This window comes from Odocoileus virginianus, unplaced genomic scaffold (genome assembly GCF_023699985.2).
Source record: "Odocoileus virginianus isolate 20LAN1187 ecotype Illinois unplaced genomic scaffold, Ovbor_1.2 Unplaced_Scaffold_20, whole genome shotgun sequence".
NCBI lineage: Eukaryota > Metazoa > Chordata > Mammalia > Artiodactyla > Cervidae > Odocoileus > Odocoileus virginianus.
The window spans coordinates 372,100-443,311 of record NW_027224282.1 but is presented as its reverse complement, the minus strand read 5'-3'; the positions used below and the strand labels follow the sequence as shown (position 1 = coordinate 443,311).

The 71,212-nt window shown below is 43.8% G+C and overlaps 2 protein-coding genes, 1 long non-coding RNA gene, 2 other non-coding genes and 2 pseudogenes across 7 annotated transcripts in view; 5 read left to right on the top strand and 2 right to left on the bottom strand.

Moving 5' to 3' along the window:
* Positions 1-9,131, top strand: part of UPF3B (UPF3B regulator of nonsense mediated mRNA decay) — a 14,503-nt gene extending 5,372 nt beyond the window's left edge. For 2 of the 3 annotated variants that reach the window (XM_070463014.1, XM_070463016.1), the window contains exons 5-11: positions 830-940; positions 2,376-2,419; positions 2,881-3,063; positions 3,447-3,485; positions 5,318-5,478; positions 5,812-6,106; positions 8,893-9,131. In XM_070463014.1, coding sequence (XP_070319115.1) covers positions 830-940; positions 2,376-2,419; positions 2,881-3,063; positions 3,447-3,485; positions 5,318-5,478; positions 5,812-6,106; positions 8,893-9,042 — 983 coding nt within the window. In that variant the 3' untranslated portion in view covers positions 9,043-9,131. The remainder of the gene's footprint in view (positions 1-829; positions 941-2,375; positions 2,420-2,880; positions 3,064-3,446; positions 3,486-5,317; positions 5,479-5,811; positions 6,107-8,892) is intronic. The other variant, XM_070463015.1, reaches the window with a different exon arrangement.
* Positions 9,132-16,006: 6,875 nt separating this feature from the next.
* LOC110133872 (vasculin-like protein 1 pseudogene) lies at positions 16,007-20,241 on the top strand (annotated as a pseudogene).
* A 5,678-nt stretch (positions 20,242-25,919) lies between these two features.
* LOC110133877 (uncharacterized) lies at positions 25,920-35,250 on the top strand. The gene is made up of 3 exons (XR_011486134.1): positions 25,920-26,257; positions 27,850-34,893; positions 34,997-35,250. It is a non-coding gene; the product is annotated as an uncharacterized protein (transcript).
* Positions 28,749-28,882, top strand: LOC139033598 (small nucleolar RNA SNORA69). The gene has a single exon (XR_011486138.1). It is a non-coding gene; the product is annotated as a small nucleolar RNA SNORA69 (small nucleolar RNA).
* Positions 35,251-41,559: 6,309 nt separating the features above from the next.
* LOC110133873 (large ribosomal subunit protein P1 pseudogene) lies at positions 41,560-43,247 on the bottom strand (annotated as a pseudogene).
* An 8,707-nt stretch (positions 43,248-51,954) lies between these two features.
* Positions 51,955-54,295, top strand: LOC139033592 (uncharacterized). Its single transcript, XR_011486130.1, has 3 exons — positions 51,955-52,055; positions 52,793-53,010; positions 53,857-54,295. It is a non-coding gene; the product is annotated as an uncharacterized lncRNA (long non-coding RNA).
* A 2,654-nt stretch (positions 54,296-56,949) lies between these two features.
* Positions 56,950-58,661, bottom strand: SOWAHD (sosondowah ankyrin repeat domain family member D). The gene has a single exon (XM_020888109.2). It carries the CDS (start codon positions 58,488-58,490, stop codon positions 57,531-57,533), a length of 960 nt encoding a protein of 319 aa, XP_020743768.2. The 5' UTR covers positions 58,491-58,661; the 3' UTR covers positions 56,950-57,530.
* Positions 58,662-71,212: the final 12,551 nt, after the last annotated feature.

Genomic DNA, 71,212 nt, shown 5'->3' with positions numbered 1-71,212 from the left:
ACTGGAACTAAAAAACAAATAATTGCCATTTATGGTAAACTGGATCCAGGTTTTGAGATCTCTGTAATGTGGTTGTGTTGGTTAAGGACTTAGCTGCAATATTTTATATCAGATTGGTATTTCAGAATCACCTAGTTTGGTTTCCATTATTATTTATTACTATAATGTGTATTTTATAAAGAAAACACAGACAAGACTCAGCACACAGCTGCTTAATGACTATATCATAGATTCAGATGTTGAAGACTAGATCAGGTGACATGCTCCACAGTGCATTCTCCACATACAATATAATGACTCAAATGTGCTACCCTTTCTGATGTCGGAGGCATCTAGGAAAGAATTCCAGATATTACCATCACTTCTAGTGCCACATCTAGGACATTCCCCCTCATTTATCTGTTTAGAACACCCGATTTTCGTATTCTGAGTTTCATTAAAGTGAGGTGTATCCATGCAGGAACTGCTTACATGCTCTACATAATACTCTCTGAGGGTTCCATAGCTATAGCTTGCAGTTCTCCCATTTAAGTATGACTCTGGATTAATAGGAGTGGTGGTTTTTAAAAGCAAACTACTTAACATCCCTGGAGGTTGTGTTACAATGCATGGTGTCTCACTTTGCCTGACTCTGTCAGTATATCTAATAGGAGTTCTCAGAGTAAGTGACCAGTAAAGCCCCAAATAGTCTATCTTATGGGTATAGTTGGGTTTATTTTCAATCTTCCATGAAGTAGAAAATTATCTTCTTTGATAAGTAAATATCCTGGATAATATTTATTTTGTTTAAAGTCTGCTATATTTTCTATTTACTTAAATAATTATTTAGATCCAGAATATAGAAAATTTTTGGAGAGCTATGCTGCAGATAATGAGAAAATGACATCTACTCCAGAGACACTGCTAGAGGAAATAGAAGCAAAAAATAGAGAACTAATAGGTAAGTGGGCAAAAGGAATTAAGTGTTATAGTTTTTTCCTCAGAAGACCTGTCAGACTCCTGCTTCATTTGCTAGCTATGTGACCATAGGAAAGGCACTAACTTCTCTGAGACTCTGTTCATTCTACTATAAAGTGCAGATAATAGCTGACTCACAGGATTATGAGAATTCATCGATAAGATGGGAAATATTCTCTGACTTATTTGCATGCATGCTGAGTCACTTCAGTCGTGTCCCAACTCTTTGCGACCCTATGGACTGTAGCCTGCCAGGCTCCTCTGTCCATGGGATTCTCCAGGCAAGAATACTGGAGTGGGTTGCCATGTCCTTCAGGGGAACTTCCCCACCCAGGGATAGAACCCAGGTCTCTTACATCTCCTGCATTGGCAGGCGGGTTCTTTACCAGTAGAGCCACCTGAGAAGCCCCCTCTGACTTATTTAGTGCCATGTATAAAAACTTTAAGAGCTATATGGGACCTTAAGATGTTAATGAGTCTTTGAAGATCAGTTGGTATTTTCTACTAATAAGTTCATACTCGTAAAAAAAAATTTGACTTTATTAAAAAAATGAAATTGGTTACTGCACAATTGAAAAACCTCTTGAGAAATTCTAGCTTAGATGTTGGTTTTGGTAGTAAGTTGTCACTACTGCATCAGCTCTAAACGTAAGCATAGCCTCCAACCTGCTCAGGATTTCCACTCCTAGGAATTTCTCCAAAGGAAGTATGCTTTTCAAAAAGCTAGCTATGTGATTAGATAGCATTGTTCAGAATATTGAAAAATGAATTAAATATTCTTTTAAAACTTGGTTTTTATTAATGGATGCTTCCCTGGTGGCTCAGCTGGTAAATAATCCACCCGCAATGCGGGAGACCTGGGTTTGATCCCTGGGTTGGGAAGATCCCCTGGAGAAGGGAATGGCTACCCACTCCAGTATTCTGGCCTGGAGAATTCCATGGACTATATAGTCCATGGGGTTGCAAAGAGTCAGACACAACTGAGCGACTTTCACTTTCATAGTATAAGCCCACCTCTGATAGTTTCCATAGAATAAATTCCCAGAAGTAGAATTATGGGGTCAAAAGTATTAGATATTTTTAGCCCCTTATCCTAGTTTCTTCCTGGTTGACCAGATTTATACTCCCATCTGTAAAACAAGAGAATGTCCTTTGCACTTTATTCTCATTGACACCAGGAATTGCTCTTTTTAGAAATTGTTTTATTGTTTTAATTTAAATTTCTTAACTTTTAATATTTTAAACCTTCAGAATTGAAGTATAATATTGTAAAACTTCTTTCCAGTAAGATAGTTGTGAACTTACTGTTTGAGGGGTATAGTTTTCCCACCTCAGGTGGTTGGCAGGGAATGTCAGAAAATGAAATCCTTTCTAGGGTTCGATTAAGTATTATTAATAATCTGTTTACATTTGTGTAGCTAAAAAGACAACTCCACTTTTGAGCTTCCTGAAAAACAAGCAGGTAAACCTTTTGTTTTTCTAGTTCTCACAATACTTCTATTTCGTTGGTTCGCATTCTGTAAATTTAAGAGCATTGGGATCGTACAGTAGAGATAGCTGCTTTCTCTACCACTGTTCTTTAAAGATTTGGCTCATTGGCCTCACTCTCTGGCCTCCTACTTCACTCTGGTTGTTGGACCATAGATTCACTCTGCAGAACTAGGGGGTCCTTAGCTTGTTCCAAAGGCACTCTTGATTTCCTGAAAGCCTCTGGGTACTGTAGCAAGGCAGCAGTGGGAGACTGATATGAGCAGGCTGTGGTGTTTTTCTCTCTCATATTCTGAATGGAGTGGGGAGGGGGTTAAGGAAGTGGAAAGTGGGAAGGAAAGATGATATAGTTAAGTGGGTGCCCGCCGTACTTTCTGAACTATGTTTTTGGTGGTAATTACCTTGTCTAAAGGTTTTGTTGATGTTTCTTTGCAGAGGATGAGAGAAGAAAAGAGAGAAGAAAGGAGGCGGCAAGAAATAGAAAGAAAAAGACAAAGAGAAGAAGAGAGGAGGAAGTGGAAAGAAGAAGAGAAACGAAAACGGAAAGATATAGAAAAGCTAAAGAAGATAGACAGAGTTCCAGAAAGGGACAAATTAAAGGATGAACCAAAGATTAAGGTATGAACATAAGTTAAACTGACTGCATGTTGCTGAAAATTGCATGTTCTATTATCTACTTCTTCAAATATGCATGCATCTTGTATTGGTGTAAACTGTGTTTTAGTTTTTGTCTTTTTTGGGAGGGAGTGAATCTTTCCTATAATATTCATGTATTACTCTTAATTTAAGATAATTTAAAAGATTAAGTAGTTTACATGGGATTTCTAAAGTGCAGTGTTAGTTATAATCATTGAAAATGTTCAATTTTGCATTATTATTCTCTCATTTCTTCATATATAAGGGCTTAGGGCTGGCTGGCATGAATTATGGGTTTTATTTAGCTTTTCCTTCATATTTGATACATGAAGTTGCCTCATCTGTTTGTTTTCCACTGTCTTCAGGTACACAGGTTTCTGTTACAAGCTGTGAATCAGAAAAATGTAAGGACCAAGTACATGATACAGAGCACCTAGTATCATGTCACACACACACAGGTCTTAGTTAATAAGTCCTTTTGGTGGTGGTGGTAGTGTTACCTGTAGAAAATGCCCTCAGACTGACTTGAGTCTTAAAAGCTGAACCGTTTTAAATTCGTGCTTTAGAAAGAAACCCAGATGATTTCCTGATGCTCTGCTCTGTACCCAGAAGCTTCAACAATGTGCAGCGAGAGGACAGCCATGCCTTAGAGCTCTTTCTTTCCTCTTCCTTTATACACCTCTCATACCTGGCTGCCTTGTGGGAGTATTCGGAATATACATCCTCTCCCCTCTCACATGATTCCCGACGTTACCTTCTTGTGTCTACCTGGGAATCTGTGAGCAGCAGATTCTGATTAACACACTGCATGTAGGAAGAGGAAAACCTGTGGAAAGACCCCAACCTAGCTGCTTCCCTTCCAGGGGCCTGGCTTGGGCAGTCCTTGCTCCAGCGAACTGCCCAGGGAAGTACTTGTACATAGTATGGCAGAGAAAGTCAGAGAAAATCTCACAGAGATGATGGCAGAGTCTCCTTTTACCTCCTCAGAATTCAGCTGGTCAAGTCACTAGGGCACCCCGAGGCTCTCCAGGACTCATCGGTGATAAGGGGCTTGGCGGTGGCAGGGTGGGGAGGTTCTCATCTTAATTCGTTCTATCGATCTGTGTCCGCCCTGCTACAAGCAACCTGACTTGCTATTTCTGTCAGCAAGGCAGAAGGTCAAGCCTGTTACGCTAGAGACATTCGTTAATGTTCTTATTAGAGTAATGAACATCTTGGCTCCTGACGAAGATGTTCATGAGAGAAATAAGAACACTTGCAATGAAACCTGCACATGTTATCCTCACTTTGCACTGGTGCCTTCATAGTGTCCACTCTGGACTCACTGTTTTCAGTATCTGTCTGTGTGCTGAAATACTTCATGCTTAAGTCTCATGCGTGGTGCTTTGCCTTTAGCTTTGTGGCTTGTATGATGCCTTCACACTGAGATGAAACTCTGTATGATGCCTTCACTCTGAGACTTGAAATTCGTAAAAATCTCTCTGAATATCCAACACTTGGGGGTGTATTCTAGAGAGATTTGTAGAAGTGGCATGAGAAAGAAACTTCTGTTAGCAATTTGAACTTTATAAACCACTTTTTTTAGAATTGCATTCTGTCATATATATATATATGACATTGAACAGAGTTCCTATTCAGTAGAGATGGAACTTCACAGTTCTGTTGTATGAGATATTTGGATTTTTAAATCAAATGCCAAATAATTCTTGCTTTTCATCTCTAATGATATGATTGTACCATCATAAGTATGTAGCTACTCTCAGATTCAAGGCAAAATTATTCCTGCAATGGATCTCTCCTTTGGTGACAAGGTATTTGTTATTCTAATAGCTGTGTAAAAATAGTCCAGCAATAATGACCTGGCTAGCATTTTAAATTTGTACCGTATTTCCCTATCAAGTTATACCGACATGCTGGCTTGATACAGAAGGCATACTTGAAAGTATGCGTTGGTCTACTCAAAGGTTGACCCATTTAAAGCCAAAGGAGTCTTGATCCTATTGCCAGAAAGTGATTAAACCACTTCACTTGAGTGTATAACACTTTCACATTAATAGCACCCTTTTAGCAAATTACTGCTCTTTGTGCACTATTTGTTCACCTGAAAGTTTGAGTACTGCAGAGACGGGGCCTTCAGTACCCTAAATTGAAAATATTTAGTATATTGTTTTCTTTGTGAGAATCAGAAGACAATATCCCATCCTTCAAAATAAACCTAAGTTTGTTCTCTTTAAAGCTGCTTAAGAAGCCAGAAAAAGGAGATGAAAAAGAATTGGACAAAAGAGAAAAGCTCAAGAAATTGGACAAAGAGAATCTGAGTGATGAAAGAGCCAGCGGGCAAAGTTGTACATTGCCCAAGAGTTCTGAGGGTGAATTTAAAGATGAAAAGCCTAAGAGGTCGGTAGTCGAGGGCTCGTGGGTTCATTTTTGACCTGTTTCTGGCTGCTAGTTTTACTGATGCATTCTGGACTTGTACCTGAATCAAGATACTGGGTTTTATGAGGGGTATGGGGATGAGGAGGACAGGTTTCAAGTATTTTAGTATCTTAATCTGGGTGAATGACTTTTGGGTTTTTTTTTTCCAAATTGCTTTTCAAAATACTATTTTTTTTTTTAATGCTGCTCCGAAAGTTCAACCTCATTGTAGTGGCCAAGGCAGGATCAGAGTGTTCCTGCCTTTGTGATTAGAAGAGCTTCAAGGGTGCATTCTCAGATTTGTTTTTCGTGCAGACCTGAAGATGAGAGTGGTAGAGAATACAGGGAGAGGGAGCGGGATTATGAACGAGACCAAGAGCGCATCCTGCGGGAGAGAGAGAGGCTGAGGCGGCAGGAGGAAGAGCGCCGCAGGCAGAAGGAGCGCTATGAGAAAGAGAAGGCTTTCAAGAGAAAGGAAGAAGAAATGAAGAAGGAGAAAGAAGCACTTCGGGATAAAGGAAAGAAGCCTGAAAGTACAGAGCCAGTAGGCAGCTCAGAAAAAACTGAAAAGAAAGAAGAAGTGGTTAAGAGAGATCGCATAAGAAACAAGGTGCTGCATTTCATTTAACTTCTTTTCATGAGGGTTTTCTTTGTCTTTTCCTGAAAGTATAAAGGAGAGGGCTAGCTCATTGTTACAGAATTTTAGGGGAACTTTATCTGTACCTTTTTTCAGTCTTGGTGGGGTCCTTTTATTAGAGTTTGTGTGTACTTTTCAAACATACACAAAAGTAGAACAGAGGAGTAGTAGGATATACTTATCACCCAACTTTGGCAATTATCACCTTATGGCCAATCTTCTTTCTACTCTACCCCATCTTACTCCTATGGGATTATTTTCAAGCAAGACCTAGACAGATAATTTCTTCTTTAAATATGTCAATATTAAGAGTAAAGACTTAAAAAAAAAAGTTTGGTCACACTATGAGGCATATGGGATATGGGATCTTAGTTCTCCAACCAGGGATGAAACCCGTGCCCTCTACAGTGGAAGTGTGGAGTCTTAACCATTGGATTGCCAGGGTTTTTTCTTAATAAAATAACCCTAATATTCTTTTTCTTAATAAAATAACCAGATAGAAGAAGAATTTCTGACAATAACTCCTTAGCATGCTATCTACCCAGTGTTCAGATTTTCCCAATTGTCTCATTAACATCTCTTTTCATTAACATCTTTTTTATAGGCTCTAAACAAAGTCCACAAATTGTATTTGCTTGAAATATTCCCTTAAGTCTCTTTTAATCTAAATAATTCCTCCTCCTCTTGTTTCCTACCATTTCTTTGTTGCAGAAACCAGTTTGCCCTATAGAGTGTCTAATAGTCCAGAGTGGCTAATTACATCCCTGTGGTAACATTGAACATGTTCCTCTACCTTCTATGTTTCCTTGAAAACCAGTAGTCATATCTAGAGCAGGGTCAGAAAATTTTTTTCTTTCAAGGGCCAGATGGTAAATATTTTAGGCTTTTGTGGGCCGGCCATGTGGTCTGTGTCAAAACCAGTAAGCTTTGTAGGAAAGTAGGCATAGACAGCATGTAAAAGAATAAGCTTGGCTGAGAGCCAGTCAAACTTTATTCACAGAAAGAGGTGAGAGGTGGGTGGCCCCTCATCTAGAGGCCTTAATATATTCAGACTCAATTGTTGGCAAGAATACTTGATAGGAGGTGTTGTGCAGTTCCTATTGCATCGTATCAGGAAGCATACAATGTCTTGGTATCCATTTATTATGATGTTAAGATTGACCAGTAGTAATGGTACTATGGTTATGTGATAGGATGTCCTTGCTCTGAGGATACACAAGCTGAAATATTTAGTGATGAAGGGTCTTAATGTCTGCACTCATTCTCCAGTGGTTCTGCAAAAATAATAATGTATCTGTATATGTGTGTGCCTGCATACACACTAGAGACAGAAAAGGCATATATGCCATTGTGAATCTAGGAGAAGGGTATTAGGTATTCACTGTACAAGTTTGGCAACATTTCTATAGATTTAAATTTTTTTGAGAGAAAAAGTTGGAAAAATAGCTGATCAATTAGCTCAGGTATTATAAGCCTGATCCATATATTATAGAATTTTTTATCAGCCTTTCTCCTAATGATATTGTTTAGTTCATTATTTCATAGGGAGAGATGGGAAAATGGTGATATATATATATACAAATTCTGCCTTTCCTGTTGCATTTATGATCTGAAATTCTTCCACAGAGTTTTCCCTTATCAACTATTTGGTTAGTCTTGAAATTGAGTTCACACAGGAAAGGCAAGAACAGCACTTGATCCATTCCCTTTATTTATAGTACTCAGAGTAATGAGTTGGTGTCCCAGCAACTCGTAGGGGCTATCAGTGAGTTTGTTCTGCTTAGTCTTTAAATAACTTGTGGATTTAGAAATACTTGGTGAACTCCAACTTGTTATTATCAGTTATTGCTCTTGTTGACGTTTAACTTGTCCCATCTTTGCACACTGGGAGCTCCATCATCCATTTCTTTAAATATTATGTGGCAGTCTCATCTGTTTTAACGTTTCATCTTGTTAAAACAGTGAAATGTTTTTGCTGGAATTACTCACTTGAGAATAATGCTTTAAGGCTGTTTCATATGTCAGGGAGAAAGGACAGGGAAGGCTCATGTTGTCTTTTGTTGAATTAGAAAAAAAGGCCTATACACTTAATTTTTCCAGGGTCATATTGTGATAAACCAAACACATTACTTGAACTGAGAGGTACCTGGTGACGATACTGAGGCTTATTTAGGAACCTGAGATCTAAAGTGTTACCTAGAGAGTCTCAAGCTGGGTTGTCACCTTGTCAAATCTGAATTAAGAGAGAGTCATATTTGTGCTGAGTTACAAGTGTCTGAGCTCATAACTTCAGGGATTTTGCATTATTAAGAATTGGCATTCTTTATTATTGTTTTCACTCCTAGAATTTTCTTAGATGGTGGTGCATTTTAAAATCCATTTACTGATGGGGAGGAGAGAGAGACAGCAACCACAGTTTCTAAGTAAAAACTATTCAAGCTGATTCAGTTCATCTTGAGATGGTAAAATTAGGCAGTAAACTTAACAAAATTTACTCCGGGCATATAAAATAATACTTTATAACTATTGCTTATAAATAGTTGTTTTTTATTTATAAAAATAAATAGTTGTGAAATAGTTGTTTTTCTCTGTAGGTAGGGGAAAGGAAGCAGGGAGTTTGAAGCCAAATAGCCATCGACACTTACTGTCATATACTGTGCCCTCAAATTTTGGTCTCATGTGGGCTCTCACTGGTATATATTATCCCCTGGACATGCTTAGTAGCAGTTTTGTAACATGAGTATTTCATTTTACTTTAGGATCGCCCGGCGATGCAGCTTTACCAGCCAGGAGCTCGAAGCCGAAATCGACTCTGTCCCCCTGATGACAGCACCAAGTCTGGAGATTCAGCCATAGAAAAAAAGCAGGAAAGTGGTATTAGCCATAGAAAAGAAGGAAGCGAGGAGTGATAAGTCCAAATGGCCTTAGGTGTCCTGACTGTCTAGGCAGCCAAAGAGCACGAATTAAGCAATCCAGAAGTGCCTTCAGGGCAAAGGAATAGAGAGAGAGAGAAAGGGGGTCGCTGTGCTGGTGGGGTACACTGCAGAGGAGTATGTTTTGCGTCAAAGCAGGAACCCAATTGCAGGTTCAGATTGGAAGTACAATTTTCATTTTTTATGCAGTTCCTACAAATTTAAAGTGTCAGACAAAGCTGAGGGGGAGAGGACACGCATTGCAGTTTGCAGGCAAGAAATGTCATGAGAGGACTTATTTAGGTATGACACGAGAAGAAGATAGGAGAACTGGCTTTAAAATCAAAAGGTTTTGTTAATCCTGGATTGAATTTTCTTAAATTTCAATGGAGCAGAGTCACTGTGAAGTCTTGTTCAGATCTAGTTATAGTCATTGTTGGTGATAACTGTTGACTTTGTGTAGTGTAGAAGCAAGAAGCATGTAATTGTAATACAAGTACAGTGAAGGATATAACACATTTTCACTTATGCAGAAATTTAAATAGTCATGTCATGTCGATATGTTTTGTCCTAAAGTTTTAGGATTAGTTTGGGAACCGCTACCCACTCCAGTATTCTGGCCTGGAGAATTCCATGGACTGTGTAGTCCATGGGGTTGCAAAGAGTCAGACACAACTGAGCAACTTTCACTTTCAGTTTAGTTCTTTGTTTGCTTATGTGAGATTAGTGTAAAAAAATTTTTTTAAAAACATCTCCTTTTGCCTTTAGCAATTTTTATATTCGTAAAGTCTAGCCCTTAGTTGGTGCTTGACAATCCAGTCTTTGTTTGACCTTAGGTCTCATGAGCTGAGTGCCTACCCTCTCCAGGAAGGAAACTGCACCAATATTTGTTCTTGTTAAATAGCAACTTAGCTTGTTTTGCATTGATGTCAATAAATATCAACATCACTCAAGTATGAAGCTAAGTGTGTTTATTAACTTTACAAAATAGCTATTACTTTTGAGAAATTAAACTTTTGATATTTAACCTTTTGGGAATTTTGAAAGTGGATGAATATTTATTTCTACCTTTACTAGCACCATGCTTTTATTTTGCCCACAAAGAAGACCAAAATCATGGTTCACCACTCTTGTTCCATAAGAACCAGAATTTGTCTGGACAACATCCTTGAGCTGCTGCTTCATTTCCGTCTTGCCAGTTTCTCCTACTATGATGTCAGTTTGCCTTTACTTAATAAGTCACTGCTTTATGTTTACTCAGCTTTTAGAAACCAGAATCCCAAAAGGCAGGTAAAGAGGAAGAGACATTGAAGGTGATTGAAAGAGACTGGTCCTCAGCTGACACAAAGGAAGGGGAATTTTCAAGAAGAATGTCTGGCAGTGTCCCGTGCCACAGGGAGAGGAGATTAAGCAAGACAAGAAACATGCAGCATTCATTGGATTTGGCAGTACTGAAGCATGTGTGAACTGGTGAGGCAGAAACCATGTTATAGTGAGGGGTGAGTGGCAGGTGGGAAGTGGAGATGGGGGCAGATGGACATACGGGTCTTGGAGCTCAGAGGAGAGATTTGCACTGTAGATACCAGTTTGGAATTCATCTATTTTTAGGTGATCACTGAAGCCATGGGCCTGGATTTAATCACTTAGGGGAAAAGAGTAGGAAAAAAACAGAAATAGACCTAGAGTCCAGCCTTAAAGAACTCTTAAGGATGCCAAACAGGTAAGGGAATGTATCTATAAAGGCAGAAAAGGAGTAGCCAGAAAGTAGGTGAAAAACCAGAAGACCAGTATTACCTAACCCAAGAGAAAAGAATGAAGGGGAGTGGCCATCAGAGTTAGATGCTGCTGGAAGGTCAAGTGTGATGCCTGAAAAAAGGCCATGGAATTCAGTGACTTACAAATTACTGATGACCTGGAATGATAAGGAATGAAAGCCAGACTGCCCTGAGAATGGAAACAGCATAGAGAGCTTTTCAGAGAAATCGAAAAAAATGGTGATAGATAAAGGGTATTGGGGAAGGATTTTTTTAAAAAAATATGACAAATACTAAAGCATTTTTAGAAGCCAAAAGGAAAGATCTAAGAGATGAATACCCAGGGGAAGAGAGAACCAATAGTGTAGGTTTCCTGAGAAGGCAGGTGAAAAGGGAGCCTCTGGACAGCCGAGGTTGTTGACAGTAGAGGAGTTGGCCTTGGGAGGAGCATCACCCCACAACTATCAGGCATGAGTTGGCATCACTTGCCTCTGTACCCAGCCTGGGGCCTGTTTCCAGCCCTCATGGCTGTTTTTGTGTCCCTACATCCCTCTTCTGCTGGCCTTGCCAGTCCAACTCGTTAAACCATACTTACCTATCCCCTGTTAAATTTCCATCCACTGGCCAGTGGTGTCAAGAGACAACCAGAAATAACCAGAGCACAGTGCACCATGTGAGAAGGGCTGTGGTGACAGCCTGGAGTGGGGATCTGACCCTAGGCTGCCAAGTGTTGCTGAAGAAAATCCCTAAACCAGACCAACTGCTGAGACTGCAGGAGGGCCCTCCCTCCTGCGAAGCAACTGATTGCATTTTTGCCTTCAGATACAGGTTTGATTTCTTTGGAAATAAAGACAGGATGGAGACAGTTCAGACACTGGATATCTGAATATTCATCTTAGCACCTCCTGTATGTTGGTACTAAGGCCATAGTTGTGAATAAGGTCCCTGCCCTCCTGATGCTGACAGCCTTGCAGAGTTTGCTGCTCTGGTGGAGAAAAGTGATGCTAAGGGAAAATAGGCAGGAAAAGTTCAAGGAGCAAGGGTAGTGAGAATAGGTACCTACAGGGCAGTGAAAAGGGGGTGGCCTGTGCATTCATGAGGCTTTCATGCCTTCAAAATCAGGGACTATATCCCCTTGCCCAGCAGGCATATACAAAGTAGTCCTGAGGCAGTCATTTAACTGATTATAAATTAAGATCTAACTTGACCTTATCTTTAGTTCCATAGGAGATTAAGAGTTTTGTGGCCTTTTCTGGGTATATAGAAGCTCAGTGTTACATGTTTTTATGGGGCAGTCCAGAATTTACTATCTCTGGGACTGTCCTCTAAACCATAAAAATGTATTATGACCATTTATATCCTTACAAAGGAAGCAGGGAGCAAATAAGCTGACATTTGGTGAATTCTTAGAAAGTGTATACTGACAATATATAGGATCGGTCATCCTTCGAAATCTCACAGAGTTCATTTATTCATCTACCAAATACTGATTCAGCTCCTACTATGGAGACATAGGTAAATACCTAACAGTTCATTGCTACTGTGGTACCTGATGTATTATCTACATTTCCAAACTTTTAAGACTCTCCTCCACATCTCCAGCCCTGACTAATCCATCCCCTGGACATCATCCAAAGACCCCAAGTATCTCTGGCCACAAACTGAACTCAGGTTCCTCCCATCTGGTTTTGCAGAGGATGTGAACCACCTACTCACTCAGCACTGAGGATCAGGTCTGACTCCATCCTCCCTTCCCACGGCCACTCAATCATTCTGCCCATTCATCTGCCTCCTCTCCAGCCCTTTGTAGCCCAGGTTCAGACTGCCATCATTCATGCAGCCATTTAGTCATTCACCATTTTCTGAGCACATACCATATGCCATTCATGTTCTAGATTCTGGAATTACATCAGTGAACAAAACAGACAAACTTCCTGCCTTCATGGAGCTTACGTTAAAGTGGAGAGAGAAAATAAGCAAACTACTTATGGTTAGAAAGTGACAGGCACGAAAAAGAAAAAAAAAAAAAAGTGACAGGTACTTGGAAAAATAAATCGGGGGGAAAAAGGAGTATGATGGTCGTGGATGGGGGCTGAAAGACTTCCATGAGAAGATGACTTTTGAATAAAGAGAAGGAAATGAGATAAAGAAAAACCAGAAAAAAAAATTCTGAGGGAGCAGTCAGTAAGATAGGAAGAAAACCAAGCAAATGTGCTGTCCTGGAGGTCAGGTAAATAAAGCATTCTAAGGAGAGGTCAGCTAACACAAATGTTGACAGGTCAGATCAGATCAGAGAAATGAGGATTTCACAACACAGGGGTCACTGATAATCTTAGGACAATTTCAGCTTGAGTGCTAGGTGAATTGGAGTGGGCTCGTAAGAGGATGGGTGCCCACTAGGATGGCTATAATTTTTTAATAGAAAATAAGCATTTGGGAGGTTGAAGAAAAAATTGAACTATTATGCAGTGTTACAGGGAATATAAAATGGTACAGCCATTGTGGAAAATACCCCACTAGTTACTCAAAAGGTTAAACAGTTACCATATGACCCAGCAATTCCACTCCTAGATATATACTGAAAATAACTGAAAACAGGTACTCAAACATACTGGCTTTCCCGGTGGCTCAGTGGTAAAGAATCCTCTGGCCAATGTGGGAGATGCAGTTTGATCCCTGGGTTGGGAAGATAGCAACCCGTTTCAGTATTCCTGCCTGGGAAATCCCATGGACAGAGGAACTTGGAGGACTACAGTCCATGGGGTCGCAAAAACAGTTGGACACAACTTAGCAACTAAACAACTCAAATGTAATTGCACACCAGTGTTTATAGCACTATTCATAATAGCCCCAAACACAGAAGCAACCCTGCTGTCCATCAACTGATAAATGGATAAACAAAATGATATGTCCACACAGTGGAATATTATTCAGCCATTAAAGGAAAGAAGTACTGACACATGTCACAATATGAAAGAACACTGAAAAATTACATTATGTGAAAGAAGCCAGACACAAAAGGCCACATACTGTATGATTCCATTTATATGAAATGTCCAGAATATGCAAATCCATAAAAACAGAAAGTGGTTGCCCAGGCCTGGGAGGAGAAGGGGACTGGAGAGTGACTGCTAATGGGCACAGGTTTCTTCTTGGGGTAATTAAAATGTTCTGGGCTTAGATACTGGTGATGGTTGTACTACCTTATGCACATACTAAAATCCACTGAATTATACACTTTAAAATGGTGATGTTTATGGTATATGAACTATAGCTCAAAAAAAAAGGATGGGGAGAGTAACTGAAAAGTACATATAGACAAATCTCACAGTTTTGTTATAAAGGAAGGAAAACAGAAGTAGTTGGAAACAGAGTTGTGGTAAAGACCAGGTTTTTGTTTTGAGTGGATTTTTAAGATGGGAGAAACAACCACGTAATTATCTGTGCATTGATGGGAACAATCCAGGGAAAAGCAGGGACAGAAAGGGAGAAATAGCCAGAGGCAGGTTTCTGAATAGGTAATAGGGGTTAGGATCCACTGTAGGAACAGGACAAAGGTAGAGAGGATTGGAGTACAGTGCTGGTAGCTGGCATATGGTGGGTGAGTTGTGGAGTTCTGTGATTGCTGAAGTTTTCTCAATGACTAGGAAGCAAGACTGTCGCTGAGAGTGAGAAGGGAGGAAGCAGGGCTAAGACAGTCATCCAGGCCAACAGTGGGCAAACTGTGGACCAAGCCTGGCCACTGCCTATTTGTGTATAGCCTGCAAGCTGAGAATGGCTTTTGTATTTATGTTATTTTTAAGTCACTCAGTCGTGTCCAATTCTTTGTGACCCCATGGACTGCAGCACGCCAGGCTTCCCTGTCCTTCACCATCTCCCAGAGCTTGCTCAAACTCATGTCCATTGAGTTGGTGATGCCATCCAACCATCTCATCCTCTGTCGTCCCCTTCTCCTCCTGCCTTCAATCTTTCCCAGCATCAGGGTCTTTCCCAATGAAGTCAGTTCTTCGCATCAGTTGGCCAAAGCATTGGAGCTTCAACTTCAGCCTCAGTCCTTCCAATGAATATTCAGGATTAGTTTCCTTTAGGGTTGACTGGTTTGTATTTATAACTAATGGAAAAAATCAAGAGAATAATATTTTGGGATATAAAAGAATTCTATGAAATTAAAATTTTAGTCTCTGTAATTAAAATTTTATTGGAAACTGATCACACCCATTAGTTTATGTACAGTAGCTACAGCAGCAGAGTTGACGAGCTGTAATAAACATCATATGTCACCTGCAAAGTCTAAAATATTTGCTATTAGAAAGTGTGCCAGTCCCCTGATCGAGGCCCTTTCTGGGACCAGGGGTCACCTGGGAAGCTGTCAGGAATGCAGACTCAGAACCTCTCATCTTGGACTTTCCTGGTGGTACAGTGTATAAGAATCTACCTGCCAATGCAGGGGACACGGGTTCAATTCCTGATCCGGGAAGATTCCATATATAATGGAGCAACTAAGCCTGTGTGCCACAACTACCAAAGCCTGCATGCCTAGAGCCTGTGCTCCGCAACAAGAGAAGACACTGCGATGAAAAGCCTGCACACTGCAACTAGAGTGTAGCCCCTGCTCACTGCAACTAGACAAAGCCCAAGTGCAGAAACAAAGACCCAGCTTAACCAAAAGAAAAAAAAAAGAGAGAGAACCTGTCGTCCATGTCCAACAAATTTCCCAGGTGACTCGAGTGCACGCTGAATCTTGAAGAGCAGTGCTCTAAGAGAACCAGAGGGGAGAGTGCAGAGCTGTAGGGCAGCACTGAGGGCCCACTGGAAGTCAGTGGTTGTGAACCTCAAGGGAGGCCAGTCGGTCTTCTTCAGCCTCCTTCAGCTGCCAGAGGCACAGGCTGTCAAGCAGGTGGAGAACTGGATTTACCAGGGTTATGGTTTCTCCAAGCAAATACAAAAAAGGGCAGGGTGTGGACAAGTGAGTGGCTGATACAATTTAAGTGAAATGAGGGAAGAGGAGACATGGAGGGGCAGTGGAGGGAATAGGGAAAGGGTGTAGTTTCTATGGCTGGGTGGTCCTGGTGAGGTGGGAGCATCGTCAGTACTGGGGTCCTACAGGAAGTTAGCTGCAAGGAGAGCAGAGAGTGGGATCGTTGTAACGTTGAAAGCAGGGCAAAGGAACAAGAGGCTACAAGTGGATGCTGAATTCACCCGGAATCATGACAAGGAACAGTGCTGGAGAGAGCAGCAGTGAGCTAGGAGCTAAGTCTGCAAGGAATGGGTGGGAGAGGCTGGGGGACACTGCAATGAAAGAGCGCATGGTTGTGCTGGGACTTGCAGCAGTGGCCCCTGTGGGTCTCCTTGTTTCCACTCCTTTTGAAGCTCTACTCTGAGGAACCCTCTTGGCTAGGCAGAAGTGCTTTAGGGGTTCCTCAAACAAGAAGTGTCCAGGCCAAACACTGAAGCTGTCCACTGCCCTGAGGGGCCCGTTCTGTTTTGTCTGTCTGAGGTATTTGAGTTCATTCAGTCATTCATTAAGCTTCCCTTGTAGCTCAGTTGGTAAAGAATCTGCCTGCAATGCAGAAGACCTGGGTTCAACTTCCTGGGTCAGGAAGATCCCCTGGAGAAGGAAATGGCAACCCACTCCAGTATTCTTGCCTGGAGAATCCCATGGACAGAGAAGCCTGGTGGGCTACAGTCCATGGGGTCTCAAGAGTCAGACACGACTTAGTGACTAAACCACCAAACCAAGGTCATTCATTCATTCATCAAATATTTACTGAGCACCTACCATGTGTAAGGCACTATTCTAGGCTCGGGGAAGACAGCAATACATACAAAATACATAATCTATGACCTCATGAAATTTACATTCTAGGGAGGGAGTTAGGCAATAAAGAAAGAAAAAAAAGGACTTCCCTGGTGGTCCAGTAGCTAAGACTCCGTGCTCCCAATGCAGGGGGCCCAGTTTTGATCCCTGGTCGGGGAACTAGATCCCACATGCCGCAATTAAGATCTCACATGCTGCAACTAAAAGAATCCACATGCTTAGTCAACTAAGACCCAGTGCATCCAAATAAATAAAAATAATAAATATTGAAAAATATTCATTTGCCTGCGTTGAGTCTTAGTTGTGGCACATGGGCATGCAGGGCTTAGCTGCTCTGCACCATATGGGATCCTAGTTCCCCAATGAGGGATTGAACCCACATCCCCTGCATGGGAAGGTGGATTCTTAGTCACTTAACCACCAGGGAAGTACCAAATAATAAATATTAAAAAAAAAAAAAGACTCCTCGAATCCAATGCAGGGGACCGAGTTACATTTCATCTATAGTTTTGTCTTTAGACCCATGTAAAAGTATCTTTATGTTGAAATATAACACCCATACAGAAAAGCACACAAACCCAAAGTGTTCAGCTAGATGAATTTTCACAAAGGGAAGACACCCATAGAACTAGCATCCAAATCACGAAATAGAATGTAACCAGTGTCTCCTCCCCCCACAAGGACAACCACTATGCTGACTTCTAAAGGCACAGATTAGTCTTGCTCAGTTTTGGTTTTTTGACATAAATGGAATCATACAGTAAGCATGTTTCTGTGTCTGGCTTCCTCTGTTCCACATTAGTGGATGTTTGTGAGATCCATCCATGCCATCGTGGGTAGCTGTAGTTTGCTTATTCTCATTGCTGCATAGGAGCGGTTCACAAACATTTTAGTCTTTAGGATCCCATTACACTTAAAAATTATTAAGTGGGAAGACCTTTGTTAAGGTTGTGGGCTCTCCACCTCTGCCGGATCAGGAAGCTGGGGATGCACCCTCAGATGCCTCGACTGGTCCCTAACCATAGCCCCTCCACTGCTCATGATAGATTCCTGTGGCCTTTTAAATGATTGAATAATGACGGAAATGGACCCAAAGTGACTTCTCTACTGAAGCAGAAGATTCTCATTACCTTCCATTAACTCAATTTAGTCTTTGGGGCAGAATGAGTGAAGTACAGAAAACTGAAGAGAAGAAAACCTCACTTTAGAACTTTCTCCATGATTATTCTTTTTTTTTCCCATGATTATTCTTAAACCCTGCCTTTCTATTTGTTTTAATTTTGCTGTGAATTTACAAATAGTGAAGACCAAAGAAATAGAAAAAACATTTGAGAGCTTTATACCAAGAAATTTGCCTTGAAAGCTGCTATTCTTGGAGGGAAAAGCATATCAAGTTCCTGTCTTTTTTCTTTTTAACAAGGTTTCTTATGTCCTTAGATTTTGAAGGATAAGACATATAAACTCATACCTGCAGACTATTTTTAGCAGCTGTGTAAGAATAATGAGATTTGTAAATTAAGGGCTTTGTAATGTGGATGTTTTGCTACTAGAGTTGACTACTCAGAAGATCGTTTATAGCTCTTCAATGTTTTATTTTTGATCTATCACTTCAATGACATTATTTGACCAAACAGATCATTCTGTCTTTCTAAGCTATGACCTTGTTATGAACAGTATCTGCATTCACTGTGCAAATGTCCATGTATTATCTATTTAAGCAACATCATAGTGCCATCACTCAAGGAAGCTGAATGAGGTGAACATTGATATAGCTCTTTCCCCTTCTCCCCATTTTTTAAATGTAACAAATACTTTTTATGTTTTCCTTCCCTTTGCCCTTTCCCCTTCCCCTTTGGGAAACATGTCAGGAACTAGATAGTTTAAGATGAGCAATTGAGGGGACTGAGAGATTGATCCACACAGAGCCTGGCTTCTTTGTGCTTCATCTTAAGGCTTTCTGCTGGCCAGCCTAATTAAGTACCCTTTTAACAAGAGAACCTCATGGAAATCCAGCTGGCAACTCAAGAAGTTCAGGAAGCAGGACTGCAGAGGTTATACTCTGGGATCCTGGTCATGAGGTCAGATGCCTCACCTTGTTAAAAAGAGACACTGGACCTAAATAGTGCAGCATGACTTTGTTCCTGCTTGGCTAAATTTCTCAACACCATAGTCAGCTAAGTCACCTACAGTGACTTTCGAAAAACACGGAGAGCACCTACCCCAAGGAGATGGTAGATTTGGAGTAAGCCGTCGTAGACATAATTCCTCTGATGGCTTTTTCAACAATGGATCTCTTCAAACAACAGGAGGTTCTTGGCACCAGTCCTCTCTGTTCCGCCACGATTCTGTGGATTCTGGTGTCTCTAAGGGAGCATATGCTGGAATCATAGGGAACCTATCTGGTTGGCATGGCTCTTCACGAGGTCATGATGGCATGAGCCAGCATAGTGGGGTGGCACAGGAAACCATCGCCACTGGAATGGCAGCTTCCACTCCCAGAAAGGCTGTGCCTTTCAGGAAAAGCCACCTACAGATATCAGGGAAGAGAAGAAAGAAGGTGGAAAAGTTGCAGTTTGAAGAGGAAGACTTTTCTTCCATGAATCCAGAAGCTGGCAAACAGAATCAGCCATGCAGACCTATTGGGACTCCTTCTGGAGTGTGGGAAAACCCACCTAGTGCCAAGCAGCCCTCCAAAATGCCAGTCATCAAAACTTTCCAGAGAAGAGCCTGCTGCTGCCTTCTCTGCTGCATTCACCTCACCAGGATCTCACCATGCAAATGGAAACAAATCGTCAACCATGGTTCCAAGTGTCTATAAGAACCTGGTTCCTAAGCCTGTACCACCTCCATCCAAGGCCAGTGCATGGAAAGCTAACAGAATGGAAAACAAATCAGGATCCCTTTCGTCTAGCTGAGAGTCTATTTTTACCAGTCCAATCTCTGTTACCAAACCACTAGTACTGGCTGGTGGTGTAGTTTTAAGCTCTCCCAAAGAGAGCCCCGCCAGCACCATTCCTCTGATTGAGATCAGCTCCTCTCGTCTGACCAAGTTGACCCACAGAACTACTGATAAGAAGAGCAAATTCCTGAAGACTCTGAAGGATGACCAGAAAGGAGACTTCTCAGAGAGCAGAGAGTGTGAGAAGTTGGAAGATTCGGAGGACAACAGCACACCTGAACCAAAGGAAAACGGAGAGGAAGGCTGTCATCAGAATGGTCTTGCTCTCCCTGTAGTTGAGGAAGGGAAGGTCTTCTTTCACTCTTTGGAAGCAGAGCGCAGGTTACTGAAAGCAATGGGATGGCAGGAGTATCCTGAAAATGATGAGAATTTCCTTTCCCTCACAGAGGATGAGCTCAGAGAGTTCCACATGAAGACAGAGCAGCTGAGAAGAAACGGCTTTGGGAAGAATGACTTCTTGCAGAGTCGAAGTTCCAACCTATTCTCCTCTTAGAGAAGCACTTGCAGAGCAGAGTTTGAGGACTCAGATGCAGAGACAAGTAGCAGTGAGACATCTGATGACGATGCCTGGAAGTAGGCGTATAAATGCTCACAGTTAAATCTGACCCAGTAAACTCAGCTTGTGTGTTTAGGGGTTATACAGAAGAAATCGTTCTTTCCTTTTCCTATGTTATTGTTGAATACTTCATGCACAAGGGAAATAATCATATCCCAAAGAGAGAGTGAGCAATTGGCTTCTTTAGCTTTTGTTGTTGTTCTTCCCTGCTATCTGCTTAATAGAGAGAACTTTGTGTGGTGGGAAGAATTTTTAAAACACACACACATACACAAAGTATATATGGGGCAATGCACAGGTGGGAGCTGGCAGTCCTGAGTGAGGAGGAGACACTGGTTTGCAGCAACAGCTTCTACTACCAGCCCTTGGGGCACTCACCCCTCTGCTCAAGCAATCACTGTCGATGACAAAGTGACTACTGAAGTTATAAGTGTATTAAATTAATGCTAATAATTTGGATATTTTATTTCTGGCTGCTTGGGTCACATTAGCCCTTAACCAAGCATATGTGTTTTTTTCCCATTTATTTTTCTTTCTGGGTACAGCTATAAAATATTTGGATATAGGAAATATTGTGTTATTCTTGCAGCCTTGATATTCAGGGTGGATGGTAAAATATAAATTTTTGTGAGATTTCAAAGATAAAGATTATTTTGATAACATTATTTACAGATTTAAAAGATGTGGTTATCACAAGTCTGTTGAGGGGGAAAACTACTGCATAAAATAACTAACTTGGAATAAATATTTTGCATCAGTTTGGATTGTCTTGTGTAAGAAGTATATTTTCTTTAAAATTAAATGAGTGGATTTAGAGGTCTGAGGAAAATCCGAATTCAGACACACCTGTTTCTCCTTTTAGCAGATACATTTTTGATGCAGAAATACACGTGGAATTAACTGCTGCTGCTGCTGCTAAGTCGCTTCAGTCGTGTCCGACTCTGTGCGACCCCATAGACAGCAGCCCATCAGGCTCTGCCGTCCCTGGGATCCTGTAGGGTTGCCATTTCCTTCTCCAGTGCAATAAACTACCAGTAATAAAACCAGAAAAAAAAATTAAGGACTCCAAAGGGCCTTTAGGGCTTCCCTGGTGTTTCAGATGATAAAGAATCCTCCTGCCAATGCAGGAGACCCAGGTTTGATCCCTGGATGGGGAAGATCTCCTGGAGAAGGAAATGACAACCCACTTCAATATTCTTTTTTTTTTTTAATTTTTTTTTAATTTATTTTTTTTCCATTTATTTTTATTAGTTGGAGGCTAATTACTTTACATCATTACAGTAGTTTTTGTCATACATTGAAATGAATTAGCCATGGATTTACATGTATTCCCCATCCCGGTCCTCCCTCCCACCTCCCTCTCCACCCGATCCCTCTGGGTCTTCCCAGTGCACCAGGCCCGAGCACTTGTCTCATGCACCCAACCTGGGCTGGTGATCTGTTTCACCATAGATAATATACATGTTTCAATGCTGTTTGCCTGGAGAATTCCATGTACAGAGGAGCCTGGCGGGCTACAGTCCATGGGGTCGCAAAGAATCAGACATGACTGAGCGACTAACACTTTCACAAAGGGCCTTTGTGTGGATTATTTCTATCGATGTTTACTGAATTAGAAATTAAAACTGAAAAATATTTAAACCCCAAGAACACACAAGCATACATTCTATTGTCTGTCAGAGCAATGAAGTCATTACAAGTCATGTAGCCTCTTTGATGGTTGGATGACATCACCGACTCAATGGACATGAGTTTGAGCAAGTTCCGGGAGTTGGTGAGTTGGTGATGGACAGGGAGGCATGCTGCAGTCCATGGGGTTGCAAAGAGTCAGACACAATTGAGCAATTGAACTGATCTGAACCGAACCGAGTCTCTGAAACCCCACAGTAAACCCATGAGAGGACAAAGAAGCAGACGACTTCTTTGTATTATTATAAAAATACTTTGACCCTGCAGGCCCTTTGAAAGGGTCTTGAGGATCTCCCAGAGTTCCCTGGATCACACTTTGAAAACTGCTGCTGTACAATAGCCCTTGGTAAATATTCCACACTTTACATGTTCAGTTGAAGATAGTTTCCTGTTTGGGGTTTTTAGAAATAATTTTGCTATAAACAATTTAGTACATGCCTTTTTTCACTTAAAAAAATATATATATTTACTTTTTAAAGCCACACCCTATGACATGTGGAACCTTAGTTCCCTGAACAGGGATTGAACCTGTGCCCCCTGCATTGGGAGCACAGAGTCTTAACTCACTGGGCCACCAGGGAAGTCCCTACATACTTCTTGATGCATATTTGTTCACCTTGCTATTGGAGAAACATCTAGGAGAGGAAATGTAGGGCCATATAGAATGTAAGTGGAACCATGGAAAATATTTACATGATTAAAAAACAAAATTAAATTTACAAAAACAAATTCTCTCTTCATCCATCTTCTTTCTCTCCTAACTTGGGAAATGACTGTTGTCCTTTTCAAGGCAAATTTCTTTCCTGCTGCTCTTCAGCCTGCCCACTGTGTCCACTGAGACCCCCACACTATTAAACCTTGGTTTCCCTGCATCTTTAATGTCTCTCCTTCCTGCCTTCCTCTCCATGATCTGCCAGAAACCACCAACTCCTTTTTATTTTTTGGTCGCACTGTGCAGCATAGGGGATCCCAGTTCCCTGACCAGGGATTGAACCCATGCCCCCTGCATTGGAAGCACAGAGTCTTAACCACTGGACCTCCAGGGAAGAAGTCCAAGAGAGTATTTAAAGCCATGATATTGGGTGAGGTCACCAAAGGAGAGAGTGTATACAGAAAACAGAAGAAGTCCAAATCTGAACCTCAGGGCTCTACAATGTTTAAAAAAAAGAGAGAGAGAGATAAGGAAGTGAGATAATGAAGAATCTGCAAAAAAAAAAAAAAAACTCAGAAAGGGTTGCACGCAAGGTAAAAGGAAAACCAGGCAGAACAAGTGCCCGATGAAGCTGTAAGAATTAAAAGGATGATTTATATAAGCTCTTAGCACAGTGTCAGTCACACTCTAAACCTGAGGAAATGGTAGCTATGATGATGATGATGACAATGAAAATTCATCTATTAAAGGCTTATCTGTTGCTCCTTCTGGCCGCCAAAAATAAAATACTGGCTCTTAAATAAATAATAAAAATTCAAGGTAAGAAGCCTCACTTGAATCAAATGTAAATTTGGATGAGGGTCTGAACCTAAACACTAAGTGGGATTAAAGTAACTAAACTTCTGCTGTCAAAAAGTGTAGTTAGGCTTTCCCTGGTGGCTCAGTGGTAAAGAATCCACCTGCCAATGCAGGAGACACGGGTTCGATCCCTGATCCGGGAAGATCCCACATGCCATGGGGCAACCAAGCCTGTGGGACAAAACTATTGAGCCTGTATTCTAAAGCCCAGGAGCTGCAACTACTGAGCTTATGAGCCACAACTACTTAAGCCCAAGTACTCTAGAGCCCATGCTCCACAAGAGAAGCCACTGCAATGAGAGGCCCTCACACTGCAACTAGAGAGGAGTCCCCACTCGCCACAACTAGAGAAAAGCCGTGTGCAGCAACAAAGACCCAGTACAGCCAAAAATAAATAATAAATAAAATTTTTTTAAAAAGACCCATAATTATTTAGATATTCCCTGTTGGCCCAGTGGTTAGGACTGTATGGTTCCACTGCAGGGGGCATAGGTACAATCCCTGGTCAGGCAACTAAGATCCAGCAAGCCACACTGCTCGACCCCAGTAACTACTAAATTTGGGCTCAAGCTTTCTACCGTTTCTGTATTCTAGCATCCCATGGCCCAAGGCAGAGACCTGGGACTAAGTCCTGTCAATGTTATGTCAGAATCATCTCTTGATCTTGTTACTTCTTCTTCTTCTTTTTGGCTGCACTGGGTCTTCATTACCACCCCCAGGCTCTTTGATTCGGAACTTGGGCTTTCTCCAGTTGCAGTACTCAGGGCTTCTCTTGTCGTGGAGTACGGGCTCTAGAGCTTGCAGACTCAGTAGTTGTCATGAGGGGGGCTCTCTAGTTGTGGTGTGCAGACTCAGTTGCCCCTTTGTACGTGGGATCCTAGTTCCCTGACCAGGGATCGAACCCACATCCTCTGCATTGGAAGGTGGATTCTTAACCACTGGACCATCAGGGAAGTCCCCTGGTCTGGTTCTTCTTATTCAATGTCATGGGGACTACCCTCCTACTTTGTGCCACCATCCTTCTTATTGAAACTATTTCCAAAGCCTCTTATCTAGTTTGTTTGTTCTATCATCTGTCACTATACCCCAGTCCAGGGATTCATAACAAGTTTTGTGCCATGGAACCATTTGGCAGTCTGATGAAGTTTATGGATTTATTTTCAGAATGTTTTTAAATGCATAAAACAAAGTACATTGGATGACAAGAAAACCAATTGCACTGCAATAGAGCTATCAAAATATTTCCTAAAAGAAATGTGTACTATAGCAATATACAGGATTAACAGAATTCTTGTGGTTCTAATAGCTACTATAATTTCAAAGTGATGAGCATATAAATGACATTTTGAAACATCTGCATCAACTGCAATGTGATATGAAACCATCTTTGATTGCTATTGGTGACCAAGTCACAGGTACTGCCAATGTCACTGTAATTCGTTGCCTACATTTGTAAATAATGCATTACACTTCAGAGTTTGATGAAAATGAAGTTGTGATTTTTAAAATTTCCATCCACATTCATGTACCCTGTGAATCCTATACATTGACCCTTTCCTGGTGGCTCAGATGGTAAAGAATCTGCCTGCAATGCAGGAGACCCAGGTTTGATCCCTAGGTAGGGAAGATCCCCTGGAGGAGGGAATGGCAACCCATTCCAGTATTCTTGCCTGGAGAATCCCATGGACAGAGGAGCCTGGCAGGCTACAGTCCATAGGGTCACAAAGAGTCAGACACGACTGAGTGACTAACACTCGTGGACTCTAGGTAAAAAATCCTTACCTAAATGAATTACTGTAAAAATGCTTGAAGTGACTGAAAAGATAGAGGTCTTTGTTTTTAAATGGGGAGAAAAAGAAGAAAACGGGGAACATTAATATCCAAAACGTGTGCCACTAATTCCTATGCATTTTGCCAAAGGTGAGTTACAAATTCAGTCTGAGCTTTCTAACAGTCGAGGAAACGTTTTGTCCAGAACTTTCTCAGTTTAGAACTTTGATTGGGGCCGTGATCATGCAGTGGTAAGTAGTCTGCCTAGTGTAAAACATTGATTGGTTATACAAGGCTATATGTCAATTATATCTCAATATAACTAGAAGGGAAACAAACAAAAAAACCTTGCTTGGTAGCCTCTTGCCTAGACTAAAGCCCCACTGCCAACACCACTGTACCTTCCCATCCCGCAGGACACACCCGACGGTACGAGAAGCGACTGCCAAGAAAGAACTGTTGCTTAGTCGCTAACACGACTCCGTGCAACCCCAGGGACTGCATGCAGCCTGCAAGGCTCCCCTGTCCATGGGATGTTCCAGGCAAGAATACTGGAGTGGGTTGTCATTTCCTTCTCCAAGGGATCTTCCCTACTCAGGGATCAAACCCTCATCTCCTGTATTGGCAGGGGTGTTCTTTGCCACTTAACCATCAGGGTAGCCCCTCAGAGAAGCAGGTGTGGGTGCAAATCCGGATGGCCCTCCCTGGTTGGGCGTTCGCGCCCCTTTGCTTGCTCACTCCCTAGCCGAGGACCGAAGTCCCTTGCGCTGGAACAAGACGTCTCCCCCGCCCTCTTTGGAGATAGCTCCGCCCCCCTTGCTTCTCCCGCCTTCGGAAGGGTTTCTGCCTTGGCATTTATCATGGACCGTCTGCCTCACCCATGACACAACGTGCCCCTGGCACACTAACAGGCTCCTGAGGAACCCAGTTACGGAACTGAAGCATAGCAAATTCCATTGCACGAACAAGCGCTGTTTCCCACGGTCTAACGGGAGCGTGCACAGAGATGGACCGCCAGGGGGCGTTGATTGGCGCACAGCGTGACCTCCCCAAGCCCCGCCCCCGGCGGCGCCTTCTAAACACGTCCTTCCGCTCACTTCCTCCTCTTTTCTCTTCTCCGCCATCCTATGTGCGGTTGAGGTCTGTCCTCACCATGGTAAGTCCATCTGTTACCATCGGTTCCGGGGTGGCTTTCCGAGACCCGAGGTCTCCGCTGGCTCCCCGGTGCCGTGGGCTGCGTCGAGGTGTGGGACCCTTTTTAAGGCCTTTTCCAGGGGAGATGAGAGTTTGGCCTCGGCTCCAGCCCGAGGGCCTGGCGGGAAAGGAGTGAGCTAGCACCTAGGGAGGGGCGGGCTTTGCCGGCCCTGCAAGGTCCGAGAGGGCGCTCTCTGTTGCAGGCCGCTACTCAGGCGGGCGGGGATTCCCGTTTTCCCCAGAGCGAACTGTGTTTCTGGGGCAAGAAGTCGAGGGGGCCCACAGAAACTGTGGGCTGTTGTCAGTGACACGCGGGATGTTTCGGTCGTCGAAAAGGGAATGTGGACTGCTGGTTTTCGAAGACTTATTAACTTGGGAGCCAGAATTCTTCCACTTGATGAGACTACAGGATCTTTTAGCCCTTTGTTCGGGAATTTAAACGTTACCCAGTTTAAACTCATGGAACAAGGGGTGATGTGTGAATCTGTGTGTCATTCGGGCATTCTTCGTAAAATGCTAGCTGCGTGCGGATAGTCACTGGTTTTTTCCTGTGATAGTACCTTGGAAAATTTTAACTGTGTATACACTTTTTGGTGTGGAGAGGATCAGTATCTCATGTTATATGGTTTTATTAACAGAAATTTACAGTTGCTGCTATGAGCTGGGAGAGAGGAGTGTAGTCTTTTCCTTCTTTGTAATAACGCCTGTTATACAAGGGTGTGTTGGGCCACATGGGTCAGATTTTAAACCAGCACTCAGGCCGTTTCTCTGGACTCCACTGCACACCGGGGAGGGAGGTGTTTGGGGTTAGATTAGATGACCCCTGGAGAAGGAAATGGCAACCCACTCCAGTATCCTTGCCTGGAAAATCTCATGGACAGAGGAGCTTGGTGGGCTGCAGTCCATGGGGTCGCAAAGAGTCGGACACGACTGAGCGACTAACACTAACTAGATGACCCAGGTTCTTTATGAAAGCCAAAAAAAGAGCGGGAACTTGGGAAAGTGACATTTTAAATAGAGTTAATTTAATACCAAGATGGTTGGTAAGCTGAAACAGATCTGCCAAATGTCAGGGACTTTGTGTAAGGTGGCGTTTTCTTTTTTTTGAACGCACCGCGTGGCTTGTGGGAATCTTAGTTCCCAGACCAGGGATGGAAGCTGGCCCCCTGCAGTATAAGCACAGATTCCCTAACCACTGGCCCGCCAGGGGATTCCCAGTACCCTGGTGTACAAAACAGGGCACTGAGACTGGTTGACTTGCAAGTTGTTGTTCGTGAAAACCATGTGCTCTAGTCCCAGCCTTCAGTGATGTGGTCCTCTCAGTCCTAGGGTGACAGCAGGGAAGACTGGAACACAGTCTTCCCTTGTATCTGTATCTAGCCTTGTATCTGCCTCGGGAGAAGTGAGGAACAAAGCAAGGGGCAGTGATGGGTGTAGCATTGAGAAGGGCTTTGGGCTTGTGTTAAGCATTTGAATATTTCTTAGATTTAGAGAATTCCTAATTTTTGAATAAGTTCTGGTATTGCTGTTAAATTGATTGCATTTCCTTCCCAGTCTTCTCACAAGACTTTCAGGATCAAGCGATTCCTGGCCAAGAAGCAAAAGCAGAATCGTCCCATTCCTCAATGGATTCGAATGAAAACTGGCAATAAAATTAGGTAAGGGCACACTGCCCCACTCATGTGTTTTGTTAAATTTAGGATTTCTTTGAGTGCACAGTTGAAAGTTATATGCAGTTTAATTTTAATCTTGTGCCACCATTCTGAAATTCTTTTTTTTAAATGTGCTTCTGGGTTTCTGAACAGCAGCCAGCCCACAGCTGGGATTAGGGGCAGACACTCCTCCAATATTTGTAAATTTCCTGGTTGCTTTCCCTCTGAGCCAGAACATAAGGTGGCTGTCTCATTACACATCCCAGTGGGAATGCCAGAAAGTATTTTATTTTTTCTGAAGATTGAAAGATTTGTTCTTCCCCGCAGAATTGAGCTGATGGTTTTAGGAGAAAGACATTACTAGAATTTCTCCAAAGGACCTCTAGGGTCATCTAGGTTAACACTGGACAAAGCTGGATCTAAGACTCTCCTGCATGCCTTTCAACCAAAGTATTTTCAAAGCATTTTTAAGCTGACACTGTAGGGTGGGCCTAGCAAGTGAGTCCTTGCCAGGATAAACACTGAAGCTCAGGAGTGCAAGATTGTGAAGCTAGTGTAGAAGTCTGATTGGGTTGTATGGCAAATAGAAGTGGAATTGTATGTGGGAATCACTGTAGCTTTATAGGCCAGTTAATTGCAACCTTTGGTTTATTGTATCCCATCCAGTGATGGTAGGCCCTGCCTTTGTAGTTGTGAGAAATGAAAGAAATGTATGTAAAGCTCTGTGTAGCTCAGTAGAGGGTACCTGCAATTATCAGATGCTGGTCTTTTGCTCTGTGGTCTAACTTTTAAAATACAGTGAAAGCAGGTTGCAATTACAGTGCTTTCTTTTGTGGAAGTACTGACATTATCCTGCTGAAAGAAAATGTGTGTTGATTGTTTTTTGATTTTGCCATTTATGGGGGTAAAATCATGACAGATTGACATAAACAGTTGATGGCCTTTGAAGTAACTGAGGATGTTAATGTATTAACATTATGTGAGAGCTTTTATGTACATGTAACCTATTATGTAGAATGACTGGTTTGATCTAGTGTAGTAATTGGGGTTATATATCTCCGTCTGGGTCTGCTCCAGGTCTGTTGAATCAAAAGTAAGTGAGCTTCTCTATTACTTACTCCCAGTAAAGAACGAGTGTGTTTTCCTTAGCCTGGAGTCATTTTGAGAGGTAAAAAATTGATTTGACTAGTTCTTTAACACATCTAGCAAATCATTTTTTACTCTCCAAAAAGAACTCCAAACTTGCTAAAGAAGGGAAAATGGAACCCTTTGCTTTCAAAGATTTTTTTTATGGTACTTTTAAGGCAAAGTTTCTGGTGAGTAAGAGCAACTAATTTGAGGTCAGACTGCCTTTGTAACTTGGTATTTCCTTCTGTGTAGGTACAACTCCAAGAGAAGACATTGGAGAAGAACCAAGTTGGGTCTATAAGAAGCCTCACATAAAAAGTGGCACACGTGTTAAGACCACTTATTTAAGCAGCCGTATCACAGTGAGAACATCACTACTGTAATGCTTGGCTCCTGATGTTTCTTATTTCCTCACTATCAGTCGAAACCAGTAATAAATATGTAACGGAACTGTTATTGTATTAGATGGTTTGTGATGACGTACTGAATAAATACTCCTGTCAGGACACAGGGCTGTCTAATGATAGAAATGTTCTCTGTCTACCAAGTACTTAGAAGTACTAGTAAGTACTCGAAGCTAGTAAATTAGGAACTGGCTTTTTTAAAGTTTTGTTGTCTTATTGTTCCCTATAAGTAGCAGCTCTTAAACCTGCTGTTACAGGAAGTACACATATGTGTCATCCTTGTACCTGAACGCAGCACCTTTTTAAAATAAACTGTTGGGGCGGGGGATGCCTTGCCACAAGACATGCAGGATCTTAGTTCCCCAACCAGGGATTGAACCCACTTGGCTGCCAGGAAAGTCCCATAAAAAGCATGTTTATATGCTATTCTATGATGTGAACCAGGGTTTGGCAAACTGGTCTCCTACCTGTTTTTGCATGGTCTGTGAACTAAAGTTATGCATCTTTAAATGGTTGAAAAAATCAAATATTTTTGACATTTAATAAATTCAAGTTTACCTACCAGGCATTATTCCTAGGTATTTGGGATTAACCAATGGATGGATAGACAAATGTATGTTAGGCTAGTAATAGGCCAATACATGTGCCATAGCTAATGTCTGGGAAAGATGCATGCCCAGTTACTCAGTTGTGTCTGACTCTTTGGACCCCAGGTGCTTCTGTCCATGGGATTTTGCAGGCAAGAATACTGGAGTGGGTTGCCATTTCCTACTCCAGGGGATCTTCCCCACCCAAGGATCAAACCCACGTCTCCTGCATTGGCAGGCAGATTCTTTAATCACTGGAGGGAGCCAAAATGCCCTAATTACCTGTGGAGTTAGGTTGGGACTGCAGCAGGGCAAGGGGGATCCTGTTATCTACCTACCCAGTTTGTACAGAGCCTGTGCTGGAGCAAGCCAAGAAAACAAGTGACAGGAGCTGTCAGTGCAGCAATTGGGGGTAGGGGCCATACACAGCCAAGGGGTCCCTGACTTGTAACCACACTAAGACCACATGACCACAAGGACCACTGCTCACCAGAAGTTTTTAGAATGGCTGCCAAATAACCAGCCTAGGAACGTGGGCGCTACCAACAGATCTTGGAAGCACATTTTCTAGTTTACGAATCCCAGATTTCAAATATTTCCTTTTAGTGCATCAGTCTTTGCTTTATATTCAAAGACAGCTGCCACTGTGAACAGCAAGGCAGAGGGACTTGATAACAATTGACAGTCATGGAAATTCCTAGCCATTTGGAGTCTTATACCTCAGTCTTACCATTCAGAGTAGGTGGGAATTCCTGAGCCCCAGGAATTTATGAAAAAGCTAAGGTCACATGGCAGAGTTTTCTCTAAAGACCTTAAAAAGGAGGGTTAAAATTGAAAGAGAAAATGATAGACATTTTGGGTGGATTGGTTGGCCGTGTAAAAGGGATTTCTTTTGAGCCTGGGGTGGGACAGGTCCTGGATCCAGTGGCTCCACACCGCCTTGTTTAGTCGATAAGTCGTACGGGACTCTGCGACCCCATGGACTGCAGTGCCAGGCTCCCAGTATTTGTTCTATGAACTAGATCCCTTATTTCCTGAAGGGAAGAATAGGAGCTTTGAGACATGTAGGACTTAACATTTACCTTTAAGAGGTGAAGTGTAAGATCAGCTTTTGAAAAGACAGTCAACCCCGTGGTGATGCTGCCCATCTCATGATGGCCTACTAAGAAGCAGGCAGCAGCAGAGTCGTGGCCAAGAGTTGGCAATCTGGAGGAACAGGCCCACAGAGGCAGCATTCCAGTTCTGTTGGTGCACCAGCTGTGAGCCTCAGTGTCATCTGCAACATGGGGCCAATGGGACCTCCCTCAAAGGGCTTTGAGGATGAAGTTAATAATGCACAGAAGCAGTTGATTGAATGACTGGGAAAGGGGAGTGAGCAGAGTTAAGTTTTGGTATGGGATGTACTCATGCTCAGTCACTCAGTCTGACTCTTGGACCCCATGAACTGTAGCCCACCAGGCTCCTCTGTCCAAGGGATTTCCCAGGCAAGAATACTGCAGTGGGTTGCCATTTCCTACTCCAGGGGATCTTCCTGACCCAGAGATCAAACCTGTGTCTCCTGCTTTAGCAGGCAGAGTCGCCTGGAAAGCCTGGATAAAGCAAAAATAAGACACAGGGACTGAAGATGGTGGGAAGGGGCAGGTTGGCATGGGGGAATCAGGCAGATCTGGTGTGGAATTGATGCTCAATATCAGCCTTTAGATAGATACCCGTTCCCTTCTATTTCCAGGATTTGCATTTGGAGTAGAGTAATCCCTCGAGGACTTGGAAAGAAAGGAATAGGGTGACTTAAGGGCTAAAATCCTGGGCCTTACACTTGCCTCCAGTTGAATCCCAGCTCTGTTCCTGAACCAGAGATTGACTGGAGAAGGGATAGGCTACCCACCCCAGTATTCTTGGGCTTCCCTTGTGGCTCAGCTGGTAAAGAATCTGCCTGCAATGTGGGAGACCTGGGTTTGATTTCTGGGTTGGGAAGAATCCCCTGGAGAAGAGAAAGGCTACCCACTCCAGTATTCTGGCCTGGAGAATTCCATGGACTGTAAAGTCGCAAAGAGATGCAACTGAGCAACTTGTACTTAAAGGATTGAATGATAATGTCTGTAAAGGATTAGTTATACCAGATAATCCTCCCATTTTACAGATGAAAAAAAGTGAAAGAGTTCTCAAACAAAAAAATAGGATTTTTTTTTTAAAAAAAGCAAATTCCCTGGCAGTCCAGTGGTTAGGACTTGACATTTTCATTGTGGTGACCAGGGTTAAAAAAAAGTTACACAATTCTCATTCCTGCTAATAGTCACTAACAGTTTGAGTAACTTATGTTGGCAGGTGACTGCTGTCAGCAGGAATGTCAATGAGAACCAGGTTGAACAGGGAATAGATTTTTCTTGGAAAGAACAGGGTGAAATATTAACCATTTACACTTCCCTGAGGGTATTTTAACCCAGAGAAGCAAACATGAAGCCCTTGCTTATGTAAAATGAGTATTTGAGGAGTCAGACACAAGTATGACCTGCTGGGTTTTGCAATCAAAAGAGCATGCCGTGAGCCTATGCCTGTGCATGTCACATATGCCCATCTAGGAATGCAGGAAGGGAAGGTGGCAAACCCTCAGAGAAAACGAATCGATCCTTTTTCATTGGGAGCAACTCCCCCTCCCCAGGGGATGTTTGGCACTGTCTGGAGACATTTGGTTGCAAAAAATGGGGGGAGGGGAGGTGCCAGTGGCAGCTAGAGGATGTTTAGCCAAGGATTCTGCAGAGTCAGACACAACTGAGGTCACTTAGCATGCACACATGTTGCTAAACATCCTTACATCCATAGGACAATCCTCTACAACAGAGAAGTGTGTGTGTGTGTGTCCACGTGCACTCAGTTGTGTCTGACTCTTTGGACGCCATGGACTGTAGCTTGCCAGGCTGGAATTTTCCAGGCAAGAATACTGGACTGGAGTTGGTTGCCATTTCCTTCTCCAGGGGATCTTCCCCACCCAGGGTTCAAACTGCGTATCCTACATTGGCAGGCAGACTCTTATACCACTTCACCACCTGGGAAGCCCACAACAAAGAATTATCTGGCTGAAGATGTCAATAGTGCTGAAGTTGAGAAACCATGGTCAGCAGAGTCAGAGTCAGCTTCTTGAAACAGATGTGCTGGGCTCACTACTCCCCCTTCCAACTCTTCACACTACTCCCGGGATAAATCTCACTCTTAACATGGCCCCAAAGGAGTAGGGGTGGCTCCCACCCTCTCTTCACTCACAAAGTTGGATCCAGCCGCACTGGCCTCTGGGTCTCTCAAAGCACAGCTTCAGCCAACCTCAGCCTTCCCACTGTTATTCCCTTGACTTGGAACATTCTCCCCTTTCACCCAGTGAACTCCCATTCATCCTTCAGGTTTCAAGCTACTTTACACCTTCAGGCGGTGACCTTCCCTCACGGCCCCTCTCCCCTCAATCTAGTCAGGTCCTGCTGCTTAGTACCTCTTAAATCACCCTGTGAGTTTCCATCCCGATTGTAACTGTAAAGGTCTATATGTGGTTAGTTAATTGATGGCTGTCTCCCTCAACTTGACTGAGCTCTACAAGGAGAGGTCAGTCTTGCTCATTGCTGACTGCTTTTATGTACCAGCATCTGGCATAACAGAAGTGCCCAATAGATGCATTTGTTGAGTGAGGAAAGCAGGCACTCAATAAATTTGTTGAATGAATGAGGAGAGGGACACATACGGGAGCAAGAGCAGTACAAAATGTGTGCTTTGCTGTGTGTTTACAAGGAGTGAAGGACGAATGACTTGCCTGGGGAGTTGGGAAGGCCTCACCCAGGTTCACAAAGAGGCCAGTGGTGTGTGTGCATGTGCATGCATGGTAGCTAGGCAACTGGGGTTTAAGGTGCTAGGGGAAAAATTGGAGACAGGCACATGATGAAAGCTCAGGCATGACTAGTAGGGAAAGGTGAGAACTTCCCAGCACTCACCCTCTGTTGGGGTACCTTGTCACCACACTGCAGGGCCGATGCCTGCCCTTGAATTCTGGTCACTGATGAGGCCACCTGCAGCTGCCTAGAAGCAGCAGGATAGAACTCATGTCTCACCCTGATCCTAAATAGAACTGTGTTCTCCAGACCAATTTGAATAATTTAGATTCCAGCAGAGCTGATAATACAGATGTTTTAGAAATGTTTCATAAAGACAAAGATGCCTATCTTTGAGTGAGAGAAATGATAGAAAAAATGCACCAAAAAAGCCAACACCAACAGCACAGGCCAGGCCAGAGGCATTTTCTAGAAGAAGCAAAGAAAAAGAAAGTTTCAAAGTTAACAACTCCTCTTAACACGAAAACACCAAAACTACTATCAATACTGGAATTACAGGCCATTTAAAAAAAATTCTCTTGAAATACAACATGTACACAGAAAAGTGCCTTTTCCCTAAGTGTGTACCTCGATGAATTTTCACAGGGTGAACCCAGTTGTGTCATCACCACCCAGATTGTTTAAGTTTGCTCTTTTCTGTGGGTATTTTCAGAGGCTTCCAAGAATACTGAGACACGGGAAAGATGACATGTCAAGGACACCAAGGATAATCCTGAAACATATTGGATAAATCTCTGAGCTGTGGGATTTGAAAAAGACATACCCTTTTGACCTGAGACCAAATTCTTCGGTTTGATTTGCAAGGAGTTCAAGCAGAGTCTAATGTCTCCTCTCTCCAGACACTCAGGGACAAGTCCCAGGTTCTTGTTTGGAGCTGCTTGTTCTGCAGAAGCCTTTGTAGCTGCCTTCCACACACCCTGGCACCTCTTTCTGAGAGTTCTCTGAGTCACTTATTTGGGTGAGTTCCAAACAGCAAAGGATAGAGGTAACTTTCTGTTGTTATCAATTCGTTACTGTGGTTGTACAAAATTTTTTGTCTAATTTTTGGTCACGCTGTACAGCATGCAGGATCTTAGTTCCCTGACTAGAGATCAAACCTGTGCCCCCTGCAGTGGAAGCATGGAGTCTTAACCACTGGACTGCCAAGGAAGTCACTGGAATAAAAAATGTTTAAAAAAGAAAATAACTGTAGGGGAAACTTAATGCAAGGTATATAGGAACTTTCTGTAATATTTTTGCAACTTGTCTGTAAACCTAAAACTATTTGAAAATAGACCATTGATTTTAAAATAAAATGACCAACCATACACCTAAACCTAGGGGTGAAATTGATTGATTAAGCATGCACTTTAAAGCACTCAAGGAGACATGCTGATGGGCGAGTGAGTCCTTGGTATGTTTATAAATCACCAAAGGCTGTTGAGCTCCACCAATGATGTCTACATCATAAACAACTACCTTAAGGCAGTGACTACTCGAGTTGGTTCCCCATTGTTGGCAGAGGAAATGTACTGTTTGCTGTTTTTTTTTCACAACCCTCCGGGTTGTGCTTTGGTTAATTGCATGGAGACTGCAGAGTGACAGGGAAAGCTCACAGAGCATTGCAGCCAGGCAGGTCTGGGTTTATATCATGTACCTTTCATTCACTACTTTAGGGGAGTTACTTAAGCTCCTTGAGCATGTATAAAATAGAAGTGAATAATACTGCACCACAGACTTGCTGTGAGAATTACATGAGATGGCATGTCCAAAGTGTCTAGTCTATTGCCAGGACTTAGTAAATGGTAGAAATCATGTTTGAGAGTTTCTGGTGTAAGTTAGTTAGTATTAGCAGCTCAGTCATGTCCTACTCTTTGCGATCTCATGGACTGTAGCCTGCCAGGCTCCTCTGTCCATGGGATTCTCCAGGCAAGAATACTGGAGTGGGTAACCATTCCCTTCTCCAGGGGATCTTGCCAACCCAGGGATTGAATCCGGGTCTCCCACATTGCAGGCAGAAGCCCCCTCCTGGTATAAACCTATAACCAATATTTTTTCTTTTTTGTTCCTTCCTCCCTCCCATCCATTCTTCCTTGTTTCTGTCCTCCCTCCTTGCCCCCCTCCTTCCTCTTTTATTTTTTGACCAGATTGGGGAAGGGATGGACAATATCTGTTTCAGCAGGAAATAACAGAAAGCTGACACTGGTGTAGACATTCAAGTGCAAACTGAAAACTGAAAGTGAATGGATAAAAAATAAGCTGCTATAAGACTTTTTACCTTAGGGAGAAAGTTGAAGTCTGGAGCCCAGTGCTAAGAAAACAGTAAACAGTCCCAAGAAGGTAAGGATATTCATCTCCAGATAGGAACAGTGAAGAATAACCTTCATTCATTTAACAAATATTTATAGAACATCTACATGTACCAAACAGTGTGCCAGCTGCTGGGGTTACAGTAGTGAATAAGTGACACGTGGATGCTGCCTGAGGGATCTGTCTAGTCCAGTGGCCACACACATTCCCTTGCAAGTTTCTTGATTTAATACTTGTGTGTGATTCATGCTTGTGTTTTTTTTTAATAATAAATGCATTTTAAAAATGAATGTCATGACCCACTAATAGGTTGCATCTGCAGTTTGAAAAACACTGATGTGAACTGGGACGTAGACACATATACAATGTTATAAGTGCAATGATAGAGAAGTATTCCTTGGGGTCAAGGGAAGTATTCTGAACTCACATATTTTTAAAAAGTTTAGTTAAGGCTGATGCCAAAACAGTATATGTCCCTAGTGTGAGATACATTTTTGCATCTTGAAATCACCAAAGTGACACTCATATGTTTGCAATATGCATACACATATATTTAGCATGTAATTTGGGGACCCCAGGATGGCAACATTTTATACAAACAAAAGCTTTGTGTTATAAAAGACACCTTTTCATTCACATTTTGAAAAACACCAGAGATAATATGTTTTTCCATTATCCATTGTCGAGCAACAAACTACCCCCAAACAGTGATATAAAAGCAACATTTTGTTTCTGTCATCATTTTCACTTTGTGGGTTGGGAGCTGGAAGACGTGCTCCCAAGCTGGCTTTTACACTCACATGTTGGCTGCCTGGGTGTTGCTTGGCCTTTCTCTCCACATGGCATCTCAGCCACCAGGCCTGTCTGTGTGGCTTGGGCTTCTCACAGTGTGGTGATCTCAAGATAGTCAATGCTCAGGTGGCAGCTGGCTTGACTGAGTGTTCCAAGAGACAGGAACAGGAAGCTGTTGCCAGTCTCCAAGGATCCAGAAACTGACAGGAGGACCAGCTTCATGGCTTCTGACCCATGCAGTCACATGGGACCCTATGCTTAGTCTGATGCTCTGCTTTTGCGATCCTGAAATTCTTAATACATTTTTTGGCAGGATCTCTCATGTTCAGTGTGGGCTCTGACCAGTATATCTCTCTGGCTCTATTTTATTGGTCTAAGCACGAGCCTACCTGGATTCAAGGGAGGGGGATAGAGACCCTACCTGTCATTGGGAAGAGTATCACAGAACTCGTATATGTCTTTAATCAGTCACAGCATGGTAGGAGAGAGAGCATGGGAATACTGGAATCAAGAAATCTGAGGGCTTTCCCTTGTGGTCCAGTGGTTAAGAATCTGCCTTGTTGGAGAAGGAAATGGCACCCCACTCCAGTAGTCTTGCCTGGGAAATCTCATGGACAGGAGCCTGGCGGGCTACGGTCCGTGGGGTCGCAAAGGGTCAGACACGACTGAGGGAGGAGCAGGCGCTTGCCAGAGGCCCCGGCGCTTTTGATGGCAGAGCCAGGACTGTGGCTGAGGACTGCCAGCTCCCAGGCCTCTCTCACCAGATGGGAGCGTGGAAAACTAGAATCTAAAATAGCCTGAGGGCTTTCCTGGCAGCTCAGTGGTAAAGAATCGCCCCCCTGCCAAAGCAGGGGACGCGAGTTCCACCCCTGGTCTGGGAAGACCCCAGATGGCAGACCAGCTGAGTCCATGCATCACAGCCTCTGGGTCGGTGCTCTGGAGCGTGGGAGCCACAGTACTGAGGTCTGTGGGCGCCAGAGCCCGTGCTCTGCAACAAGAGGAGCCACCGCAGTGAGAAGCCTACGCCCCCCCAACTGGAGAGCAGCCCCTGCTCGCCGCAGCTAGAGAAAAGCCCACACAGCATGAAGACCCTGCACAACCACAAATAAATAAACTCATTGAAAAAAAAAAAGAATCTGCCTTGCAATGCAAGGGACACTGGTTTGATTCCTGGTCTGGGAAGATCCCACATGCCTTGGAGCAACTAAACCCATAAATCACAACAACTGAACCAGCACTCTAGAGCTCAAGAGCTGCAACTACTGAGCCCATGCACTGCAACTACTGAAGCCTAAAACCCTAAAACTCGACAACTAGAGAAAACCCATGTGTGGCAATGAAGATCCACCACAGCTTAAAAATAAATAAATAAATAAATATTTTAAAAAAAAGAAATCTGAGGCCTAGTCCCAGTTTTATGGCTACAATGAGCCTGCTACTGACAAACCATGTCACCTTGGGGACTTCAGTTTTCTGCCACTCAAAATGAGAAAATTAGTTCTAGAATCATGAAGCTTTAAGGCCACATTTGTGACTCTCTAAATGTATATCTGATTCATTAGAAAAAGTGTTTCCACAGTGCTCTCCAAAGGGAGCATGGGAACAGAAGATAAATGAGCTCCAAAGGAAAAAGCCTGCAGATCTAAATTCAAGCCTCCAGCCCCAACTTGTTCATTCTGCAAACACCTAATACAGAGGCAGACAGAGGGTGCTGGGTGCTGGGCTACAGCAGTGAACCATATCAACAGGTCCCCATCTTCACAGGCTCACAGTCTGCAGGGGACAGGTGAGTGTGCCGACCGCCAGGGACCCTGATGCTGTGGTGAGGAAGGCACTGGGTCCTTGGGAACCTATCCTGAACATGGGAGGGGAGGAGGGGCTGAGGAGGAGCAAGCTGAGCCCCCAAGGCCAAAGAGGAATTAGATCTGGGGGGTGGAGTGTGGTGTGTTCATATCCTACACAGAGGAGACAGATAGTGAAAAGGCCCAGTCAAAAGGAGAACTAATTTAGGGACTTGAAAGTCACTCTGTGTGGCAGGAGTATGGAAAGGGGACATCCTTGGGGGTGGTGGGAGAGAGTGCCAAGAGGAAGTAGTGATGAACGAGGAAGCTGGAGAATGAGCAGAGGCCAGATCACTAGGAGACCCGACTCCTTGAGAGAGAGATTGGATTGCATCTTGAGGCTCAGAAAAACATTGAAGGGCTTGAAACTTGAAAGATACCTATCTGGTTTGGGTTTAAGAAACCACTGAGGTTAGTGTGTGGAGTGCTGAAATCAGACTGGCTGCGGATGGGGCAGGATCGGCTAGAAGTAGAGACTAGTGAGAGGCTGTGGTTTGTCATCTGGGTGAAAAAGGATAGTGACCAGCATCAGGGCAGAGGCAGTGGAGACAGAGTTACATGGGCAGAGGAGAGATTTCCTAGAATCAACAAGACTTGTGACTGAGTGTAAGCGGAAGAGGAAGAGGGAGGTGGCAAGGATGACACCCAAATTTCTGGCTTAAGAAGGTGGATGGTAGTGTCATTTGCTGAGAGGAAAAGACCATGAGAATACTGTTCTGGTGGGAAAGTAGAGTGAGTAATCAAGCTGATTCAGCTTGGGGTCTGTATCTAGCTTGGGATGGCTGTAAGCCTTTCAGGTGAAGGCATTCCATAGACAGCTGGAGAGTGAAGATGCGAGTCAAGAGAGAAATGGAGAAAGCTATTGGTTTTTTTTTTTTGACCCGAGTGACAGCTTGTTTGAATAATGATATGAAGGGCCCAGAAGGGAAGAAGTAGGAAAACTGAGGGGACTGTATGCAGTCACTGAACTAAAGCTCCCAAGGGCTGAGAAGTGATGAGTCAGGACACAGGATTAGGGATTTGTCTCACAGACAAAGAGACCCCAGGAGTTAGGAGGTCAGACTCCGGAGTCTGGGTTGGAACACTTCATTCTATTACCTTCTGACTGTGAGACTTTTGGACAAGTAAGTCACTTGCTTTCCTTGAGCCTCAGTTTTCCTTGACTACAAAATGGGGAAATTATGAGAACCTACTTCAGAATTTTGAGCGTGATGATTAAAAGTGATAATGCATGCAATATGTTTGCTGCCAACTAAAAAAAGCCACCCCCCAAAAAAACCCTCCCACAATCTAAAATATGTGAATTGCGTTTTATTTGGGGACCTTACTGAGGACTATAGCCCAGGAGACAGCCTCTCAGAGAGCTCTGAGGAAATGTTTCCGAGGAATAAGGGAGGAGCCAGGATATATAGGAGAAAAAATGGGGGGAAATGTAGTCAAACATGAAAAGATTACTGCTAATCACAAAAACAGAGATCTCAAGTTAATGATTTTAGCACTTTTCTCTGTATGGGAAAATGCAGGTGTGGGCTATAGAAGTCATTTCTTAGATATGCATCTTAACTATCTAGGGCCAGTATCCAGTTTCTCTCTCTCCAGAATTCTCCTCAGGGTGCGCCGTCAAGGCGTCTGCAGTGGCTGCTGGTTTGATGGCGGGCAACATTTTATTTACTAAAACTGCAGGCAACATTTTTTGGTCCACATTACTGTAGTGCCTGGCACACAGTTAACACTGCATCAGTGGTAACTGTCATTACTATATCAGAGCACGGGAAGAGAAAAATGAGCGCACATGCAGGTCAGTTCATAGATTTGATTGCAGGAAGTCGAACAAATTCTTTTTAGGTGGTTTCTATCTTTTTGATGAAATAGAAAATGAGGTTATCTACTGGGGGGCTACTTGCTAATATCTCTGGGGGGGGGTAGAAAAGCCACTCATTTGGCATTGACTAGGATACAGGACAGTCAATATCAACAGAGGGCCAACAGACTACCAGCCACTTAAATAATCAAGACTTGCTTTTATTTTTAAAAAACTTTTTATTTTGTATTGGGGTATAGCCAATTAACAATATTGTGATAGTTTCAGATGAACAGCAAAGGGACTCAGCCATATATATACATGTATCCATTCTCCTCCAAACTCCCCTCCCATCCAAGCTGCCACATCAGTCAGTTCAGTTCAGTTCAGTAGCTCAGTCATGTCCAACTCTTTGCAACCCCATGAATCGCAGCACGCCAGGCCTCCCTGTCCATCACAAACTCCCGGAGTTTACTCAAACTCATGCCCATCGAGTCGGTGATGCCATCCAGCCATCTCATCCTCTGTTGTCCCCTTCTCCTCCTGCCCCCAATCCCTCCCAGCATCAGGGTCTTTTCCAACGAGTCAACTCTTTGCATGAGGTGGCCAAAGTATTGGAGTTTCAGCTTCAGCATCAGTCCTTCCAATGAACACCCAGGACTTACCTCCTTCAGGATGGACTGGTTGGATCTCCTTGCAGTCCAAGGGACTCTCAAGAGTCTTCTCCAACACTCACAGTTCAAAAGCATCAATTTTTCGGCACTCAGCTTTCTTCACAGTCCACCTTTCACATAACATTGAGCAATTCCCTGTGCTGTACAGTAGGTCCTTGTTGGGTTGAGAGGAAGTGATAGTTAAGGAGTTTGGGGTGGACATGTACACACTGTTACCAATTAAGACTTGCTTTTTTTTTTTTTTTTAGCAAACAGCTCAGCTTTTTATTGAATGTGTTACTAAAGAGGTTTAGTCAAAAAGACCAAAGCCCATGTCATCATCAGACTCTTCAGATTCTTCTTTCTTTGCTTCTACTTTCTTCTCCTCAGCTGGGGCAGCAGTGGTGGCTGGGGCAGGACCTCCTGCTGGTGCAGCACCAGCTGCTGGGGCAGGTCCACCAGCCCCCACATTGCAGATGAGGCTCCCGATGTTGACATTGGCCAAAGCCTTTGCAAACAAACCTGGCCAGAAAGGCTCAACATTTACACCGGCTGCTTTAATGAGGGCATTGATCTTATCCTCCGTGACCGTCACCTCATCGTTGTGCAGAATGAGGTCAGAGTAGATGCAAGCGGGAGAGTGCTAGGTGGGGGTTGCCGGGCGCGGTGCTAGTCGCTGGATGAAGTGAGGGCCTCACCCCAAAACGGCCTTAGCTTCCTCGGAAGAACCAAGCACCTTAGCGGCAGCGGAGGAAAGAGCTAAGACTTGCTTTTAAATTAAAGTAAAAATGAAAGCAGCAGAATGACTCCTCATTTTGTAGCCTAAGACTAAAACTTGTAGAGTACAGGGAATTCCATGATGGTCCAGTGGTTAGGGGGCTTCCCAGGTGGCGCTAGTGGTAAAGAAGCTGCCTGCCAATGTGGGAGACTTTAGAGATGCCGGTTCCATCCCCCGGTTGGGAAGATCCCCTGGAGGGGGAAATGGCAACCCACTCCAGTATTCTTGCCTGGAGAATCCCATGGACAGAGGAGCCTGGTGGGCTATGGTCCATAGGATCACCAAGAGTTTGATAAGACTTTCACTGCTGGGGGCATGAGTTCAATCCCTGGTTAGGGAACTAAGATCCTGCAAGCTGTACAGTGTGGCCAAAAACTAAAATAAATTTAGCTCAGTTATCTTTAAAAAAAATCTTGTAGAGTACATATTCAGAAGTATTTATCTGACTTTTTCCTGATCTAATATTTTTAATAAGCTTTATTTTTACAATAGTTTTAGATTTACAGAAAAGTTGAGAGGATAATATAAAGTTCATAGTTTATTCAGATGTTTTTAGTTTTTACCTAATTGCCCTTTTCTGCTCCAAGATCCTATCCAGGATACCACTTGCATATGGTAGTTATGTCTCAGTGTGGACTCCTATACCAAACTCACAGGACAAAAATCTCTGGAACTGACCAAGCCCCATAGCAACTGTTGCCATGAGCCTCTGGATCTAAACTGGCCAGTTCCCTGAGATTTTTATCCTATCACCTTGGTACAGGGCTCCACACCTGTGACTTTGGTATAGGGCTCCACACTTGGCTTGTGACAGTGTCTCAGACTCTCCTTGTTTTTGACGACTGTTGTTGAACCCAAGTGTGTGGGCCCAATGAAAAGGGAGGCCTAACAAGCCAAAATGTCTGAGTTTAAAGCAGAACTCCTTGCTTGGCAATAAACCTTTCTCTGCTCCAAACACTGATGCTTCGGTTGGTTTGGCCTCACTATGTGTCAGGCTCATAAACTCGTGTTCAACAACATGACCTTGACAGGTTGTTTTTGTTTTTGTTCTTTAATATTTTAAGTATTTGACTATTTTTGGTTGCACACAGGCTCTTTGTTGCTGTGCGAGGGCTTCTCTTGTTGCTGAGCATGGGCTATAGAGCTGCAAACAAGCATAGTTGCTCCACGGCATGTGGAATCTTCCCAGACCAGGGATCGAACCCATGTCCCCTGCATTGGCAGGTGGATTCTTAACCACTGGACCACCAGAGAAATCCCCAACCTTGACAGTTTTGAGGAGTACTGGTCAAATATTTTGTAGGATGCCCCTCTATTGGATTTTGTTTGATGCTTTTCTCATTATGAGACTGGTTATAAGTTTTGGGGAAGGAAGATCACAGAGGTAAAGAGCTGTTCTTATCAGGTTATTTCAAGGATATGTACTCTCACCATGATTTATCACTGTTGATATTAACCTTGATCAACTGGCTGAAGCAGTGTTGATCAGGTTTCTCCACTGTACAGTTACTCTATTTTCCCCCTTTTCAACTGTACTCTTTGGAAGGAAGTCAGCACATGCAGGTCTCTTAAGAAGTGGGGAGTTATGCTCCCCTTCTTTAACTTTTCAAGGGTTGAGTATCTCCATAAATTATCTGAAATTTTTCTGCATGGGAGATTTGTTTCTTTTTCCCTATTTATTTATCCAACCATTTCTTTATATCAAGATGGACTTATGGATGCTTATTTTATACTTATGATATAATCCAATACTCCCCCAGCCCAGAACCAGCCATTCCTTCAAGGAAACAAGGAACCTTGGTTCCTTTTATTGAAGAATGGTATTTAGAAACCACTATCTAGGCATTAGACATGTTCTATCTGAATAAACTTTAATTTGATCACAAATTTATTATCCTGGAGTAACATAGCTGTTTTTGGTATGAGTCAAGGTTCACCCAGAGAAGCAGGACCAGTAGGAGATAAATGTTAAGGGATATATTGTAAGAAATTGGCTTCTGCAATTATGAGGTCCAAAGAGGCAAACTGGGAATTCCCAGGGCAGGCCTTCAAGAAAGCAGACAGGACTTCACGGACACCGGCTGTTCACTGGCTGAAGTTGCTGTCTAACAGAAGAATTTCTCTTGAGGCTTTGCAACTGATTAAATCAGACCCACTCAGGTTATCAACAATAATCTCCTTTACTTCAAGTGAGATAACTATGGACTTTAATTACATCTGGAAAATACCTTGACTGAAACACCTAGATTAGTGTTTGAGTGACTGGGGACTGTAGCCTTGCCAAGCTGACATATCAAAAGACTATCAATCCAGGAGGACCTTATCTGTTGAATGTGTTCCATAAAGTACATTTTCTGGATGACTGAGAAGTACATCCTGATGAACCCCAGGTTTTAGACTGTTACTTATTTAGAAAGCATCATAAACTTCTCTGCCTTCTTCAGTGGAGATACTAAACAATTTTGTCTGGTTGTAATGACCTAGGGCCCCTATGTGAACACCATTTATCACACTGAACTGAGTATACAGGGATGCTTCAGGGACTGTGAGGCCTGGAAGGAGCCTTATCTCCACATCTGGGGATTCATTGCTCTAGTTCTTTTAGTCCCTCTGTCAGCTTTCTATTTATATACTTTTTCCTCTTTTCCTTTCTGAAGGCTGCCCCTCCTCACTTCTCTTGCATTAACTCAATAACTCTGTGTGTGTTCTCGCTGCTCTCAAATCTAAGAGGATATTTGTCTCTGGTTCTTCCTGTTTTTTTTTAAATTATTTTTTAAGTAACAGCTTTATTAAGATATAATTCACAGACTATACAATTCACTCATTTAAAGTGTAGAGTTCAGTGGTTTTTAGTATATTTACAGATATGTGTAACCATTACCACAGTCAATTTTAGAACATTTTTGTCACCTCTCAAAAGAAATTTCTAATAGAAAGCCTGGAAACAAACCCACGTACTTATGGTCAATTAATCTATGACAAAGGAAGCAAGAATATACAATGGAGAAAAGACAGTCTCTTCAATAAGTGGTGCTGGGAAAACTAGACAGCTACATGCAAACAAATTAAATTAGAACATTCTCTAACATATATACAAAAAATAAATCCCAAATTAAAAAAATTCAAAATGGATTAAAGACCTAAATGTAAGACTGGATACTATAAAACTCCTAGAGGAAAACATACACAGAACATTCTTTGACATAAATCACAGCAATATTTTTGGATCTGTCTCCTAGAGTAATGGAAATAAAAACAAAAATAAACAAATGAGATCCAATTAAACTTAAAAGCTTTTTCATAGCAAAGGAAACCATAAACAAAAAGAAAAGACAACCTACAGCTGGGAAGAAAATATTTGCAAATGATGCTACTGACAAGAGATTAATTTCCAAAAAATGCTAACAACTCATACAGTTATATATATATATATATATATATATATATATATATATAAACAACGCAGGACTTCCCTGCTGGTCCAGTGGTTAAGACTCCATGCTCCCAATGCAGGACCTTGGTTCAATTCTTGGTCATGGAACTAGATCCCACATGCTGCAACTAAAGATTCCACATGCTGCAACAAAGATCGAAGATCCCAAGTGCCACAACTAAGACCTGGCACAGCCAAATAAATAAATAAAAATATTTAAAAACCTAGCCCAATTAAAAAATGGGCAGAAAACCTAAATAGACATTTCTCCAAAGAAGACATACAGATGACCAACAAGCACATGAAAAGATGCTCAATATCACTCATTTTTAAATTGTAGTTTGTAAATCAAAACTACAATGAGGTATCACCTCACACTAGTCAGAATGGCCATCATTAAAAAGTCTACAAACAATAAATGCTGGAGAGGGTGTGGAGAAAAGGGAACCCTCCTGCACTGTTGGTGGGAATGTAAACTGGTGCAGCCACTGTGGAAAACAGTATGGAGGTTCCTTAAAAACTAAAAATAGAGCTACCATATGATCCTGCAATCCCACTCCTGGGCATACATCCAGAGAAAACTCTTAATTTGAAAAGATACATGCACCCCAATTTTCATCACAGCACTATTTGCAATAATAAAGCAATCTAAATGTCCATCAATGGAGGAATAGATAAAGAAGTGGTACAGATATATATTAGAAAATTAACTATAAAAAAGAATTAAATAATGCTATTTGCAGCAACATGGATGGACCTAGAGATTATCATATTAAGTGAAGTAAGTCAGAGAAAGACAAATATATTGCTTATATGTGGAATCTAAAAAAAAAGATACAAATGAATTTATTTACAAAACAGAAATAGACTCACAGACATAGAAAACAAACAAAAAAGGATTAGGGAAAAAAAGAGGATTAGATGGAGAGAAATTAGGAGCTTGGGATTAACATATACACACTACTATATATAAAATAGATAATCAACAAGGACCTACTGTATAGCACAGGGAACTATATCCAATATTTTGTAATAACCTATAAGGGAAAAGAATTTGAATGCAGGATCTTAGTTCCCCAACCAGGGATTGAATCCTTGCCCCTGCAGTGGAAGGGCAGAGTCTTAACCACTGGGCCATCAGGGAAGTCCCAATAAAAAAATGATTAAGAAAATTTCCTACCCTTTAGCTATCACCCCTCTCTCATCCCTCACCCTCTTTAATGCTAGGCAACCATTAGTCTTCTTTCTGTCCCTATGGATTTGCCTATTCTGGACATTTCATATGAATGGAACTATATAATATGTAGTCTTTTGTGACTAGCTTATTTCACTTAGCACATATTTTCAAGGATCATTCATGTTATAGCAAGAATCAATTGTGGTTGAGTCACCAAGTCATGTCAGACTCTTTTTTGACCCCATGGACTGTAGCCTGCCAGGCTCCTCTCTCCATGGAATTTTCCAGGCAAGAATCATGGAGTGGGTTGCCATTTCCTTCTCCAGGGATCTTCTCAACCCAGGGATCAAACCCAGGTCTCCTGCATTGGCAGGCAAATTCTTTACCACTGAACCACCAGGGAAGCTGGCATGAATCAGTACTTCATCACTTTTCATGACTGGATAAGATTCCATTATATGACTACATCACATTTTGTTTGTCCTTTCCTCTGTTAATAGAAAACAGCATTGTTTTCATCTTTTGGTTATTATGAATAATACTGCTATGAACATTCACATATGTTTATATTTTCATTTCTCTTGGGTAGATACCTAGGAGTGGAATTGCTGGTCATATGGTAAATAGGTTCTGGTACCAACTCTATGGACATGAGTTTGAGTAAGCTCCGGGAGTTGGTGATGGACAGGGAAGCCTGGCATGCTGCAGTCCATGGGTTAGCAAAGTCAGACACAGCTGAGCGATTTGAACTGACTGAACTGAACAACAAAAAATTTTCCAACACCAGCTGTGTTCTACAGTGCAACTCACTTCTGACTCTACACGTAGACAGCATCAGATTCCACAGGTCCAAGGTTCAATCCCACAAGACTGTCCCCGGCCCCACCCCTTCAGATGCTTGTCACAACCCCAGGCTCTCACCTGTGCTTCTGACTGACAGGCTACAGATGGGAGCTTCCAACTACCACACCCCTTGGGTTTCACAGGCCAGTTGCAAGTGCAGGTTGTTACCTGTACTTCTGATCGACTGGCTATAAATCAGAGATCCCCTGCTTGGGTTCGAGTCATTTGCTAGAGAGGCTCACAGAACTCTGAGAAACATCCTGTGTACTAGATCACTGGTTTATTATAAAATGAAGTAACCCAGAAACAGCCAGATGGAAGAGATGCAAAGGGCAAGGTATGAAGAACAGGTTAAGCGCTTCCATGCCCAGTCTGAAGGCTCCATGTTCCCCAAATCTCCATGTGTTTAACCAATCTGGAAGCTCTCCAAACCCTGTCCTTCATTGAGCTTCCCTGGTGGCTCAGCAGTAAAGAATCTGCCTGCAATGCAGGAGACCCGGGTTCAATCCCTGGGCAGGGAAGATCCAGGGGAAGATCCCCTGGAGGAGAGCATGGCACTGCGGTATCCTTGCCTGGAGAATCCCATAGACTGAGGAGCCTGGTGGGCTACAGTTCATAGTGTCACAAAGAGTCAGACACGACTGAAGTGACATAGCACACACTCACTAACAGAAGTTTCATTATATAAGCACGACTGATTAAATCACTGGCCAGTAACTGATTCAACCTCCTGCCCCTCTCTCCTCCTGGAGGTTAGTGGGAGGGATGGTACTAAAAATTCCACCCCCTCCTTGCACCTTTGGTTCCCCTGGCAACCAGCCCCTAAACTTAGGTTACCTAAGGGCTTTCCCAAAAGTCACCTTTTAACATACAAAAGCCACCTTTATCACTCTTATCATAGGAAATTCCAACGGTTCTAGGAGCTCTGCACCAGGAATGGGGTTGAAGACTAAATACATATTTCTTATCATAAATTATATTATTGCGTGAGTGCATGCTAAGTCACTTCAGTCGTGTTTGACTCTTTGCAACCCCATAGACTGTAGCCCACCAGACTCCTCTGTCCTTGGGATTCTCCAGGCAAGAATACTGGAGTGGGCTGCTCTTTCCTTCTCTAGAGGATCTTCCTGACTCAGGGATTGAACCCAAGTCTCACATCTACCTGCATTGGCAGGGAGGTTCTTTACCACTAGCGCCACCTGGAAAGCCCCATAAATCACAATATTACATATAGTAATCCCATGTTTAACTTTTGAGGAAGTGGCATACTATTTTCCAAAGTGACTGTACCATTTTACATTCCTACCAGCAGAACACGAGGGTTCCAATATTTCTATATCCTCACCAATGCTTGTTATGATCTGACTTTTTGATTACAGTTACCCTTGTGGATGTGAAGTGGTATCTCATTCTGGATTTGACTTGCATTTCCCAAACAGCTAATGACATTGAGTGCATTTTCCTGTGCTTGTTGGCATATCTCTGAGAAGTGTCTATTCAAATGTTTGCCATTTTTTATATCAGGCTGTTTATATTTTTGTTGTTGAGTTGTAGGAGTTCTATATATATTCTGGATACTTGGCCTTCCTGGTGGTTCAGGGGTAAAGAATCTACCTGCAATGCAGGAGCTACATGAGGCATAGGTTTGATCCCTTGGTCAGGAAGATTCCCTGGAGAAGAGCATGGCAACCCACTCCAGTATTCTTGCCTGGAGAATTCCATGGACAGAGGAGCCTGGTGGGCTACAGTCCATGGGATCGCAAAGAGTCTGACACAACTAAAGCGACTTAGCACACACAGACCCTTATGAGATATATGGTTGCAAATATTTTCTCCTACTTTGTGGGTTTTTTTTTTTACTTTTTGATAGTTTCCTTTCAGGCCCCAAAGTTTTTAATTTTGATGAAGTTCGATTTATCTATTTCTTCTTTTGTGTCTTGTGCTTTTGAGGTCAAATCTATGATTCCATTGCCAATAGATACCTATTTATTGAGCACCTTCCATCTACCAGGAACTAGGGACAATGTGGTAATAAGACAGACTTGGTTCCTGCCCTCATGGGATTTAAGTCTAGTGGGGCAGAAGAGGGGCTTTCCAGGTGGCTCAGTGGTAAAGAATCTGCCTGCCAATGCAGGAGATGCAGGTTCAGTCCCTGGGTTGGGAAGATCCCCTGGAGAAGGGAATGGCAACCCACTCCAATATTCTTGCCTGGAAAATTCTGCATGGACAGAGGAGCCTGGCAGGCTGCAGTCCATGGGGTCACAAAGAGTTGGACACAACTGAGCAACTGAGCACACACACACACACATGGAGCAGGGGAGATATCAATCTAATAACTGCATGAATAACTTCTCAAGTGTGATAAGGATTAGCAAAGGTGCAGTTCTAACATAACCTGAGGGTTAGAGAAGACTTCCCCAAGGAGGTGACATTTAAACTGACATTTGAAGGGTGAGTAAGAGTAGACCAGGTGAAAGGGGGCAAGGAATAGAGGGTAGAGTGATTCTAAACAGGGAATCACATATAGGAATTAGAGTTCAGGAGAACACAGCTCTTCTGAGGAACAGTGAGGACTGTGTGACTGGAGCAGAGTGGGGGTGGGTTGAGTGGGGAAAGAATGAAATGTCTTAGGGAGAGAATGTAAAGTGAAGAGAACTTCCCAGGACTTTAGCCTGGTAAGTGCCAGCAACTGAAGCCATAGGAAGTCATGGAAGACTAGAGAAGAGAGTTTCAAGGAGGAGGGAGTAGTCCACACAGGCCAGTGCTGTCAATAAATGATAGGCTTCCCTGGTGACTCAGTGGGAATCCACCTGCCAATGCAGAATCCACTGGCCAATGCAGGAGATGCGAGTTTGATCCCTGGGTCTGGAAGATCCCCTGGAGAAGGAAATGGCAACCCACTCCAGCATTCTTGCCTGGGAAATCCTATGGACAGAGAAGCCTGGTGGGCTACAATCCATGGGGTCACAAAAAGTTGGACACAACTGAGCAAGCACACAACATGCATGCTTGCCAAGAAGTGAACAAAGGTGAGGACTTGTATTTGGCAGCTGGGCCCTGATAGCTCAGTTGGTAAAGAATCCGCCTGCAGCGCAGGAAGAGACCCTGGTTCGGGAAGATCCCCTGGAGAAGGGAAAGGCTACCCACTCCAGTATTCCAGCCTAGAGAGTCAGACACGACTGAGTGACTTTCACTTCACTTCAGGTCATTCTGGGAGACCTGTGTGGCGGAGGCAGAAGCCAGAATGCATAGGAGTGATTAAGAGGTGAGGAAATGGAGGGACTTCCTTGGTGGTCCAGTGGTTAAGAATCTGCCTTGCAATGCAGGGGATTCCTGGTCAGGGAACTGAGATCCCACATGCGCGGAGCAACTAAGCCCAAGCACAGTAACTACTGAGCCCACGTGCTCTGGAGCCTGAAGCTGTAAGGCAGCAAAAAAAAAAAAAAAAAAAAAAGAGAGAAGGAGAGAGAGGTAAGGAAATGGAGATGTGAAGGGAACATACCTTCCTTTGAAAAAGTTTGGCTGGGAAGTGTTCGTCACCCAAAAAGCCTGGCTCCTAGTAGGTGGTCAATGAGTGTTTATTGCACTAAACTAAACTGAGGGTGCTCTCCAAGATACAGAAGAGGGACAACTGATGGAATTAGGCTGTGGGAAGAGGCAGGCTTGAGAGCATGCATTACATCTTGAAAGGAGACAGGCATGCTCCTTCATTTTAATGAAAAGGGAAGACAGGCTGGGTGTGGAATGCAGGGTATGTTGGCTGGGATAGGAGGGGGCATTTCTGTAGATAACATGGTCAGGAGATGAGCAATTTGTATGCTTTTATTCTCTTCAGAGGATTTCAAGTTTAACTCTAAGTCCAGTTTATGACTTTATCTGGAAATAATAGCTAATCTGTTTAATAGTTGGCGGGCAATTACTAAGTTGCTTCTTTGCCTTCTATGGGCTGAGAACAAGGTAAGTCGGCTTGTTTTGATTGTGTCTAAAGTAAAAGTGGGTAGGTGGTGAACAACATCAGCAGAGGAACCAATACCTCCTTTGAGGAGCAGCCACTCATCTAGTACAAAAGGAAAATGATCTGCAATCATGGACACATTTTGGTGGTGGGACAATGCAGGCCACCACTGGAACCTGCTGAGTACCTTTCAATTTTTCCAAATGAGAATTTGTAAGTAAATTCTTTTTTTTTCCTTTTAAAAAATATTTATTGATTGATATGTCTTCATCTGGTCTTAGTGGCACCATGTGGGATCTTAGTTCCCTGACCAAGGATGAACCTGTGTTCCCTGCATTGGAAGGCATATTCTTAACCACTGGACCACCACCAAGGAAGTCTCCTAATAAATTCTTTAATAAATTTGTTAATAAATACATTTACTATTATTTCTTGTTTCCTATGTGTCCTGCAGACTGCTAGGTGTTGTGCATGTGTTTTCTCAAATCATCAGAACATCCCTGCAAGAGAGCTTGTATTGGTCCCATGTTACTGCTGAGGAAACTGCCGCTCAGAGAGGTGAGTGATTTGCTCAAGGTCACTAATCAGTAGCAGGTTTGGAAGCCAGGTTAGGCTGAGTGCTTTCCACCACGCCAGCACTTTTGACAATTTTGCTCCAGGGGCCACTGTGCGCCCTCCGCTGGTCTAAGATGGATGCACAGGGTGGGGAGGTGAGGTCCAACCAGATTCACCTCACTAGCTCCTCACTTGTCAGTTTTACATCTGAGGCTCTGAGATGAGCTTCATTTGAGCAAAGGCTGCGTGCGTGCTAAGTCTCTTCAGTTCTGTCTCTTAGGGACCCCATGGACTGTAGCCCGCCAGGCTCCTCTGTCCATGGGATTCCCCAGGCAAGAATACTAGAGTGGGTTGCCATTTCCTTCTCCAGGGGATCTTCCCCACCCCAGGATTGAACCTACGTCTCCTGCATCTCTTGCATTGGCAGGCGGGTTCTTTACCACTAGTGCCACCTGGGAAGCCCCAAGCAAAGGCTATGGAGAAGAAAAAAACAAAGTCTGAAGGCTACTGCCTTCCACAGGGGTCTCTGAACTTCCCAGCAGAAGACTGGCTTTCCTTGAAGCGTTTCTTCTGAAAGACACTGCTTGAATGGTGTTTTCCCCCACTTGTCTCCCCTGACACATCTATCCTCCACGGGACTGTAAGACTGATTTTTCTAAAATCCAATCCTGTTACTCCTTTGCTTAGAAACCTATGCCTCCCAGCTACCTCGAAGTTAAAATTCTCTGTTCCTCTTTTAGCATGACCTTGAAGACCCTTCGTGACCTGGACCCCCGTCGACTTCTTTTCCAGAGTTGCTGTTAATTACGCCCCAGCTCCCACCTTCCTGCCAAACTGGCTGACTTACAGCTCCTGGTACTCGCTCTGTGCACTGATACATACTCCAGTGGCCCTGCCAGGAGGCTGCTCCCCTGTCTCCACTGGCATACTTCCGCTCACCCCTCCAGCCTCAGATCAGGTATGATCTTCCTCCCCAAAACCTTTCCTGCACCTTTTGGCCTGGGTTAGGCCCCATCCTCTGTGCAGGATCCCTTCCTCCAACCCTGATGCTTACCTGGTTACAGCCCTGCTTCGGTCTCGTTTTCTTATCCATCTGTCCCACTCAAATGCAGATTTGCATCATCTGCTTAACTCTGCTTTGCTCCCCTGGAAAGAAGTTTCTCAGGGAATTTGTTCTTTCTCTTGGGGTGAGCATACCAGAAATGCCAATGGCTTGATGTGAGGCATGTGGAGTTTTCAGCATGGGAGTTTGTCCCCTGCAGCCAAACCTCAATTTTACATGGAGGAGGTAGGCTAAGCAACATCACATGATGAAAAAAAATTTGTGGGAAGAATAGCTGACGATAGGAAAAAACTCTAGAAAGCTGCTTTCAAATCTTCCAGCTGACTTGGTTTTCATTCTGGACAGAACAGGACAGATGCTTGTCTTAGGTCCCTGAATCTGCTTATAGTTAAGATTCTGAGGTTCAGACTTTTCCTATGAAGAAGGGACTACTGTTAGAAGTGTCCTTTGGATGTGGGGCAAAGGCACATGCCAATCTTCTTTCTAAGCCCTGTGGCAGGAAGGGAAGGCCTTCACCCTGCCAGCCTTCACCAAGCCCAACCCACTTGGGAGAGGCTGTGAAGCACAAACCACCATCCTGCATCAGTTAGCCAATTTGCATCTAGAAAATGGGCATGGGGGTGGAGGAGGGTTATACCAGGTGCCCATGCCAAATGCCACAAGCCAGAAGATGCTTGCCCTTCCACTGCAAACATCAAAGTTCATTTACATTTTTTCTTTTTCTTTGGATGTGCCACACAGCTTGTAAAATCTTAGTACCCCGACCAAGGATCAAACCCATGACCCTGCAGTGAAAGCACTGAGCTCTAATCACTGGACCACCAGGGAAGTCCCAAAGAAGTTCATTTAGAAGATGAAAAATTAATGCATATATATGGAATCTAGAAAGATGATACTGATGAACCTATTTGCAGGGCAGCAATGGAGATGCAGACATAGAGAACAGACATGTGGAGAGGGTGGGATGAATGAGAGAGTAATATGGAAACATATACATTACCATATGTAAAATAGATAGCCAGTGGGAATTTGCTGTATGACTCAGGGAGCTCAAACTGGTGCTCTGTGACAACCTAGAGGAGTGAGATGGGAGGAAGGTTCAAGAGGGAGGGGACATATGTATACCTGTGGCTGATTCATGTTGATGTATGGCAGAAACCATCACAATATTGTAAAGTAATTATCCTCCAATTAAAAATAAAAAATTTTTTTAAAAAGAAATGCTATATTCAGAAGAACTATACAAAAAAGGTCTTAATGACCCAGATAACCACACGAATGGTGTGATCACTCACCTAGAGTCAGACATCCTGGAGTGTGAAGTCAAGTGGGCCTTAGGAAGCATTATTATGAACAAAGCTAATGGAGGTGACAGAATTCCATCTGAGCTATTTAAAATCCTAAAATATGACGCTGTGAAAGTGCTGCAACTCAATATGCCAGCAAAATTGGAAAACTCAGCAATGTCCACAGGACTAGAAAAAGTCAGTTTTCATTCCAATCCCAAAGAAAGGCAATGTCAAAGAATGTTCAAACTACTGTACAATTGTGCTCATTTCACATGCTAGCAAGGTAATGCTCAAAATCCTTCAAGCTAGGCTTCAACAGTATGTGAACTGAGAACTTCCAGATGTACAAGCTAGATTTAGAAAAGGCAGAGGAACCAGAGATCAAATTGCCAACATTGTTGGATCATAGAAAAAGCAAGGGAATTCCAAAAAAACTTCTGCTTCATTGACTATGCTAAAGCCTTTGACCATGTGGATCACAACAAACTGTGTGGAAAATTCTTAAAGAGATGGGAATACCAGACCATCTTACCTGTCTCCTGAGAAACCTGTATGTAGGTCAAGAAGCAACAGTTAGAACCAACATGGAACAACAGACTGGTTCCAAATTGGGAAAGGAGTACATCAAGGCTGTATATTGTCACCCTGCTTATTTAACTTACATGTAGAGTACATCATGTGAAATGCCAGGCTGGATGAATTACAAGCTGGAATCAAGATTGCTGAGAGAAATATCAGCAACCTCAGATATGCAGATGATACCACTTTAATGGCAGAAAGTGAAGAGGAACTAAAGAGCCTCTTGATGAGGGTGAAAGAGGAGAGTGAAAAAGCTGGCTTAAAACTCAACATTCAAAAAACTAAGATCATGGCATCTGGTCCCATCACTTCATGGCAAATAGATGGGGAAAAAGTGGAAACAGTGACAGATTTTATTTTCTTGGGCTCCAAAATCACTGCGGATGGTGACTATAGCCACAAAATTAAAAGACGCTTGCTCCTTTGCCACAAAGGTCCGTATAGTCAAAGCTATAGTTTTTCCAGTAGTCATGTACGGATGTGAGAGTTGGACCATAAAGAAGGCTGAGCGCTGAAGAATTGATGCTTTCAAATTGTGGTGCTGGAGAAGACTTTGAGAGTCCCTTGGACAGCAAGGAGATCAAACCAGTCAATCCTAAAGGAAATCAACCTTGAATATTCATTGCATTTCATTGGAAGGACTGATGCTGAAGCTGAAGCTCCAATACTTTGGCCACCTGATGTGAAAGAGCCAACTCATTGGAAAAGACCCTGATGCTGGGAAAGATTGAAGGCAGGAGGAGAAGGGAGTGACAGAGGATGAGATGGTTGGATGGCATCACCGAGTCAACAGACAGGCGTTTGAGAAATCTCTGGGATCTAGTGAAGGGCAGAGAAGCCTAGTGTGCTGCAATCCATGGGGTTGCAAAGAGTTGGACACAACTTAGTGATCGAACAACAGCAATGTTGTGTAATTATGTTTAAGGTATGGTTACTAGAGACATGGGGCAGACTGAGAATAAATAGGAAGGATTTGGATCATTTCATGGATAAGAGTCTAATGGGTTATTAAGGGCAGGTGGGAATGTTTTGAGCTGAGAAGGGGCAAACAGGCCTGCCAAGCAGAGATGAAAACTTGGATGGATGTGCTCAGGGTGGTGTCTCTGGGCTGTGTGGGGTGGTGACTCAGTTCCTCCCTGGCCTTCAAGGACTGGGATCGGAGGGCTAAGGACATAGCAGTCCATTGCAAGGGCCACCCAAGCCTCCAGGGATACAGTGCTATTTCAAAAATCTGCTGTTCTCAGAGGCAGCATGGATTTCCAGGCACCCACTACTTCTCCGTCCATTCAGCGCCAATCAAGCAACCCTCCTGTATTCTACTCAATTCACAGTATTTCTAAATGGGAGCAATTTTCCAAACTACAACTTATATACCAAATAAAATTAAAAGAAACCCACAATGCTGATGATTAAAGCCCTCTCTTGGAGAAAAGTGCCAAGGGGTGTGTCTCATTGGAGGGCATAAGTCAAGGTTAATTGCATGACTCACCAGGAAATATTAGAAAAAAATATTTGGAAGCTTTTTCCTTTTACCTCCCCTCTGCTCCCTTCATGGAGAAGGAAATGGCAACCCACTCCAGTATTCTGGCCTGGAGGATTCCATGGACTGAAAAGCCTGGCAGGCTATAGTCCACGGGGTCGCAAAGAGTTGGACACGACTGAACAACACACGCACACACACAGACACACAGCTCCCTGCAGACAGCTCCTCCGGACTGAGACTGACAGGAAGCCAGACCTAGATGCCAAAGAGCCTGGGAGACAGGTAAACAGCGTGTCTCTACTCAGAGCCAAGGTGAAAGTAGCTCCTTTGGTGCACAGCTTGGCCATTTTCTCTGAGAGTGAGGTCCAGAGTCTGTTCTGGATCGCTAGCTCAAGGCCACAGGTTGGTGACCTTCTCCCTGCAAACGCAGGGAGCTTCTCCCTTGGTGGTTAATGAAAAAAAAAATGTCACTCAAATGACAGCTTTGTCATGTGAAAGGAAAACATTCCATTTTAATATGCTAAAGAAGTCACTGGGGATACATTAGAAAGGGTCCTCTACTGGTAAGCCCTGCTTGTCTCCGGAGCAGGTTGACAAGGGCTGGTTCATCCCCCAAAATAACTTGTTAATAGCTAAGTCAGGCCTGCAGTTAGACTTCTTCTGGATCACTGGCTTACAGTCTTATCTCATTCTTGAACAAATGTTTCCTAATAAACCCAGAGCTTCTGACTGCCAAGAAATGGCTACTGGAAGCATAACTTAACCTTGTCCCGAGCTTCTGCACCGAACGCCTAAATCCTGTAGTTTGGGGTCTCGGCACCAGGGCCGCTTGGTGCCTGGTTCCAGCGGCTCCTGGCCGGTGCAGTAGGAGACCTCCGACAGGTGCCTGAGAACCACCCCGAGGGGGTCTGCTCCTGGCAGGCCCAGCGCCCAAGGCTGCGGCTCGAGCCGAGTCCCGGGCGCCTCCCCATCGGGGGTGGGGGGTGGGAGGACACGGGACCACCCGGGACAGAGGCCTCGCCGCAGTGTCGGGGTCCCTCCACGCTCTCCAGTCTCCGTCGCCTTCAACGGTCCTGGAAGAAGGGGAACATATGGCGGAGGAGGCCTTGAATTTGCGCCACCCGGCTGCCCACGGAGTCTTTCCCCTTAGCTGCCGCCGCCGCCGCCGCTCTGGCCGTCTTCTCCACGACCTGCGCGCCCACTGCGCTCGGGGCGCGTTTCAGTGCCCACGCGGCGCCGCCGCCGCTGCTGCTGTTGTTGTTGGCGTTGTTAGGGTCCCGGTCTCGGCCGCCTGCCGTCTCCCAGTCCTCGGCCCCCGACAGCTCCCGCAGGCTCCAGGACGCGTCGGGCCTCAGGTAGTGACAGGCCCGGTGGCCGCTGTGGTCGCGGCGCGTGGGGTCAGCCCCCAAGGCGCCCACCAGCACCTTGATGACCATCTCGTGGCCCTGCAGGGCCGCCAGGTGGAGGGGCGTGAGGCCGCCGCTACCCGGGGCGCTCACGTCGAGCCGCAGCCCCTGGCGCTGGGCGAAGTCGTGCACTAGGATGAGTTCCTCGTGGCGCCCGTGCTTGGCCAGCCAGTGCAGCACCGAGTAGCCCGTGATGGGGTCGCCCCGCAGCAGCAGCCCCGGCTCGGCTTCCAGCAGCTCCTGCAGCACCTCAAAGCGGCCTTCGGCGGCCGCCAGTATCCACGCGTGCTCCCGGGGCTCCAGGCACAGCCCGCTACCGCCCGGTCCGTTCGGCCCGCCCGGGGACTGCTCCTCCGACAACCACCCGGCGGGAGCCGCCCCCTGCAGCCCCAGCTGCTCCAGCCGCGCTCCCCGCCGGCGCGCCGAGCCTGTCCCCGAGGGCATCAGCGAGCCAAGGAAAGGGGGCTCCCAGGAGGTGGTGGCGTTGCCCCGGTACCTGCCCAGGTTGCCGGCGTCCACTCTCGAGGGGCGGGGCTGCGGGGCGTTCCTCTGTCTCAGCTTGGTTGATGCGAAGGAGGCCTTGGGGGCCGGCTTGGCGGCCCCTCGGGGCTCGGCCATGGTCCGGCCGCCACGGCGGTCCCAATGTCTAGCGTCGGCTGCCCTTCCCGGGCCCCACCGAGAGGAACTGGTGCTGGCTTTGGGGAAGGAAGCGGCTTGAGCAATTGAGCTCGGAGGGAGGGAGCGAAGGAGGGGAGGAGAGGAAGGGAGAGCGCCAGTGAGCCGAGGGAGGGCCCGGGCGCTGCGGGGGGGTGGGGTGGGGGGGGCGACGCGGAGGGGTGGGAGCTCCGGCCCGGCCCCCAGGGCGAGCCCTTCTCCAGCGCCCGGGGTGCAGCCGCCGCCTCCGTTTCCCCAGGTTTCGGGCGGCCCCGCCCCAAACGGCCAGGTGAGCTGGCGGCCCCGCCTCCCACCGGGCGAGGGCAACCTTGGGGCGGGCCAGGGGGCGGGCTGCAAACGGGCTCCGAGCGCCGCCCGGAGCCGTCCGGCTGCCCCAGACCCCGGGTTCTCTGCATCCCCACACTTACCGGGGTGAAGAGGATCCAGGGAACCCCCTCGCCGGCGAACTGAGCTCGGCTTCCAGCCAAGGCCTCCGGGAGCGTGATCCTTAAGGCTCCGGGGGCGCTCGCTCCCCGCCCCTTCCTTCGTCCTTCCCTCTTATCTCCTAAGAAGTCTCCGTGCACTTTGTCCCTGAGCCGCCTTTGTCCCACGCCTCGCATTCGGGGAGGTGGCCTGGCTGCCCCGTGTGACTAGGGTTCCCTTGCACTCCCCTTTTGTGCCTTGACCCTTCCCGCAGCTGCCCCGGATTCCTGCAGAGAAACCCGAGAAAGGGTCCAGGCTGGAGCCCTTCCAGGGAACTGAGGACTATTTCCCTGCGTAGGGCTTCCCCGATGGCTCAGTGGTAAAGAATCCGCCTGCCTATGCAGGAGACAAAAGAGACGTGGGTTTGATCCCTGGGTCGGGAAGATCCCCTGGAAGAAGGCATGACAACCTACTCCAGTATTCTTGCCTGGGAAATCCCATGGACAGAGGAGCCTGGTGGGCTACAGTCCATGGAGTCACAAAAGAGTTGGACAGTACTAAACAATATTACCCTGCTTCCCTCCGGGGGCTCCCTACCCAGCTCGCTGCCCTCATCTCCTCTTGAACCTTTCCTGACTAGACTTGAAGAAGTAGGTGAATCAGAGTCATTGGCCACGAATGCCTTACCCTCTTCAGAGATGTATCCTGCTCTCTTCTAGGACCTGCTGATTTCTGGGAATTCATTGTTTTAGGGCTTTTAAAAGAGGAGGCTGTTTTACCTTTTCACTCCTAACATTAGCCTCCTCTTTGTTCTTTTCTTCTCTCAATAAATGGTAGTTCTTGCATCTCCCGCACCCTCCCCCATGTTAGGGAGTTCAGTCCATGAGCAGTGGGGAGCCATAGAAGGTTCTTGAACCATAGTGGGACACAGCTATGATTAAGGTAGGTTTAAGGAAGATGATTAGGGGTTTCCCTCATAGCTCAGTTGGTAAAGAATCTGCCTGCAATGCAGGAGACCTGGGTTCGATTCCTGGGTTGGGAAGATCCCCTGAGAAGGAAATGGCAACCCACTCCAGTGTTCTTGCCTGGAGAATCCCATGGACAGAAGAGCCTGGCAGGGTACAGTCCATGGGGTCGCAAGAGTCGGACATGACTTAATGACTACACCGCCATCACCAAGGAAGATGATTATGGGAGATGCAGAAAGCCAGGAGACAGTTCCAATAGTCTAGGCCAAAGGGAGGCTAAGCCAGGCCACTCTACTGGGTCTCACAGTGATGGAAGGTACCAGAGGCTTTTCCACTTTAACCCTCAAATATTTGAGGCCAGTCCTAAATATCTGGAGCTTCCCTTCATGACAGCCTATGCATTTGTAGTCCATTTTTGGAACATTTTTTTCATGCGCCACTCTGCCAAATGCTTTTTATCTGTTATTCTATTAACCTTCCCAAGGATCTCAAGAGCTAAGTATTGTTACTATCCTCCCTTTGCACAGAGATTAGGCCACTTGCCCAAGGTCACCCAGAAGGAAGTAGAAGAGCAGGTCTTTGTGACACCATAGCCTTTGTTCTGGCACAGAGGACCTGGCATTCAAACCAAGCTTATCAACTATAAATCACTCACACAAGTCCCAAATTCCAGCCAAATGAATTCACTTGTCTTAACCTGAGCATATCTTGAACTCACCCTCCTCAACCCAAATGTCCTCCCTCATAGCTTCTATTTGGTGAAGTTCTTCCCCCCGCCCTTCAAGGTTGGCCTCAGTTGCCACCTTCTCCACTGAGCCTCCTCTGATTACCCCTGCCCGGAGTGATCCTTCTCAGTCCCCCAGCCACCTATCTGTATTACTCCTTCGGCAGCCAGAACAGACTGCCCTGTGTTGTATTTCTCTTCCTTAACTCTGACATGCCAATCAAACGAAATTCTTTGATGACTCTGTTGTGCTGCCCTTGTGTACCTATTAGGTGAGTGAGAAATATGTTAACCACCTTCTGGTTTGGCAACCTGGGGAAATGTAATTGTGTGTATATATGTGGCTGGGGTGGGGGTGGGACCATTGTATGCGCCCGTGCTGGGGGAGGTGTCTGCCCACAGAACCTGGAGGGGGGGACCCATTCCCACATCCCTGCCCTAGACTGAATCTGTAGGACACCTAAAGCAGCTCATAGACTTGGTCAGTTCGTGAAAGAGAAGCAAAAGGTGAACAAGTGGTTGCTTCACTAAGCTGACTAACCAAAGCCACCTCGTGGCCTTTGCTGATTCCTCAGAGACCAGGCCCAGAATGGGCCCCAAGCTTTCAGGCTTTCATTTTCAAAATGAACCCTGACTGACAAGCAGCTACTTCCGTTGCTCTGGAACTTCCCTCCACAACCTCAAATCTGTAAACACCAAACCACACACACTTCCAGAATATGCAAACAGCTGCAACAATATTTTTTTAATCAAAATGCCAGCATGGAGAATGCAGGATGGAAGAATGCTTGGACTATTAATTTTCCTCACCACTAAGCAGGTAGTTCCCTTCCCTATCAGCAGTAACATTATCTCTGGTTCCAGTTCAATGACTGCAAAGGCACAGACCCAGGATGCACGTGCCCTTGCTTAACTGTTGCCAGAGACCAAGGCCAGGGTGCCGCCCTAGCAGCTCTTTACTTAGCAAGTGCTTTATATAGGTCACCAATTGCATACACGATTCAGCAGAACCACAGCGCCCATCTCTGTTTCAGTAGACAGGGTCTGTGGACAAAGAATGTGCTTGTCATTCCAATAAAGAAATGCCATCAAGCCATTGGCCACTGCAGCCAATGACCCCCTGCATCCCTCCACCCTGTGTGCTCTGACTGAAACTCAGGATGGAGAAAAAGAGGATACTGGCCCTAAAGAGTTTAGATGCTTATATAAGGAATACTTTCAATAATCCCAGGCTCTTACATCTTGCCATACACAGGAAAGGGCTAAAATCACTAGTTTGAGATATCTATTTTTGGGAGGATTAGCAGTAATCTTTGATATTCAAACACATGCTTTTACTTTTTCTTCAAGAACTCCATATATCCTGGCTCCTCCTTTACCTCTTTGAAACAGTTCCTCAGAGATCTCTGAGAAGCCGTCTCCTGGGCTATAGTCCTCAGTAAGTCTGCCGAATAAGACAGAACTTGCGACTTCTAGGTTGTGTGTTTTTCTTCAGTCAACAGGTCTCTGGAGTGGGGTGAAGAGAGCAGAAAGCAGAAGAGATAGTACAGGCCCTCCTAAGCCAAAAATGCCCATCCCCTGAGGCAACTACTCCCCCTCCAAGGGAGTGGGGCAAAACCCTTAAAGCCCTTGGAAATGGCCTCTTGAAAAGTTGGATGTAGGGTGAAGGTTTGGATTTTGAATGGTGGTGGTGGTTGTTGCTTTAGTTGCTAAGTTGTGTCTGACTCTTTTGTGACCCCATGGACTGTAGCCCGCTCAGGCTCCTCTGTCCATGGGATTTCCCAGGCAAGAAAACTGGAGTGGGTTGCCATTTCCTCCTCCAGGGGATCTTCCTGACCCAGGAATTGAATCCACATCTCTTGTGTCTCCTGCACTGGTTGGTGGTCTCTTTACCACTGAGCCATCAGGAAAGCCCTTAAATGGTGGTACTTGGTGTCTTTTCCAAATGGTAGCCTCCTCAGTGTGTCTGTGTGTTTGTTTATTTGTCCTGGACTATTCAAACTATAAAAACTGTTAATGTTTCCTTGGTCAGGGTTTTCATTTTCCAGATAAGGTTTAGCTGTCAGAGAGGATGGAAGGAGGCAGAGAAACTTTAAGCTGAAGTGTTGAAAGTCAACCTTGATGAGGAGAGAGTACAGCTCAGAAATCTTATTGGAAGCTGGTGGGAAATCATAATTGATCTGCAAAAATTTAATTTGCACGAAGGAGAAGGTGTGCAAATTCACCCCAGGAGAAGTCAAGAGCATGTGTATCTGGCTCACAGTGGCGTTTGCCAGTGGAGCTCATGGATTCAGAAAAATTCATGGAGAGACTTCCCTGGTGGTCCAGTGGCTAAGACGCCACACTCCCAATGCAGGGGGCCCTGGTTTGATCCCTGGTCTGGGAACTAGATCCTGTATGCCACAACTAAGACCTAGTACAGTCAAATAATAAATATAGATATTAAGAAATCCATGGATGTAGAGCAGATATGAGCAGATTGTGTGAAATATGGGAAGTAAAATTCCTCAGGGCAGGAGCAGGGAACATTCTTGAGGTTCCAGATATAAATGACAAGTCTCCTTTCCTCCAAAGACCTGTGCTGATATCACCACATGATTCTCAGTAAGAGAGAAAGCTTCTTTCTCACTGAGCAAAAGAGCCTGACTGTGAGTGTGTAAATGTGTGTTCATGTGTGTGTGCACATGTGCACACACTGCCAGACATCACTGCTTCTGGTTATCATTTGCCGCTTTCCAAGTGTCAGGGCCTCCCATGAAGGGATCCCAGTGAAAGGTTTAACATTCTGAATATCTTTTCCCTAGGTTATAGAACAAATCATATTTAGTAAACACTTAAAACATCCTTTTTTAGTGTTTTGGATTTGCTTTTTCCCCCTTTATAAAAAATTATGATCTTACTTTGGGAACTGGGTAAGCTTGGAATAATAGAAGGTGGTAAGATGAAGCTGAAATCTGTGTATGATGAGAATAGGGTTTTTCAAAGGTGTGGGCAGGGAGCAGAAAGAAATTTTTAGGCCTGAGTGTAAGCAGGAAGCCTGCCTAAGACTCGAGCTGAAATGGCTTAACTGGAGTCCAAGTGTCAAGCGTGGGCCATGAAGTGTGAGGAGAATAAAATTTCCATTACATCTTTTATTGACACTGAAGAAAGTATCACCTCATTGAAGAGGCCTGAGGTGTTACCATGTGGAGACACAAGAGGGCGCTCCAACCAACTATTACTAGATATTAAGAAAACCAGATTATATTCTTTGCAGCCAAAGATGGAGAAGCTCTATACAGTCAGCAAAAACAAGACTGGGAGCTGACTGTGGCTCAGATCGTGAACTCCTTATTGCCAAATTCAGACTTAAATTGAAGAAAGTAGGGAAAACCACTAGACCATTCAAGTATGACCTAAATCAAATCCCTTATGACTATACAGTGGAAGTGAGAAATAGATTTAAGGGACTAGATCTGATAAGACAGAGTGCCTGATGAACTATGGACAGAGGTTCATGACATTGTACAGGAGACAGGGATCAAGACCATCCTCAAGAAAAAGAAATGCAAAAAAGCAAAATGGCTGTCTGAGGAGGCCTTACAAATAGCTGTGAAAAGAAGAGAAGCGAAAAGCAAAGGAGAAAAGGAAAGATATACCCATTTGAATGCAGAGTTCCAAAGAATAGCAAGGAGAGATAAGAAAGCCTTCCTCAGCGATCAATGCAAAGAAATAGAGGAAAACAACAGAATGGGAAAGACTAGAGATCTCTTCAAGGAAAATTAGAGATACCAAGGGAACATTTCATGCAAAGATGGGCTCAATAAAGGACAGAAATGGTATGGACCTAACAGAAGCAGAAGATATTAAAAAGAGGTGGCAAGAATACACAGAAGAACTGTACAAAAAAGATCTTCATGACCCAGATAATCACGATGGTGTGATCACTCACCTAGAGCCAGACATCCTGGAATGTGAAGTCAAGTGGGCCTTAGGAAGCATCACTACGAACAAAGCTAGTGGAGGTGATGGAATTCCAGTTGAGCTATTTCAGATCCTGAAAGATGATGCTGTGAAAGTGCTGCACTCAATATGCCAGCAAATTTGGAAAACTCAGCAGTGGCCACAGGACTGGAAAAGGTCAGTTTTCATTCCAATCCCTAAGAAAGGCAATCCCAAAGAATGCTCAAACTACCGCACAATTGCACTCATCTCACATGCTAGTAAAGTAATGCTCAAAATTCTCCAAGCCAGGCTTCAGCAATACATGAACTGTGATACTTCCAGATGTTCAAGTTGGTTTTAGAAAAGGCAGAGGAACCAGAGATCAAATTGCCAACATCCACTGGATCATCGAAAAAGCAAGAGAGTTCCAGAAAAACATCTATTTCTGCTTTATTGACTATGTCAAAGCCTTTGACTGTGGATCATGATAAACTGTGGAAAATTCTGAAACAGATGGGAATACCAGACCACCTGACCTGCCTCTTGAGAAACCTGTATGCAGGTCAGAAAGCAACAGTTAGAACTGGACATGGAACAACAGACTGGTTCCAAATAGGAAAAGGAGTACGTCAAGGCTGTATATTGCCACCCTGCTTATTTAACTTATATGCAGAGTACATCATGAGAAATGCTGGGTTGGATGAAGCACAAGCTGGAATCAAGATTACCGGCAGAAATATCAATAACCTCAGATATGCAGATGACACCACCCTTATGGCAGAAAGTGAAGAAGAACCAAAGAGCCTCTTGATGAAAGTGAAAGAGGAGAGTGAAAAAGTTGGCTTAAAGCTCAACATTCAGAAAACAAAGATCATGGCATCTGGTCCCATCACTTCATGGGAAATAGATGGGGAAACAGTGGCAGATTTCATTTTGGGGGGGCTGCAAATCACTGCAGATGCTGACTGCAGCCATGAAATTAAAAGACACTTACTCCTTGGGAGAAAAGTTATGACCAACCTAGACAGCATATTAAAAAGCAGAGACGTTACTTTGCCAACAAAGGTCCGTCTAGTCAAGGCTATGGTTTTTCCAGTGGTCATGTATGGATGTGAGAGTTGGACTATAAAGAAAGCTGAGCACTGAAGAATTGATGCTTTTGAACTGTGGTTTTGGAGAAGACTCTTGAGAGTCCCTTGGACTGCAAGGAGGTCCAACCAGCCCATCCTAAAGGAGATCAGTCCTGAATACTCATTGGAAGGACTGATGTTGAAGCTGAAACTCCAGTACTTTGGCCACCTGATGCAAAGAGCTGACTCATTTGAAAAGACCCTGATGCTGGGAAAGATTGAAGGCGGGAGAAGGGGACGACAGAGGATGAGATGGTTGGATGGCATCACCGACTCAATGGACATGAGTTTGAGCAAGCTCTGGGAGTTGGTGATGGACAGGGAGGCCTGGTGTGCTGCAGTCCACGGGGTCACAAAGAGTCAGACACGATTGAGCGACTGAACTGAACTGAACTGAGCTGAAGAAAACCAGAAAGGTCAAATGGATTTCTCCCTGGGAATAGGGACATTGCAGGCCCTTTGTTGATGTGAATTCAGGTTTCTACCCAGGATCAGGCTGCTCACCCTTGGCCCTTAAGTAGATTCAAGGAAGGAGGTACTAGCCATGGGGCTATCATGAGAATGTCAGGGTGTCATGTTGAAGAGGATGTGAACAATCTGGAGAGAGAAGGAGGGTGATGAATAGAACAAAATGTTTCCTTACTTTATTTGAGATGCGTGAGTTTCTATACTATGTAAGACTTGCAATGATAATGCTTTATGGTTTTCAAAGTGCTTTCATATTTTTAAATTATCTCTTTGACCCGGGCAGCAAGGCTGTGAGTTATGTAGAGAAAATAGTATTTATAGCCAACTCTCTCACACAAGACTGAGAGAAGTTAAGTGAACTGCCCTGTATCATGCAGCTCAAAAGTGATGGAGCCAGACCTGTGCTCATGCCTCTGTGTCATACTGCCTTGCTCATTTGGGTGCGGTGGGCAGGGATACCTCTCAGTGACATTGTGCAGAAAGTGAATACTATCCCTGGTGACTTCCACCTCCCTTTTTGACATCCAGGCACCCTAGGTCCCAAATCGCCCAATGTAGCACTCCCTAATAACACGGACAGCAACCACCTGCTGGTATTGAGCACTTAGGTGCTTGGCAGGCCCCATGCTAAACATTAAACCTGCCTTATCATGCACGAGTATTCACAATAGCCAAAATGTAGAAACAGCCAAAATGCCCATCCACTGGTGAATGCATAAGAAAATGTGGTATATCCATGCAGTGGAATATTATTTGGTGACAAAAAGGAATGAAGTAATGATACATGCGACATACAACATAGAGGAACCCTGAAAGCATTGTGCTAAATGAAAGGAGCCAGACACAAGAGACTGCATACAGGCTGATTCTATTTGTATGCAATGTCCAGAAGAGGCATGTCCACAGACACAGAAAGTAGGTTAGTGGTTGCCTAGGCTGGGTGAGGAGAGTTGGGGAGGGGAAGGGAGTGTGGAGAGTGACTGCCAATGGGTTTCTTCTTGGGGTAATGAAAGTGCTCTGGACTTAGATATTGGTGATGGTGTACCACCTTGTGCACATACAAAAACCCATTGAATGGTTCATTTCACTTTATAATGGTGATGTTTATGGTATGTGATTTATATTTCAATAAAACTGTTACCAAGAGTGCATCATCTCTCTTATTCTTTTTTTTCCCTCTTAATCTTTATAACAGCTCTAGGAGATGGGGAATAATGAGAACTTGAGGCCCAAAGAAATTAATTGGTCACATTCTTTCAGCTAGTAAATGGCAAGGGAACGAATCCAACTTTGCCTGAAGGCAAGGCTCTTGCTTTTCTTTCTTTTTTATTGGGGTGTAGTTGCTTTACAATGCTGTAAGGCTCTTTCTTTTCACCATTTCACACTGCCTTTAATGCATTACTCATATAGAGGATATGCTAAGAGCCAATATTCACTGAGGACTTATTGTGTGCCCAGAACATTGCATTTATGACCTGGTTGATGCCTACAACAAGGTAGGCACCATTCAAGCAGAGGTCTCTCAACTTTTTTGATTGTACATCTCTCTACTGAAAATATTTTGAGAAGTATTCTCAATATTTAAGTGTTTTGTAAAATGATTTATGTGTTACTCTATTAATACATTATGTATGTTCTAAGGCATACATCAAAAGGACATTTTAAAAGGATGAGACAAAGATGAAATATTGTTTAAACTTTTTTATAGTATCTATAGTACGAAAAACTATTTTGGCTCTCACTACGATGTCATGAATTCATTTTTTCCCCACAGAGAATGTGACTGCATATGCTTCATTAAAAAAAAAAAAAAACCTTGAGTGAATATAGTAATATAGCTATAATTATAGACTATAATACAGCTATGTGAAGGTGTGGATCTAAGTTTAGTTTATTTTAGCACTTGGTTGCAGTGACTGTCATAGATGTCTGAAAAAGATATACAACTCTCAATGGAAGGCAGATTCCAGGGGCTGAGTTTACCATGTCATCACGATTCTCCTTTTTCAATTCCACCCCCCCTCCAACAATGCAATGTTTTTTGATGAAGTTTGGCTGGTAAGCCATCTCCTTTCCTGATGCCAATTATTTATTTTTGCCAATCTATCAGCACTTGCTGCACTTTTGTGTTTTTAACAAATGGGTTTGAAATCCACCAAAACACTACAATTGAAAGATTTTAAAACAGGGTAGACATTTTCAGTCCCAGATTTTAAGTGTGTAGATATGAGAGGTTTTCTAGGTATGCAACTTACATCATTTTTGGCAATAAAATTACATAACAATGAAAACACAAATATCTGTTCTCCAAATGTTTTCTCCATGAACTAAGTTTCCTTCCAAAGCAGTTATTTTTCTCACTTACTGTTGAACTCTCAACTTAGCCTTGAAGACTGATATGAGGGTGTATTTATTATAACTGTTTTAAAAAATAACTACTGACTGTAAAAGGACCTTACAGAAAAGGTCAGTAAGTTTAAAACGTGTGAAGGGAAATTTTATCTTACAGGCTGAAAACTCCTTTAAGGCCCCTGCCACAAAATAACCAGTTAACTTCTGTGTGACACAGAGATTAAGAAAGTGACAAAGGGAGTGTCACTTCCTACCTTGTTACAAAATAGAGTACTGTGAACATTTCAGAAGTCTAGTTTCTGTACTATATTTTAAAAGTCAATTAAAATTATTTTTTAACAAAAAATTATCTATTTACTTATTTTTGACTGCGAGGGGTCTTTGTTGCTGTGTGTAGGCTTTAGTTGTGCTGAGCAGGGGCTACTCTCTTGTTGCAGAGAACAGGCTCTGGGGGCAGTCAGGCTTCAGTCGTTGTGGGTCACGGTCTTAGTTACCCCAGGGCATGTGGAATCTTTCCAAACCAAGGGTTGAACCCAGGTCCCTTGTGTTGGTAGGCGGATTCCAATCACCGCACCACCAGGGAAGTCATTTGTACCCTACTGATATATCTTTTAGCACTTTGTACATTTTAGGCCTCAATATCTTTGCTGTGAAAAGTTGCTAACTTTTTCAGTAAACTTACCTTGAAATTCACCCCCACCTTTTGAAAAAACTTCCTGTCAAAGCAGCACTTCAAAAAAAATTAAATCAGTCATTTTGTTCATACTATATCTTCTTCTTTTTATCTTTCATTTGGTAGCCCACATCATTAGAGTAAAAAACTGCTTTTCCAGTTCTCCTGTAAGGCATTAAAAAAAATTAAAGTGTTTCAATACTCTGTAATGACCTACATGGGAATAGAATTTTAAAAAGAGTGGATATATGTAGATGTGTAACTGAGTCACTTTGCTGTACAACAGAAACCAAAAAACACTGTATATTAACTATGTATGTGTTAGTTACTTAGTCGTGGCTGACTCTGTGACCCCATAGACTGTAACGCAACAGGCCCTCCTGTCCATGGAATTCTCCAGGCAAGAATACTGGAGTGGGTTGCCATGTCCTTCTCCCAGGGGATCTTCCCACCCAGGGATCGAACCCTGGTCTCCTGCATTGCAGGCAGATTCTTTACCATCTAAGCCACCAGGAAAGCAGATTTTAAAGTTCTTGCTAATCATGATAGCTTCATATCATTATTAGCTAATATATAAAGGCAAAGTATACATTTAAAATGAGTTTTTTTTAATTAACAGAACAGACGTGAATCATACTTTAAATAGCTTTATTTTTTTTTCCAGGTTGAACTTTTTTTTTCTTTTGGGCATGTCACACGGCTTCTGGGATCTTAGTTCCCTGAGCAGGAGCTGAACCCAACCCTGGCAATGAAAATGTGGAGTCCTAATCAGTGGACTGCCAGGGAATTCCGTAACTAGCTTTTTTGAAAAGTTTTCTAGCTTTTCTTTTTCTTTCTTTCTTTCTTTTTTTTTTTTTTTTGGCTGATTTCTTATCAGAACCGATTTGTTCATTGTTGTTTTCATAATGCTTTGAAGTGAGGCTGATGAAAAGCTTATACTAGGAATGGGAGATGAATCAGTTTTGCCATTTTCCTGTTGCCCACTTGTATTCTTCATAGTCTTCATTCAGGCTGTGGTTTATTTGTAGGAATCTTTTCAAACCACTTTTCCATTTGAGGAGGACTGGTTTAGTTAAAACCAGATGATATAATCTGTAAATTCAGAACCCAACACAGACATTACAGAACTTCTCAATAGGCTAAAAATGAAATGAAAGAGGGTGGATGCCACCACCAGACCCTTCTGTGTTGTGAATTTACCATTCCTTCTTTGGAATATACCCATCAGTGTCCATCTTACAAACAGATCAAATGAGGGTGCCAGTGTCACCACATGTCTTGGGTACATTATAGTTTAATGTCTTTTATATTTTTGCTTCAAAATAAATTTAAATCAAAGCTGGAATATTTTCTTCATACATCTCAATGTATCATCTTGTACATCTCACTTTAGAGACAACTGGTTTATTACATTGATTCCATTCTACAAATGAGACGACTGAGGTCCTGACAGGTGAAAAAATGAACTCAAGGATACACAGCTAGTATGTGATAGAACTAGTATTCAAACAGACCTGTTTGGCTCCAGTGCCCATGCTCCCTCTGTTACAACCAAAAGACTCTGGCTGGTTCAATGACAAATGATTTCTGGTGACACCAGAAGGAGGGAAGACTGATGGTCTTATTAATAACTCCCAGCTGGGGGCTCGTTTCCCTTCAGGTGGTTTACAGCAGAGAAAGGGGCAGGTTTAGAAGGAGGATACTTGCAAAACTGTATTCTAACCACCAATCATCAGGCACTTACTATGTGCAAGTCATGGAGCTCAGGGACTTCCGCTCCCAGTGCAGGGGGCCTGGGGTTTGATCCCTGGTCAGGAAACTAGATCCTGAATGCTGCAACTACGACCCAGAGCAGCCAACAACAACAACAACAACACACACACACACACAGAGCCAAGCGCCGAATCCTCGTGACCCTGGAAGGGAGCTCCGAGTGGTATGTCCAATTCACAGATGACAAAATGGAATAGATGGTCATGCTGGCACTCCAAGCCAAAAATGGAATGACACCCAAACCTGGGATC

Coding starts and splice junctions, on each gene's coding strand:
- SOWAHD (XM_020888109.2), bottom strand. CDS start 58,490: ATGGCCGAGCCCCGAGGGGCCGCCAAGCCGGCCCCCAAGGCCTCCTTC.